This window comes from Mycetomoellerius zeteki, unplaced genomic scaffold (assembly GCF_001594055.1).
Source record: "Mycetomoellerius zeteki isolate Tzet28-1 unplaced genomic scaffold, Tzet1.0 scaffold211, whole genome shotgun sequence".
Lineage (NCBI taxonomy): Eukaryota > Metazoa > Arthropoda > Insecta > Hymenoptera > Formicidae > Mycetomoellerius > Mycetomoellerius zeteki.
In genome coordinates, this window is record NW_017257076.1 from 209,545 (window position 1) to 273,390 (window position 63,846).

The 63,846-nt window shown below is 35.3% G+C and overlaps 1 protein-coding gene and 1 pseudogene across 6 annotated transcripts; both read left to right on the forward strand.

The window, feature by feature from the left end:
* The first annotated feature begins 7,325 nt into the window (after positions 1-7,325).
* Positions 7,326-34,094, forward strand: dyl (transmembrane protein dusky-like). 6 transcript variants are annotated; one of them, XM_018447799.1, is made up of 6 exons: positions 7,326-7,603; positions 17,589-17,670; positions 29,922-30,697; positions 30,792-31,109; positions 31,579-31,897; positions 32,213-34,094. In XM_018447799.1, the coding sequence occupies exons 2-6, from the start codon at positions 17,602-17,604 to the stop codon at positions 32,618-32,620; spliced, it is 1,890 nt and encodes a 629-aa protein (XP_018303301.1). In that variant the 5' UTR covers positions 7,326-7,603; positions 17,589-17,601; the 3' UTR covers positions 32,621-34,094. The 6 variants fall into 6 exon arrangements, with proteins under 6 accessions (XP_018303301.1, XP_018303300.1, XP_018303303.1 ...); XM_018447798.1 differs by lacking the exon at positions 7,326-7,603 and adding an exon at positions 7,727-7,761; XM_018447801.1 differs by lacking the exon at positions 7,326-7,603 and adding an exon at positions 16,530-16,822.
* Positions 34,095-35,585: 1,491 nt separating this feature from the next.
* Positions 35,586-39,420, forward strand: LOC108722573 (peptidyl-prolyl cis-trans isomerase G-like; annotated as a pseudogene).
* The last annotated feature ends 24,426 nt before the right edge of the window (positions 39,421-63,846 follow it).

The following is a 63,846-nucleotide window of genomic DNA, read 5'->3' on the forward strand; positions in this document are numbered from 1 at the left end:
GAATCTACGAAAATCTTAGTGTACCTTGCCTCTCTTTCTTTTCTCTCTCTTTTACCTTTTTTTTCGTAAAGTTTATTGCAGAACGTAGAAACGTGCTTCCCAGAATCTTTCTGTAGTACTCGGAGTGCTGTGAGAATCTTGTATTTTATACCAGTATGTGAAACTTTTTATGCTCGTAATCCCTTTTCTTAGACAGAAATTTGATGTAAAATATTACATTTTTTCATCATTCGTATATAAATAAAGGATAATATAAGAATAATTAAAAAAAAATAAACAGTGTATTAATACATATTAAAAGCGAAAGAACTGAAATAAAATTTGATGCAAAAACAAATAAATTTTTAATTTCGGTTAATGGCTTGTAAATATGTTTCCAAGGGAATCAATTCATTTTATTTGAAACAATATTGGAGATATCCAGTATAAATTGCCTGACCGTGAGCGTAAAGTGAAATACCAGAATTTCTTAAAAATATTGCGGTCATTAATAACTTTTACGCGATATTAAGAAATCGCACAGTTTGTGCACTATTGTTCTGTTTGATTAAACTTTGCCTACCCGGTAAAATCGTCGAGTTCTTATTCTACGATCTATGAGTAAAAACTGCGTTGGGTGCACGCGTCTTACCGTGATAACTCGTAACGTTTCTTGAGCGAACGTCACTCGGCGAATACGACGAAGATTTATCCCGCACTCACCGTAATTACCGGCCGGCTCTTTTCGTCAAGGCTTGGCGAATGCACTCTACGCCGCGTGTTCTTGTTCCCTCGTGCCCGGGCGGCGAAACGACGGAAGAAAGTCAGCGATTCAGTGACCCAAAATTACAGGCGCGTATAGGTAGACATACCGAATCGGCACGCTCCGCGGTGCCTGTAATCAACGCCCACGAAGCGATTGTCTTCGAGGAATCATCGAGAGATCTTCTCTCGCGCGCGGATAATCGACCAAATGCACCGGATCGATGTGTAGTACCTACTTCCAACGATCTCTCCGCTCGTTTCGCTACACGAAGAATCCAAAACGCTCGCGTGTACCTTTCCCTCACGGAAGATGTGTTTATCGATTTTTATTAGCATACGATATCGCGCGAGATGCCGGATAAACCACTTATCTTCTGTATCTTTACATCAGGCAATTTCTTTAATTAATCCTTCGGTGCTACTCTCATTGTTAGTATATCCGAATTTTCTTTTACTTTATATGCTAACTTTTTTATTAATAAAGATAGATAAATAGATACAGCGTTTATTAACATGCTAAGGTAAGCTCTCTAAGAATGTTCGGGCAAGAAATACGATACAACGAAAAAATAATGAATATAAGAAAATAAAAAAAATGAATAATAGAAGAAAAATAGAGACCCAGAGAAAATACAAAAAAGAAAAAGAAAAAAAAAATAAATAATGAAATTATAATAATAATAAGGAAGAAGAAAAAAAATATTATTTAGAAAAAATTTAGATGTACATAAAGATTTGCTTGTTATATTCTTTAATCTGGCGTTTTAATTTGTTATAGTACGTTCTCGTTTAACGATATTTTTGCACAGTACCCAGTGTTGCAAACGTGACATGTGGCATTGAAGGATTAATAAACATTTATTTTGTCAACGCCCACGTCATTTTGTTTCATACGAGATCCCGAGAATGAATACTTCTATAGGCAAAACATTTTACGAGATTTTCGTAGATTCGGGCACAAAAGCTACGGTTTTCAATTTGTATTAATCGATCTTTGTCTCATAGTCATCGCGACCTTGAGACACTCACATCGAGAAACTCAAGAGTGTACCACTTTTTTAGTCGCGATTTCTAGATGGCCCACGTGATCATTTATATCAATATGTAGGTTAATCTATTTCTTGTAGAATACTGAACGTGTAATGATTAATCCAAGTGCTTATTGTCCGCCGCGAATTGCGATTATTCGCGTCACAGATTTTATCTCGTCACGTTGATGCATCTGACAATTTGTAATGTTAATCTCGTGGGTGCGGTACGCGAAGAGCCCCACAGCCTCGTGATCTGAAAGTGTGTCACGACTAAATCTTCCGTTCGACTTAGCCTGACGATGGGCGCGCGATTGAACGGCAATGCGATTTGTCGATCGAAATCGACGTGGTCTGTCCGTCCTTTCGATACGTCGTCGAATTCCTATGTTTTGGTGCTACCGGATAAGAAATCGGTCAAACCTGCGGCTGCATACCTCCGCGTATCTACTCCAGGCGCCTCGAGAAGTGTCAATCTACTCACGCGTTCATTATACCAATTCGCTAGCGAGTGGGGTTTCTTCAATTTCCAGAGATAGCGTTAATGAAGCCACGCGAGAACGTTCTTCATTCAACTCTGTAGTTATATATTAAACGGATCCTATTTAATTCATAAGAGATGTAATGTGTTAATAATACGCTGTATTGTTCGAATGAAAGTCGACTTTACTATACACTTTCAAATAGGAAAGGAACAATATAGTAAAACGCAATTCTTTGAGTTAAATAACATTTTGTGTGTTATTTTTAATTTCCATGTGTGTCAAAATATAAATCAATACATTATTGTAGTTGAATTGCTTAGTTTCAAAATAAATAACGTTCATATTAAAAAAAAATGTATGCATTTAGTAAATAAGAAACTAAACTTGAATCAAATTTAGTTTCTTATTTATTAAACGCATACATTAATATATTTCTTGAATAAAATTTAATACATTTTTTAAATTTAATTATTCAACTCCATTCATTGAGAGAAAGGATTTTCTTAATTTAATAAGCCACCAGTACGTTTAACAATTTGTATAGATATATGACAAATTATATATTGCTGTGATTGATGCTAGTTTGCTATTCCAACCAACTGTTAATAATAGAAGTAATTTATGTAAAAACTAACCTATTTTTTGATAGACTTTTATTTGCTAACGATACTAATTATTTTGATTTGTATCGTAAATCGCGTATTATTTGTTATATTAACGAATAATGAGAAATTATTCGCAATAATAATTGATCGATCCGTTTTCCTATCAAACCATCACATTTGCTATCCCTTTTTTTGCTCTTATAAAAAACTCATCTCTCTCAGTGTTATTTTAGTTCAATTAACGACACGAATAAAAGCAATGGTGTGACGTAACGTATAGAAATAATTAGATGTTACTCAAATTAAGTACAGTTTGATGTTATGAATATAACAGATAATAAGCGCTTAACTGGAAAAAGAGTCTAGTTGCATTAATTGGAATTGTGATTAAAAATGGACAAACCAGAATTTTCTGATTGAATCAATTATATTATGTAATTCTAATTGAGACAATCAGAATTCTGATTAATACGATTAGAATTTTCTTTTTCATTCATTTTGAATCAGAAATGTTTCTTACAAGGCAAGTTTCACAACTGTCCGGAACCGATTTGATTCTCCATGAAATATGTTGTTAAACACGAAAATCTGAAAAAAAAATTTTTTAAACAAAAATTGTACGGTTTTAAGACATTAACAACATTAAACTTTTGAAACCGTACAATTTTTGTTTAAAAAATTTTTTTTTCAGATTTTCGTGTTTAACAACATATTTCATGGAGAATCAAATCGGTTCCGGACAGTTGTGAAACTTCCCTTGTTAGTATGAGTACTCGTCAACTTCATTGCAAAGAAACAAGAGAATTGCAAAAATCATAAGCTTCTTCGTCTGCGGAAAAGATCGGGGATTTCTCGCTCGCATTCTACCGCATGTATGCACGTGTAACGCATTGTTCGATACGGATATAAATACAGTCCTCGGGCGAGAGGGATGAGAAAGACGTAGAGATACAATTCGGGGCGCAACGTGCACCGGTCGCGCGCACGTCTCCTAAGTCCGCGTATCCGTTTTGCGTTCCGCAGTAATCCGAAGACGAGTTTCAGCCGCGCGGGATATCCGAGAGATTAGAGCTTTAATCACAAGAGTCTAATTGCTCTCCCGAGGCTACGGTAACTGTTCCAGACTGGTACGTTGTATGCCAAGAATACCGGATCTTCGTACATACATACCATTCGCGCGCGCACAACTCGGGAGAAAGTCCTCCGAACGTGCGATATTCAACGTTACCGTTTTGCAAAAAGAAAAAAAAATCGTTTCCCAAGTCGTACACCCGCGATGGGCAGCCGTCACGCATCGGCTACGACGGGTAATGACATTCACGCGGTAATGTTAGATTTGCATTGGAAGTTGACGTATCCACTTAAGCTTGATCGGTGGGAGCACCGTGACCGAAATAAATGTAAAATACTTTGATAAAGCACGGACATTTCGATGCTAGACACGATATATCTTTGGCATGCGTTTCAGTATTGGTTTACGAGATATCAGAATCTATCCGACGTTTAAGCCCCGATCGAAACGTTCCAAGGAATTACTTTCGACACGAAGCAATTATCGAGCTAATACTTTTTCTTGGTCGATAAATTTACGACACTGCCAGCATTGTTTATGGTTGCTTTTTAATTACGTATTTTAAGCCTCAAATGCGGTGTACGTTGAAAAATACTGTAAAAATATGACATTTATAAATAAAAACTCAAGTAAATGTGTTCATTAATTGACGTCCAATATTGGTGCCACATGTGTTCAACTTCCCATACGGGTTTTTCTTTTAGTTGCAGTTTATTGATTTTCGGGCTTGGCCCATTTCTGTTCCCGAGGTCTGCAGTTAACAACCGCAATTTTGTCGCTCTTTTTTCCGGCTGACAAAAACTTGTGCCATTTTGCCTTGATATCAGCTACCGCAAAAGAATGTACAGAATGTTCCAGAAACATTGGTTTTTAGTTAAAGGAATATTAAATATTTATCTATCAAATATTAGAAATTAATTTAATAGAATACGTTTCTAACAATTTAATAAGAGACTTTATTATTTCTCAAAATTTGGAATTAGGACGTTATACATGTTGATAAGTGGCCTCATATTTTCTTTGAATTTACAACAAGACTCGGCTTGAAATTCTAGTCTACTTTCTATTATTTATTTGTCTCTTTTTATACTCATTCTTTGAAAAGAACTCTTTAATCTTCAATGCTAAATTCGCAATTGAGGCCTCGACATTGAAATAAACGCTAAAGTAGTTTTTCAGTTGAGAAGACATCCAATGGGTTACCCGATGTAAAAGGTAAACAGGACGAAATTTATTTGTTACCGTGATCTTTCCTTTCTTTGGTCAAGCTCTTGCAATGAGTCTCTACTTATGTAGGTATCTAGACAACAAAGCAAGATCCGTGTGAAAGCCGCGCGGAGCTCTCCTGAATGGTCGCTGACGTCAGAGCGCGAGGAAAAATTGCGCAATTTCACCATTCCGGCCGACGCGGAATTTGTTCGCGCAGCTTTCTTCCGGAATTGGATCTGCTCGAGGAGATGGAACAAGAAAGAAAGAGAGAGAGAGAGAGAGAGAGATATTAGAAAAAGAGAACAAGGGTGGAATGTCAATGATTCGTTTCGTAAAACATGCGATGCATTGTCCCACCTGTCGATGCCTATAAGGATTTCAATTAACATACATTAGCCCATTGTTTGATCAATAACGTCATATACCAATATATTAATTAGTATAATTACTGTTGTGAGAAGAACACAAGGAATCCACGATATTCTATTCACAATTGTTAATTCATAAGTTTTTTTTAAACTAAAAATAACATGGATTCGTCGAAGAAAATGGTAACGAGTTCTGTCACACAATATATACATAAAAAAAATTGTGTACCGTTTTATTGACTTGCACTAATGATAACGTTAAATTTTGTCATATAGATATAATATCGGATTATGCTAATCACATTGATCAGTGTTTTATGTAAATGTTTTATGTAAAATATTTAGATATCATCTTGTTATTATTGAAGACGATGCTTCTCCGCTTTCAGTGACGAGTAAATTGGAGAGTTTCCTTGACCCGAATAATCAACATTCGCGTAGCTGTGCTTAACTTACTATTATAACAGCCGTTACACACGTAATTCTTCCCTGTACATGTACGAGCGCGTGAACGAGTTGCAGCTACGGATGATCGAAAGAAGAAACTAGACACTTAATAATACCTGTTGACCTTCACCTAGGTACCTCCACGACGATCGTTATCGGCGAGTGTTACTTTTCTTCCGGTATCCGTCTCTCGGAAATATTTCTCAGTTTCCCGTCCTGGTTCGTTGCTCTCGAATCCTTTTCCATCTTTATGCGAGATGAAGTCTCCTAAACTCTGTTCTTTAATCCTACGCCGAAGGATAAGAACCAGTTTGAAACTTTATCCTAAGTTAACTCTTGCTCTAAATTTCATATAGTTACTTTAAGGAAGAATTTGTTGAACTTCTTTATGATATTTCAATCTTGATTTCATTTCCACAGCAATTGAAGTAAGTAGCAAGGATCGTTAAAGGATTTTAAAATATTAAAGCATAGATCTTTGAAGCTTTTGGGTAAAAACTTAGGTGAAGGAATATGGGTACCTGTTCAATACCTTTTTTTTATGCACTTGGCGTGTATTTTTCTTTTTTAAAAAAAGTATTATTATATCAATATGTATCAAAACAAAAACTTAAATTAAATGAAGTGTTTTTAAACTTTTTAACTTAATGACTAATACTCTTATATCAAATTACTTTATTTTTATAATTTTTTTAAATTATCATTTTACCAGCCTCTATAAATTGCTGATTAATTCACAGTAAATTACCGAGTAAAAATTATTTTAAAATTTGGTCATTTTCATCTCTATACGTAGCTTATTTTTCTTCTCGTGCAAAACACGTGGAAATTAATGTTACAGAACTGTACGCATCAATATTCTAATAAGTATTACAATAATAATGTCAATAAAGTGCAAGTACAACAAAAGAGCGTTCTAGATGCCGGCCGCTGTCGTGGCCCTGAACGTGAACTGAGAACTTTCGCTGGCATCCGGCTTGCGCTCGACTTCCGCCGTCGCGGCGATGCAACCGAGATAGAATGGGTCGTACCGAACTCCAAGCTTATGATTCAGCCTCGGCTGTGTTGCAACTCCGTCCGATGCGGTGATGCTTGACAAAAAAGAAAGCGATGGAGTGACGCACGTAAAGGGTTTTCCAACTATTTGTTCGCGTCAAAACGAGGCAGATTAAAGAGTGGATCGGTTTCTTTTTTTATAAAAAGAATCGAGAGGGCGAGATGGATGACACGTAGAATTTCGATTTTTCCACTAGGCGACGAGCACGTTGGAACGGCCAAGGTGGTTTTCGGTGAAAGCCGACGACTTCGAGAGGGGAGAGTATATAGGCCGCGGGTCGTTTCAGGTGTGCTCACAACTAACGCACTCGTCCAAGTCGCCGGTGTCTTTCGACCGAATCGAGTATCTGATAATTTATACTGAATACCGACGATATCCTTTCTCCGGCGCTCTAACGCGTAAAAAAAAAAGACAAAGAAGATTTTTCCCTCTCGAGCGTTTCGGCCGGTCCCAAGGTGGGAGAGCCGTCAGCGAAGAAGAGGAACCTCTATAAGGGAGGACACGCGGCAGGAAGAAGTCACAAGTGCCAAGTGTGTGTGCCAATAGGATTATATCGAGCTTCCCACTGAACCACGAAGAGGAAAAGAGGTTTGTGGTTATTTGATATGTGCTAATTGATATGTGATCAGTGATACGACTGTCTGATAAACTGTGGTGCAATATGCAAATGTTTCGTTGGACACAACGATTGCTGCGCCCTTTTCTGACAGTGAAAGTAAAAAGGGTACACGATGGCAGATGAGACAGTGTTCATAGTTATTTAATCGTAATCATCTAAAAATCAGCTTCAATATATTCCCATTCTTCCACTTAATCCCTAATAGCACACTTTATTCGGGATACATCCTGAGGATGTCTTTAGGATGTTCATAGGATATACGGACATCTTAAGGACGCCTCCTGGAGGTCTGTGCTGTCAGGAATGTTGCTGGAATTTTTTTCATCATGATAAAAAGAAAATATAAGGCAACAGGTATAAATACAATAGTATTTATTTATACCTGTACTAAAAAAAAATAATGTTATACCAACAGCATTATTTTAATTAAAAATTTTGTTTATTCAAACATTATTAATGAAACAAATATGTTATGCTCTTGTTTTCATAAAACTTTATTTGTTCCATTAACTGTTGTAAATCAACAAGATCATTTCCGATTAAAATAATGCTGTTGACACATCTTTTTTTTTTAGTGTGTTGTTTTATGTTTCCTTTCTCCTATCGCAGAAAAAAATTCCTCATACACAGCACATTTTATCTGAGGACCGCCCTGAGAATATTCTTAGGGTGTAGAGATGTCCTTTGAAAATCTTTAGAACATCTCTTGGGGAGATCTGTGTTGTAGTGTCTATTAAACAATTAGTTTTTTGCTGGACTCTATCAATAATTATATTTTTCTTGGCTATAGAATTTGCGTTATTTAATTATTTAACTTCATCACCCGAAGTTTCTGTTCGAGGTTGATTTTTTCGGAGTAAATACGCTTCGCGCCAAAAATTCTTCGACATCCACGAATCGTGACGGACGTCGGCGGCTTCTGTGTTCCCGAGAAACACACCAAGTCAAGAGAAAGTTAAAATGACTTTATTTTGACGCCATGAAAGTCAAACTGATGATTTTTAATTACAAAATTTGACTGTTTACTGATGTTAGAATCAGTCATTTTGATTTTTTATCGACTTTTATGTGTTCCTTGGGTTCTCGTCTGGAGAGAAGAGCGCCGGCAAACGCTCCTCTTCGACTGTCTCCCTCTTTTCATCTTCCCCACTCGCGCGGTTTCGCGCGAGCATACGTCGAAAAGGCAAAAGGGTATGTGGGGTAGCGAGTCAGTGTGTCAGCGTTCTGGCGTCTCTCCGCGCGGAGAGGCGCGTCCTTCCTTCTCCGGCTCTATGTCAGGAATAAGGCCGCGCGTAGGTAGAGGGAGACCATCTGCTGTGTGGCGGTTCGTAAAGAGGCGAGAGAAGATGAGACCGCACATCTAATTCCTCGATGAGAAACGTCATGCTCGAACACATCCGCGATGTGATCGCGCTCAAACGAAATCGATACACACTCGATTAATCCGACAATAAACTCAGCGGTTAGGTAGAAATCTTCATTGCGATGACGCTCACGTAATTGTTAATACTAATGAAGTTAATTAACTGAGGGAAGGGAAACAAGATAGATGATGATTTTCGAAGGGTAGCACGAGGCGATTGAACTTTATCCTCTGATCCCTTTAATCAACAGTCCGTTATGCTTTCTACCAGGTTTCCAAAGTTCCTTTTGTCGCGGCATGATTTTCCGCTTTTCTGGACACGATTATGTGATCGCTGGTGAGGCTCGTTAGCCGTTGAAATTCAACGCATCGTGATAGTTCCTATGCTCTTAGAAAGGCCACCGAGTGGAAATTTCATATATTCAGCAGAATGTAGATCTAAAAACCACTCGTCGACCAACGGCCAACGTATGCATGAGCGATGGAGATATCTTCGTGAGTTTTGACAAGCTCTGTTCAAATCTAATCTGATTTTTGAACGAGAGAAAGAATTAATGTAATAGGATTTTAATTATGATAAAATTATTACAATTATTACGATTAAGTTTAATTCATTTAATTTTTCCAATTGTTACTAATTATTATAAGTATAATTCTGACACAGACATTCTTAAATTACGAAAGAAGTGATTCTTTTATAATTTTATACATAATTAAATTTTTTATCGTTCTCAAAAGCAAGAAGTGAAATATATATAATTAATATTATTTTCAAGCAAATCATTTAATTTTTCCTATTATTGTTATTTAATTATTAAGAATATAATTCTAACACAGACACATTCTTAAATTACGAAAAAGATGATTCTTTTATTATTTCATACGTAATTATATTTTTTATCGTTCTCTCAGGCGAGCAATGAAATGTGTAATTGATTTTCAAGCAAACTCAACGTAAATTGTAATTTACTTGTTAGGCTGAGGTTATCATCACAGCAATTAGTATGCTATCCGAATTTAATCATAGTAATAAAGAAGTGAATGATGTTCCGAACGTACATTGGTTTCTCAGCTTCTCTGTGGAGATCCGAAGGAACGATTCGCGAATTATTATGTATGCAGAAAAATCTAGTACCGCTATAAATATCTCGATCGCGAGAAGCCTTCCCATTCGAGTCACTTTCACGGGAACGCTGAATTTGGCGCACAGCGGTCTCATGGTGTTCTGTGTCGCGTCACATTCTTATAGGGTTTCACCTGGCGTACATGTCCCGCGCATATAACGGTACCGCTGTTACGTCACGAGCATACACCTGTCACACATGTGGCGAACAAAGGGTTGCACCACACAGCCCAGTAAAATAATAATGTGGAAGGAGGGACTGTACGCGCATCGCTAGATATCTGATTTCAGTAACGAGGAAACTTGGATAGTGTAAGACGAGTTTTCTTCATCAAAGTAAGACGTTTCTGCTTTTTATGAACATTTTAAACATTTTTATTGTATGAGCAAATTAATAATCAACTCATTAAGGCTAGTATTCGTAGTCAGTTCTTATATTCAAGACCGTCTTAAGTTCTTGTCTTGAGATGTCACGAACCAATCAGAGGGCCGCATTAATATTTTAAGACATTATTTAAGATGATCTTGAAATAAGAACCGACTGTGAATACTGGCTTTAGATCAAATTCGATTAAAATCGATTTTATTCTTCTATTGAAACTTCTGAGCATTTTTAAAATTAATATTTAATTACAGTTTAATTACAGTTTTGAAAACTACTTAAATTATGTTTAGAAAATTAATAGATATTGTGAAATCGCGTTGCACGGAAAGAACAATTTTCTCAAAGTATTTAAAAATTTAGTTAGATACAGATATGAAAATAATTTTGTCGATCCATCAAAATAATTATGTAGAAATCTCAAGCATGAAAGCAATGCTGCCAAGAGTTTTGACATTTTGGCAACCAGTTTGAGCATCTCACATAATTATTTTGGTAATCCAACAAAATTATTTTCAGATCTGTGGCCAGTTCATTCTTTTACATTTGAGATTATCTAAAGTACAGTCTTAAGAGCCAATCAGAAGTCTATATTAGCATCATAAGATTTTACTTAAGACAATCTTAAAACGAGAACGGATTAAGAATACCTGTGTCTAGTTATATTTTTAAATACTTCAGCAAAATCGTCTTTTTCATGTGATACGAAAAATATGAAAGAAACGTATTCGAATTATGTAACGTTTTATCAAATGCGCATGCAGAGTAACAATGAATTTCTTACACAAAAATACCGTATTATTGGTGGAATTTAACTACATTTATTACGCAAACCGCAAAATACGCAATGTTTGCGGAAGTCTTTTTCTTCACTCGGCTAGGCGTGATTACGTAATCAGTTTTCTGATTAGCAAAAGGAAATTAACAGTAATGCGTCGCTGATAAGAAATGAGGTCGCACGATCGCTTTCTCGTGCTTTTCGTGTTATTTCAATGTACATTTATATAATTCATTACATATTTTTCTTCTTTTGCTTTTTCTGTCACTTTGCTAATATCCTTGTATCTTATGATAAAATTATTACATGTAATCGGATTAAGGCTATATATATATATGTGTGTGTGTGTTTAGCTATAACGTAATATGATATTACTAGTTGAATAAAATAAAAAGAATATATTCCTGATTTACTATGATATTACACTGTACTTTACTTATCAACTCTCAGGTTATCGGAAAATTGCTTTTAAAAATTAAAAACTAGTTTGTATTTGGATTCCACGTTGGTAAACCATCGTTTTTACATCATGTACTTGAAAACAGGATTCTTTTCCTCACGTCTTATATTCTCTCATTGGTCTCATATTCTATGTATCGTTCTTCTTCTCTCTCTCTCTCTCTCTATTTACCCCCCCCCCTCTCTCTCTTGGATATCAGACTCTTCATTTAGCTATTTCTTGGACTGTCAGATTGTACAGTTTCACGAGAGTTACGGACGCTTATATGTGTGTGCATATGTAAATGCCGAAGTACACGTAAATACCGGATTTTACAGCACACGTAAGTAGGCAGTCCTCTTCTTTTCTCTGTACAAGATCCTCGTCAGCTGGCGATTTAGGTCTCCGAAATGAGATGCTTGAAGTTTGGCCTGTTTGGAATAGATCATCTGGCTTGGACTCACGATTTCCGATAGGGCACCACGATGCCGACGATGATTAATTTTTGAGGCCGCTTTCTCTTAATAGCCCGCCTTTCTATCAATGTACTTTTTGGGACAGCAGCGAGTCTGTCCAAATTTTCGTTTCGTTGCTCACGTGCGTCGAACGCGATATCCATGATGATCACACCTAACTTTCTTCTGATACATTATTTGAAATATAATATCTGATATTAAGAGAAATGTACTCGTGGGAAATATGAAATCTCCTTTTAAAAGTTCCTTTTAAAATAACAAAAAAAACATCTCGATTATTGAGGAAAATGCATTTTTAAAACATTTTGAATATTAAAATTGTTTTTAACAATCGAATAAATACATAAATAATATTTTTTCCTTAATGGATATGTGTAGATATTAAATTATCATTAGGAACAGAATAATTTTAACCTGGAAAATCAATATTTCAGAATGAAGCTCTCTGTGATCAAATGATTGTCGTTAATCATTTGGGATTAAGGCTACAAAAATATGTCGCACTGTAATCACATAAATATCCAGGCTAGTTCGGTCGACTATGAAATGTCGCGTCCCTGATTGAATTTTTCAGTCGTGGAAATTCAAGTAGAAGAATATAATTGGTTGATCGAATTTAGCCTGAATCGTGTGCAACATAAGGAACCCGACGGGATAACTACTGCCCGCAAACAGATGATGGAAATTTAGCGGAGCATCGACTAAACTTATACGAGCTTGTGATAGCACGACGAACGAGTCGTCCAGACTAAATAGTCAATGAAGCAAAGCGACGCTTCATAGTAACTGATTGGAAACTGCCCGTGGATTCTCTTTTTTTTCGAACGTCTCGTGACATGTTTCCTCGACACTTTTAATCCGATATATTCGGTATAGCTACTCACGACACGTCGATCGAATGCATAAGGGACATCTCTCTGGCGGAGATAAAAGGCCAACCGGGTGGCTAAAAAAAGAGGGAAAGAAAAATCAGTGAAAAAATTCGATGAACGAAAGTAATTCGTCCCTTTTTATGGAAACTAAAAAAACAAAGGAAGGAAACCCTTATCTTTCAAGGAATTTTAGAATATTGGTTTAAGCTTTCAAGTGGAAACTACTTATGAGATTCAATGTCAAATAACATTATTTGATTGTACATTTTATCTTACATAATTCTAATGGTCTCTATTCGAATATGGAGTTATGCCAATAAGAGCACCCTTTGATTAACAAATAACACTACCCAAGTGCCATACGCTGATTTCCCTGTGCATACATGTAGTACATTGAAAAATATCTGAAACGTATTTTTTTATACCTGCCCAAAAGCCGTTTTAAGGGTAGAAAACGTCCTTATGAATGTATAGGGGTGAATTCCAGAATTTGACGAAGTACTCGTACGTTTGTTACAGAATGCGGTATACGGTTTTCGATTCAGCAACTTCGAAAATCACCGTATACCCCATTCTGTAACAAACGTACGAGTACTTCGTCAAATTCTGGAATTCACCCCTATACATTCATAAGGACGTTTTCTACCCTTAAAACGGCTTTTGGGCAAGTATAAAAAAATACGTGTTAGATATTTTTCAATGTACTACATGTATGCAAAGTCTCAGGGAAATCGACGCACTTGGGTAGTGTTACTTGTAAGTGAAATTATTAGAGCGAGTTAGGTAATATTAATTTTGATAATATTAATCTACTCGGTAATACACCGCTTAACGCGTTATTGCTTATTGTTAGAAATTTGATACATTTTTTAAACTTAATATGACGTTTGATAAATTGCAATATTACGAAATAAAAAAATACTTTTTCATTGAAAGAGCCTCAGACCAGAAATACTCAGACTGCAGGATAAAAATGCCCGAGATCTGTCTACCGGAAATATTCGAGCAGCACCGTAATCTTCGCGCTCGGGAAATCAAACGTTGAGAAAAAGAAAAAAAGAAGCGTACGCGAAAGAGAACGCGTTCACTCGCACTTTCACGTATTATCTACCATATCGTTATCCCTCGGCGTACGCCAGCTACCATAAGCCATTTCCGGATGGACGAGTTAGCACTCATGCGGGTGAGAAATCTAGGTCAGACATCCATTGCTGTTGGTTAGCTTTCGAGTCCCGTTCTTATCAGTCGTGGCATTACGCAAATGCAGGTGAACGCAGTGCTTTCGCAAAAATTTCGAGAAATGAAAATGAAAGTGTCAAACAATTTGAGTGAGCGAACGCAAGTTCATGAAATAAGTGTAATATTTACATGAACATTGGATGGATATTCATAAATAATTAGTTATTTGTTGAGCCTGCACTGTTAAATCTATAGTGTCAAATTTAACCGTGAGTCGCCACTGCTCCTATTAAATATATCGTTATTTTTTTACCAAAATGATAGTTATATTTGACACTATACAGCGTCAAATTTAACTATCATTTTGGTAAAAATAACGATATATTTAGTAGGAGCAGTGATGACTCACGTTAGGTTAAATTTGACACTATAGATTTAACAGTGTGCTCTGTTTGATCATTCATAAAAAGAACAGTTTTGCTGGAATTTTAGATAAAGAAATCTGAAAATAATTTTGTTGGATTATTAATAAAATAAAATTGGAAATCAAAGAAATCAGGAAAATGTCAAGGAAATTGAAAATAGTCAGGAAAATCAGGGAAATTAAAGAATTTTGCAAAATTTTTTAGAAGATTAAAATTCTTTAAAGAAATTTAATACGCGTATCATATTTACGTAGTTTTGAAATACTACCAACTTAACAATTAATGCAACGTTATCACTCAGCAATATTAATATAAGTAGTAATTGGTACGTTAAATTGCTCTCTCACCAAAATATTTGACAGTTTCGAATCAGAACAAAAATATAAAAAAATATTATTGAAAGCATCAGGGAAAATTTTTTCTGGAAATCGGGAAAAATTATGGAATTTTAGGATGAGGAATTTGTGACAAATCTGATCAAATAATAGGAAGCTGAAACATGATGAGTAATGATGCAAAAGATTTTGATATTCTAACAACCAGTTTGAGCGCCCTACATAATTATTTTGATAGTCCAATAAAATTATTTTTCAGATCCGTATCTAACTGAATTTTTAGATACTTCAGCAAACTCGTTTCTTCCTTGATTTTAACGGTATCTTTCCGATATTTTTGAAGATGATGTTAGAAATCGTGTAGAGTATTCCACAAACCACACGAATTAAGATAAATAAAGCCTTTACAAGGAAAAATCCGTTTGCAGAAGTAGCGGTAAACGCGACGCAAGTCGCTTCCGTATTCCGCGCGAGTATTACGAAATCTTGTGCATTGCTCACGCGGTCCTTTACTTCCGACGTCGGGATATATGACGGCTGTCCGGAAGACGATTCGCGAAATTGGACTTAGGAAAGATCAGCAATCGTCTGTGTGTCGTGACTCAATTTTCAAGCGGAAAGGCGTCCCGGTTTCAACCGGGGGACTTGTGCGATTTCCTCCGCGCGATTTTTTGAAATTGGAGCCAGTTCGGCGTTTGCAGTACGGTGTACGAGACACCGCTTCTGGTTTCCATCGGGATCTCGCAACGTGCACCACGATACCGTGTTATTCGAGTCACGAGTCGAGTATCCCAGACGAGCAGCTTCGTCTTCCTCTCTCCCCATCTCTTCTCGATTTCTTCGTTCCCCGTTGCGACGACCTTACGACTGACGATTCGCGTCCCGAGATTCCGCTGTCTCGAAAAGAAATAATGAGGAAATTTTCGATCTCCTACTGCGACGTCGATCGACGGTTCCATCGCAGCATCGGTCGTTTGCGTTAAACGATTTTCGAGTCTCCTCGCGGCGCGGACGCTCCAAAATTTCACGCGTAATCTACGTAGCTTTCGCGTTCCGGTTACGGTTTACATATGGCTGTAGGTTGCTGTAGAACTCGTTATTGCGAGATTCGGAATGGAAGTGCGTTGTACTCTGCAACGAGCATCACTTACGTCACTTTCTCGTTACGGCATTTCTAATTTTAACCTTTTCATTGAAAATCTTTCTTTTTTTTTTTTTAATGAAAACTTCAATCGAGACGAGTGACGCGGATATCTCATCGTGCGCGTGTCTTTCACCTGTGCCGAGGTCCCTACCGCTCTTGGAGCAGAGAAAGAGGGAGGAACGCGAGCGAAAAAAAGAGTAGAAACGATCGGATGCAATGGTGGGAGTAATGCCGTCGACGGTGGGCCTGTTTGGGCCTTACGTCGTGCTCATGAGGAAGGGCGAGAGGGGCGAGTGCGATCGAGATCTTCAGTAGGTCACTGGGACGTGGCTCGTGGCCGAGACGAGTGTGGCTCGCACCTTCAGTCGGTCCCCGTCGGCCAGGAAAATCACCTCTGGGTCCGTCGAATCCTTGCGATCGCACACGACGGTAAACAATAAAAGAAAATAGAAAAAAAAACAAGTAAGGACTCGGAGGAAAGCAAAACGCGCATAGCGGGGTCCGATGAGGACCAACTGACGCGAGTTGTTGGAGCCTTCCCGTTGCGATCGGTGCATTCGTGGGTTCGTAAACGGGGAAAAGCAGGTGCTTTTCCACGGGGGGATCGTCCAAGTGATCGCGGGTTTCTTCGATAGAACGAGGCGCCCAGAAACCGGAAGAGCACGCAACGCGGTGCATCGATTAATGTTCTTCTTCCGCAAGACTGGTCTCGAATGCGTTCCGCATTCCGAAGGGAGCTGTCGTAGTCGCGCGTGCTTTCGTATGTTCGCGAGAGATATTATCTGACGAGTATTTACCCGGTATTGTTGTACTTGCAAATTCTTACAATATTAATTGGAATTTCAATAAACAGAGAAGTAATGTGAACATCGAGACTGTTTTCGTGAAATTAAATTAATTGCCTTTCGTTGTCACCGACTGTTATTACATCGTTAATCTTGCAAAATGTCTACAATTGTATCATACATGCGTGTGATTCTTAAATAATTTTAAAAGATTGTGAAGTCTAGAATGTGTGTGGTGACTTCACGCAGTGTTTCACGAGTGTAGATTTATTTTTAGGCTTAAGTAGCTTTTTCCGATTATACATTCCGTGTTCTGGGATGTGAGTTAAATGTTTATTGCGTAACGTGCAGCCATTGACAAACATATATATATATATCCTCACTCGTCCAACCGGTGATAAAATTGACGGTTATTCTTTAATTGTATCGTTGCAATTCTTAATTGATGAATCTAAATTTTATTTGATCAATAAATTATATGCACATGTTATTAAATTCACCTATTTTAATGAATAACGTCGTATCACTGTGAACTCATGTTATCGACGATCAAAAGTTATTTAAAAATTTATCCTCTTCGGATAGATGGATTACGTAAGACTCACGATAATGTAACTATTAATTTTTCAGGTTTTTTCTTTGTATTATTACAGAGAGGACACGCACATGATGGAGAGGACGTGGCGGAATATACGGAAGACGGCCTTTCTTTTATTGCTGCCCTTACTACTGGCCGTGAGTGAAGTTACTTTCTCAAAAATTAATTATAGAATTAAATCGCTGTATATTAATAATAATTACAATTAGTTGGGCATGAAACAGTATCTTCGTAAATCTTTCAAAAATTTCGGCTGTTTGACACTCAGCTTATTTTTCATAAAAAAAAAATGAAAAACTCTCAAACTTTTAACATTTAATGATTTATTTGTCTTTACTTTATTCATTTAATCATCTTCCTTTTTTTCTAAATAAATAAGTAGACGTACACTGTTAAAAATTTCATGAAATTTAATATACTTTTAATCTACACAATTTGATCTTAATTTCATGACACTACATTAAATTTAATGCATTTATAACTGAAAAGTGTATTTGTGTATATATACATGAAATTTAATGTACCACGTTCATATATTTAAGTAACTACTATAACTTAATTTTCAGTTAAATCATTAATTACTTATAATTTCGTTCATAACCACGAGCTTCATTTACATGTAAAGGAAGCTCGTGGCCACATTTCTAACAGTGTATTAGAGCTCGATACTCGCGAATATCTTGCCTATTTAATTATTTTAAAACGAAGTAAGATAATTAAATGAATAAAATAAATAAATTATTAATTAACAATTGTTAAAAGTTTGAAAGGTTTTTCATTTTCTTATATAATAGAGTTTGATAGACGTTTCGCGAATTTATCCCGCAAATAAATCGAACGAGTCAATCTGACAAATACACCGTCAATTTTCTAATTCCACAAGAGACCGATTATATACTGTATTCCCGTCTATGTGCGTTGCGCGATACGTCCGTTCATAATACCCCACGGTAAATTTGCGTGCCACGACGATCGACATTGTAATTTCACTGCGCAATAATTCTCAGTTGAACAACGAAGATTACTACTCGCGGTTAGAACGCATTCTCTTCCCCTTTCGAAGTGACAGACAGGTCGTTAATACGATAACCGTTATGCCGCGACGCGTAAAATGGGTGAAGTTATTTACGCACCTGTAGTGTGTACATTGTATCTTTACGTTTTGTGAATTATATACGTTTAGAAATAGAATTACCGGCGCGATGCGACGTCCAGCGTCCTATAATTATAGTCAACAATGTCGGCATCGTAAGCTTTCAATATTGATTAAATCTGTCAAGTGGAAGCACGTATATCATAGAGACAATATAATGAATTTTGCTGATGGTAACAATTACAGGAATTTTTATGCGACGTTTATTTTCCGGATAATCGATACTCCTCGGAGATCTAAAACTGAAAAAAACTCACAAACATTTCTGGTATTTATCGGACTTGCACAGGGCATTCTTCTTTTTATTGAAAACTTCGCTCAGATCCGAGCGTTCTCGAATCCTCGAATCTACTTTACCGTGTTAAAAAAAACCATCATCCCACTCAAAGAAATTCACTAATTCGCAAGGAATCACCGAGCTCGAGAAGTTCGAAGATAATTGACAAGACGGTCGATGTTTCAACGACCGTTAAAAAAACTGATGTAACCGTTAAAAAATTCATCCGGTCCCTCGCAAAAAGTGATACTTCATTGATGTTCGGCGTATCTCCGGGACCGCTATGCGACGTGTGCACGTGCCGCTGGCCGAGAATCAACACAACGTTAAGTTAATGCTTAAGAGGAATCACCGTAGCCGCGGGCTGTGCCTGTGCCACATATATTCCGCGACGCTGATGCTTTCTGAGGCAAAAGTCTGAATGAAGTGGCTTGACCGCGTCGTATAATCGGTAAATACGGATACGCTCGCGGGGACGCTTGTTAACGAATGATGATCGTCTTGTGGATTATTGTCTTCACTCGTGTGGGAATTCACTTCTTCGCGTGAGAACTGAATTAATTGTTTTTGACAGAGTATCGTCGATAGAGCAATTACATCGTGCAATTTTACACGGAGAGAAACGATTTTGATTCAACACAATTTAGATAGAGTAAATATCTAAATTGTTGGATAAATTAAATTTTGATGAAATATCTAACAAACTAAATAGACCTGAAAATAATTTTGTTGGACTATCAAAAATGATTATGTAGGGAATTTGAGCGTAACGAGCAATGCTGTAAAAGTTTTGATATTCTAGCAACCCTCTTGAATTTTCCACATAATTATTTTAATAAACTAATAAAAATTATTGCCATATCTATATCTATATATAATTTTTTAGATACTTCAGCGAAATCGTTCGCGTATACTTGTACATTTTCATATTACATTTTTTCACGCAGATCGCAGTGGTTAAAAGTTAAAAGGACAGTATAAATGAAAAAGAATAACGCAGGAAGATGATTCGATTTGAGAAGATTAATATTCTTTAAACTATTCTATTCTTACAGCCTTTTTATTTCGTTTGCGGTTTTCATTTTTATGGAAGCTCCTTTATGCTCCTGAATAAGAAATCGATTTTACAGCATCAGCATAACGTTGCTTTAATAAGTCAATTAATCGTGACAATTCGTGTTAGTATTTCTTAAGTATTAGGAAGAAACCTCTGTGCTCGTTTCGTTTACATGCATTATTTATCTGATTATATGCAGTCGTTCACTACAACAAGACACTGTAAAGAGGGAGAGACGTTGAGCGTAACGACGTTTAACATAATAACTGATAGGAGAAAACACAGTGAGAATCAAATGAGAGTCGTGCTGCGAGAAACTAGCGCGTACAGCCGTCCAATTTGTAATTGGCTTCAATATTTCGAGATTTATCGAAGAAACGAGCAAACAGAGGCGGTGAGCCGCGTCAGGTACACTGCAGGAGGGTGTACACGCTATAATTTACGTGTTTCCTTTCCGCGCAGCAGCGTGACAGTGGTACACACCGATATAATAACGCCGAATGCAACCGTCGTACAACGGCGGAAGATAAAGTAGGAGGAAATACGCGGCTGGCGCATCCACATTTACGCCTCTTGTGCATGTACCTGTTATACCCCTGTCATGCGTGCTCTTCTGTGTGTACACTACACACTCTAACCGCTGACTACATAGCCGAGCCGTCGAACCGAAGATAGTAGGTCACTGCGCCGGACGCAATGCCCTCTTTCAACTATACTCTCTAGACGGTACTCTCTCTTCTTCTGTTTCCCGCTATCTTCACTTCTTCTTTCTCACTCTTCATGGTTCATCAGCTACCTTCTTTCGTCCTCTCCTCTCTCTCCGCTTCTCACGCTTTTTCTCTTTTTCCTCCATCGTCTCTCTTGTCTCTATCTTTCCCTTACATCTATTTGTGTGTTTCTCTTCCTTTCTCTCTATTCCGAATAACGTACTTTAGTGGGTACATGTTTTATAACAAACGATCAATAATATTATTATCTTCTTTAAGATCTTGGCAAGGATATTTATTGGGATGCATTGCGTATTGCATATTTAATTTAACAAGTTGATTTTTTTCTATGGATTAATTAAATTTGTTATCAATTTATGAATTATTAATTTATACAAAGCAAATTTGAAACATACAATCGCAACGGTATAATTCTTCCTAATTAATTAGTCAGTTTTTCTAATTAAAAAATAGACAAATTTTAATATAATTAATATAAGAGTAGTTATAATACTTTAGAATTCTCTATTGTTAAAATAAAATATTAAATGTACAGTTAAGAAAATAATTGTCTAGATAGTGCGTCGTTATATCGATGATTTCTTCAGGCTGTTTTTCAAACTAATTTGACAACACTAGTTTCGTAATTAATTGTCCAAATATAAATATAAACTGTTAATGCTATAACACGTGTGTAAAACTAAAATTATTAACGGCTTGAAGAATTGTTCTTGATATCTATTCTATTTATTCGCTGTTCTGTTTATATTTTTTAAATATAAGAATTCCACAGGAAAATAACTAAATTAGATTAAAAATATGCGGTTGAAAAACAGTGGAATAGAAATAATAGGAGGAAGTGATCGCTCCTCCTTTTAAGGAATTAATATACGTGATTTAGCATTGAAAGTTTTCTTAGACGTTGTTAGACCGCCATTGACAAGTTGTAATGAATGGGAATGAAGCGTTCCCTGTATTTGCGACTCTAAACAACAGTGCAATCTTGTGGATGACCACAGAGTGCTTCCCATTGCACTCGTTCCGGTAGTCAACTTAGTGATCTTGTAATTTGAAATTGTTAGTTGTTTTTTCCATGTCATTTCAACTAACCATCGATGATGATTCTACAATCGTCGAAATACCGCTTTAATTGGACTATACAATTTTAATTGCATTTTATTCGTCCGATAGGATGCATTTGCATCTTGAGAATAAATGCGAAGGTAATGTTGTCAGTTTTTCAAAGAAAGATTTTCTGCAGATAATGCAATATGTATCATTTTCATTTTGTAAAAATATTGTGAACAATACAACGGATAAAGTTTTAATTTTTGTCGTTCCTTATTTATGAGACACTTACATTTATTATTTATCTGGCAGGTTTATATTCTCACAGATCCCTGGATTTTTAAATCTAGGTTTAAGCTGTTTTAAAAATGCAAGATGAATTATAACGTTTCTATTTGATCATAGAATACTCATATAATGGCTACAACTAATGACGGACGTAACGTCTGTTGAATTTTTTTAAAATTCTATCTCATTAACTGCCGTATTAATATCATTATTGATTTTTCCGTTTATTTTTATTCTTTCAACTTTATAATTCCCATAGACGACAGTACTTCAAAGACTTTGATGGCGATGCTTAAAACAATTTTTTTTTCGGGAACAGATTTTAATTGCACGCTAATTTGTCTGCCGGAATTAATTTTTCTTTAATTCTTACTTTCCTCTGCATAGCACTTTGCCTTTTTATGAACGCAGTAATAACACAGAGCTCTTTTATATTAAAGTGCTCCATCTCAAATTTATTGCTTGTATTCGGAAATTGAACAAATGTTAATGTAAAATATTTTTTATAAGCGAGCCTCAATAAAGACACTAAAGAAATACCAATAAACAGAGCAAAATTATAATTGGATTACATTGAAAAAATTGGAGTTAAAGATAAAGGACGCTGTTTTGCATTGTACCGTATATTATTCGCTAAAATTGCACCTTGAAAATTACATTTTGAAAATGTGTACACTTTCTTTACGCGGGAAAGAATTATTATTTTTTATTGTCGATGTATATAAAAATTAGTATATTATTCCTCCGCCGGCAATATGAATTTTAACTTTCTCGTTAGCAATAGGGATCTTTGATAAACAAAGTAAACTTTTTATTGTTCCGGTTTATATAAAAAATTCTGACAAAATTTTGATATACTTGTTAAAACTTTAACAACGAGTTTTATACCATCATAATAGTCGGACAGCATTTTACTTATTTTTTACAGATTTAAATTTGTCTATTAAAATTCACAATAGAAATATCGATGGTCTCTTTAAAGACTCCAATTGCCGGTGAAGGATTATATAAATAAATTTTTCATTATATATATAATTACTTAATTACGGTAAGTTCTTGCCATAAGATTTGCGAAAATTTCCTACGATCAATCTACCGTTTCACAACATCCTATTATTCCGTATGTTGTATAAGATTAAATTTAATCAGTATCTACGGAATGAAATTTTAATCATGCGAAGAGTTATCGACACGCGAATGAATGTTGTGGGGCTTAACCGTGGATAAAAGTTAGCACAGGAGTTGCGTGATTGCTCGTCGTCGTCGCCGAATTCGCGGCCGTGATATTTCGCGCACTTGATGCATCGTCGTTTCATAGTGCCGGCGCATACAGCGGTGTTCCTCTTTAATTAAAATCCCGGCCGACGAGTTTTATTCCGCGAAAGTGCACGCCCGCAGTTCTCAGCCTGGTTCGCACGCGTGCTTTGTACGCCATGTATTGCTGTGGCATTAATCGCCCGTTCTTAATTAGATCGCGCGATTCATCATCGTCTTCCCGCGCTCGCGATACCTCGAAAAAACGTTAACAATTTAGGTTTGAGGATTACCCAAAGTGGCTAATCTGTAAGTTAAATCTGCTTAGAAATTAAAATAGAGCGTTGAAATTTATCCCACTCTATGTAGACCATTCGTTTCTATAAAGTACCGTTACCGTAAAAATGGATAAAGAATAAAGCCGCAACATGTTACTGTTTTCAATTCCGAAATGTTTTTATTTTCGTTCCAAGTGCTAATCTTTTTATTTTTGACAAGATTTTCTTTATTAGTAAATTCTCTCTTTAAAAGTAAATTCTCGTTCAACATCAGATATATCAGGGGAATAATTCGTAAAAATAATTTATAAGCTATACAGAGTTATAAATCGTCAACTGTTAATGCAGATAATATTAGTACCATGAACTAGAGCGATCAATGTCTTTTATTTTATACTTGGATAAAGATAAGCGCTCCATATAATATTTTAATATCCTCTTTTACTTTCTGAGTTATTGGCATGATTACTTCATTCTTTATATTATCAACACATATCACACTGCTACAAATATATATATATCATATGTTTATTATTTATTTATTAACACTTAATTTTTATAATGTCAAATTTAATTTTATTTGAGTCACCACTCCTTCTACTCAATATATCATTATTTTATACTAAAACAATATTTAAATCTGACACTATATAGTCAATTTAATACTATCTATAGTGTCAAATTTAATCATTGCTTTAGTATAAAATAACGATATATTGAGTAGAAGCAGTGACAACTTAAATTAAGTTAAATTCGACACTATATGGTAGATTTAACAGTGTAAAAGCAACGATACCCAATCACTTGAATTAAATAACATTTTGTTATTATTAACTTTCATGTATGTCAAAATATAAATCAATCCATTTCTATAGTTATTTTCAAAGTAAGCGACGTCTATATTAACGTATACATTTAGTAAATAATAAACTGAATTGAATCTTTAATACGTTTTCTTGAGTTAAATAATTATTTAACTGCTGTCTTAGTTAAATTAACGATATATCGGATAAGGGTAATAATAACCTAAAAAATAGATATGATTAAAAATAACTCAAATTGGGTGCAATTACACATGGCATTAATTTGTAACTCACGATTATTAAAGTAATTCGAATCCGCAGAGTTAACGGGAATTGGTTTATTAATTTATGCTTAGAGTGTAATTAGATCTTGTTTTGTAAATGTGCAACTGACGAATCGTTACGTGATCAAATGAAAACACGATTATATCATTTTGCGGAACGTGAGTTAACGTCGGTGAATTTTTCTCAATTGCTGCACGTCAATGTTCAACGTCGAGTGTTCCGCATAATAGCCTTATCGAAACGTATGCGACATGTAGGCACCGCCGTCCACATTGACTGACCCGGCCTACTTTTTCACCACCATATACAGGCGAAGAGACATCGCTCGTGTTACAACTTGGAAGTTTCTCCCTGTGAAAATTTGTTATCTCGCTTTTGATACCGGGCTGTGTCGAAAACACACTACCCGGACCCGCAGAAATTCCATGCTTTCTAAACGGGAGAAAGTCCGAATTTCTGTGCGAATGTACGTACCGCCCATGAATTAAATTTCCATAATTAAAATATCTTTCTTAACAGAAATGCTAATCATCGTATTTTCGCACCATATCGCATTGATCGCATCTTTTACAGAAGCTTTGTATTTCTTTCAGAGAAAGCTTTGTATTTCTATATTTATAACTAAAATTGTTTAATACATAAATTTTAATCTTACGCATCGTGTTTGGCTCATTGTGTCGTTATTGATACTTATCTGAATCTTTAATTCTATGAGTTTTTAGATACTTTGGTTATTTTCCTTAAAATGTTATATACATATCTGTAAAGTGTAAACCTGTAAAATATCAGTGTATTAAGAAAATGTTAAAATTAAAATGTATAAAGCAGTTCCTAAATGATCAACATTGCACAATATTACTATTAATATTTGCTTGGAGATTATATTGAGCTTTCAAACTGTTTGTTTTCAACTGTTTAAATAATATTCTACAAAATAATTGTACAATGATATCGAGCGTCTAGGAGCCACTTAATATTATTTTCGAATATACAATAATATATATTAATAAAAAATATGAAATCAACGTCCAAATTTATAAAAAAACATCCAACATTTTTGACTTAAAAGTTGATGTTAGTCAGCGCTTTTGTGCATGCAACGTGAAGGAGATAAAAATATCGTCAAAGTAAAATATCGGATACTAGTGTCCGCCGTAGCACTCAACCTATTAAATGGCACAGTCAATATTGTGCAAAATGCGCGTGCAGATTAAAGCGGAACCTCTGAAATCGGCATGGACGAACGCCAAGGCGTTACATCCGTAACAATTAATATGCTCGTTCTGCACACGCGATTCGGTGAAAGTACGTTGTCCAATTGCGAACAATTTGTCGTCTGGTGGATGACAATGGAAAAGTGAAATCAGTTTCTCGTCTTCTGCTGCGACGACATGTTCTTCGACCGTGGCGTGTCTCGTTTAAGAAAGAAAAAAGGAAGATAAGTTTTTAAGCTAATTCGAATGTCTTTGAAATTGCATAAAATCGGAATATTCAAATTATTCGGAGATTGCGAAGTATTTGAATTGCGCTTTTTATCCCTCCCTTATGTTTTTAATTTTTTATAATAAAATGAAACTAGATTTTGCATTTATATTAAGATTTTTTAAAATTAAGATAAGTAATTTTAAAATAAGGGTAGCTTTTTTTATATCGCTTTTTATACATGGAAAGAATAATTGAAAATTGTTGAAGTATCTAAAAATTTAAGTGCAGGTCTGAAAATAATTTTGTTGGACTACTAATGGTGCAAAAAGTTTTGACATTCTAGCAAACAGTTTGAGCACTCTACATAATTAATTATTTTGACGGTTTAATAAAATTATTATTAGATTTATATCTAGTTAAAATTTTAGATACTTCAGTAAAATCGTCTTTTTTTAGTATACTGTTAAATTAATTGGTACTATTCATTGACTTTAAATAGATTGTTTTCAAGTATGAACTTTACAAGCCAACGTGAAGATATATTTCTTCTTAAGATTAATAGTTTATCGTGATAACTGGGTTTAGTATTAAGGTTAATGATTCCTCGTGAAAGTTATTTTTTAAATATTAGAAACATTGCATTTTACAATTCCTAAAAATTGTAATCGTATTTTTAATCCATTTATAAACTCGAGAAGATTAATAGAGTGATACAAGAAAATGTAATAGAGTGAAATTAAATAAAATTTTAATAAACTAAGAATCATAATATTAGAGATAGCAAGTACAGACGTTTTATTCACGGACTAATTGGCTCGCCTTAACATATGCTTGATTAAGACACGTTCGTGCTGGAAATTCGGCGGACCGGCAGAAAGAGAAGATCGCGTTTACTTAACTTCATACGATCGTAGCGGATCGTGATTTCGATTATACCGACCGGTTCCGCGCCGTACTTTTCTATCCAGAAAGTCCATGAACTTGATCAGGCGCAGGTGCAAGTAGAACAAGAAAGCGGACAGGTATGCGTACACCATCGACCTGCCCAGCTTACAAACCGCGTAAAGCGGTGATCGTGAATCACTACTGTCATCCGTCTGTCACGGTGTCGGTACCATCCGACGATTAACGCACGACACGATGCCTTCTGTTTACTTCCCTTTTAGTGTTCTCCAAATTACAGTACGCGGATAACTACCTCGGTTTTTTTCAGGAAATCATGACCGTATTATCGAGATATGAAGAAAATTGAATTTCTCCATTTCGAGATTAAACGTACGCTTCAAACAATTTAATAGCGATTCCTTCAAGTCTTAAGACTATAAGAGTATAAGCTTCAGAGCAATATTCTTGTACATAGAAGCTCTGCAATTTTCCGTCTTAAAAATTTTTCAAACTGTGATGGCTTATTATTTATAAGAAACGTAAATATTTGATTTATCATTAATATTAATTAATTTATATTAATAACTTCATAATTAATGTTATAACTATTAGTATATAAATTAATAATCAATTAATTTATGTTAATAACAGATACAAATCAATGGTGCACTGTTTAGAAATTAACGACTGCATCACTGCTATAAGATTTATGCGACCTAATTTATGACCACGTATGCGTAAACGTGAACATTTGGTTTCCGTAATTACTTCATAATGGAAATTGTTGCAATTGGTATATGACGAGGTCTAATTTTAATACAGTTATCTCTAAATATACTGCAGTTTCTGCGTAACTCTTTATTTTCTTCTTGTGGCACAATGAAATATGATATCTTGTTAACATGCAATGTATCTGAGATTTGTTTATGGATTTACAATTGTTGTTTTTACATTACGTTAATTACGATAAAAACGTATAATAATTGTACATCTACTCAATCGTTCACACGAGATTCGTGCCACGGAATCAAATGTAAGATGCACCCGATGTTAACATAGATATTAAGTTAATAATGAAGCAATGTGTTTAGAGTTGCGTATCAAATTGGGGAAAGCATGGAAGGATACGATAGGTGCACTGCGCTGCAAGTAAAATTGTATTTAGAACGATCTCCTGGCGGAAGTGAAGACATTGGTCTCGGTACGCAGATTCGCGTAATTATCCCCTTGCAATTCTGCCAAATCAGAATACAAAATTGCCCGAGGGAGTCGGCCGGCTCGTCGTCCTTCTGCGAGTTCGTATTCGATTAATCTCGACGAATGTTCCTTTAGCTAACAGTACACGCGTTTTTAGTCACGTTTTTTTGTCAGCGTATTTTTCAAGCATTATTAACATACGATACTTGTCGGCACAAAGTCGCTAACAATTCATATTCCACGCAAAATAAATTAAATCAGCGTGTTGTAGTAGTGTATTCTTGATAAAAAAGTTATTTTATAGAATATATTGGAAGAATTAACATTAATCGCACTGCGAATATTATAAAACAAAATGAGATATTCTAAGTCTACAACTTGCCCATTTATAAATTGAAAATTTCCTTTCACTGATTTTTAATTTATAAATTAGCTTGGATCTTATTAAGTAATATTAAATCATAAAATCACAAAAAGGACAAGTCGTAATTTCTTAATTTCATGTTATAATGTTTGCAGTGCGATTAATGTTAATTCTTTCACTATACATATTCTACAAAATAATCTTTTTATTAATTAAAAAGCTTGTTAGAATTTACCTTTATTCGTACTTAGCCTGCAAAGAAATAAACCGTTCATATAAGAAAAAGGAAAAAGAAAAATGTGAAAGGTTCATTTTTTTCAAACGTTCTCTCGACTTCAATACAGTGAACTTTAAGGAGGTAGAATTCGGAAGCGCTTTTCTCAAGGAAGTTCCGCCACGAGATTCTAAGGAATTTCAAGAGTTGTAAATTGTGTTCGATTGGCATTGTGTGAAAAATTGCGACAATCGGCGACATTCGCGGAATTTTTAATACTGCCTCACGCTTCTATATCTACATGGAAAGAGCAATTTTGCTAAAATATCTACAAATTTAGCTAGATATAGGTCAAAAAATATTTTTTTTAACTATTATGATAATTATGTAGGATGTTCAAGCATAATAAGCAATGCTGCAAAAAGTTTTAATATTCTAGTAACATAGCAACTTAAGCATTCTACATAATTATTTGATGGTCCAACAAAATTATTTTTACATGTATAACTAAATTTTTAGATACTTTAGCAAAAACGTTCTTTCCGTAATTTAATTTTATAATGCTCGCTGCGCGATTAAACGGAATGAAAAAGTGTGACAAAAAGAGGGTGTACAAAAAGGAAGTATATTCGCGTTATTTATTGTAATTTCAGTAAAATCAAAATGTATCTAGCAAAGATATTTGTTGGGGTGTCGAAAGAAAGGAGTCGAGATGAAGAAAGATGATGAATTATTGCTTTTTGTCACGTTCATGTGTTGCACGATTCGGTTAAAACTTTAATGGAATCTCCATTATAAGAACTGCAAGACAGTTTCGAAACGTGTACTGTACGTGCAAGGTCTCGAAAAGGGCACGATGTAAATCACCGTTCCGTCGTTGCAATGCAACCGAAGAGTCTTCAAAGTTGCGACACATTGCATTCATGTTACGCTGTACTTAATACGCAAATTGAAAAAGTTTCATTCAAGCAGCCATATTTGTATCTCAATGTAAAGTTTACCAAGAAAATAAATGTTTTTTCATGTTTTATTATTAATCACATCGCTCTTATATTTTAATTCTTATATTTACACTTACTTTTTTATATCTATATATAATTTTTGAGACATATTATTTGCTTCTGTTGTATCAGGGTGTACGAAGTGAAGCACCGTTGGTTGACAGCAGTGCGTTGCCTCTGGAACATAGGTCCGTCTATGGGGCCCCAGCTCAGTATGGTCCACCAGTCGCCCACGAGGAAAATTGGCCGCTGGCGTCGCCCGACACCCCGCAGATCAAGCATCTGCAGGTGCAATGCGAGAAGACGCACATGCGAGTGAACATCGAGTTCGATCGGCCGTTCTACGGTATGATCTTCAGTAAGGGCTTCTACTCGGATCCGCACTGCGTTCATTTGAAGCCCGGTACCGGCCATTTGAGTGCAACCTTCGAGATCTTCCTCAATTCGTGCGGCATGAGCTCGTCGGCGAATCACAACGTCGCTACTTATGGCGGCCCGACGCCGTCCGGTAGTTACGTGGAGAATACGATTATCGTACAATACGATCCGTACGTGCAAGAAGTGTGGGATCAGGCGAGGAAGCTACGTTGTACTTGGTACGACTTCTACGAGAAGGCGGTCACCTTCAGGCCGTTCCAGGTCGACATGCTACACGCCGTCACCGCCAACTTCCTCGGCGACAACCTGCAGTGTTGGATGCAGATACAGGTCGGTAAAGGTCCTTGGGCCAGCGAGGTGTCCGGCATCGTCAAAATCGGTCAGACCATGACGATGGTATTGGCTATCAAGGACGACGAGAACAAGTTTGACATGCTGGTGAGGAATTGCGTCGCTCACGATGGCAAGAGGGCACCGATTCAGTTGGTCGATCAGTACGGTTGCGTGGTCAGGCCGAAGATCATGTCCAGGTGAGTCCTAATATTATAATGATACATTATATCGCTGGCGATCGTTTATATATTCTTCAAAGGAGAAGAATACGAAGTTACATTTCTTCCGCAGGTTCCAGAAAATCAAGAACTTCGGTCCGAGTGCGTCAGTCGTTAGCTTCGCCTATTTCCAGGCCTTCAAATTCCCCGACAGCATGAACGTCCACTTCCAGTGCGTAATTCAAGTCTGCAGATACAATTGCCCCGAGCCCAAGTGTGGACATCCTGGTCTCGAGTACGGCGCACCTGCCGGCGGCATTAGTCACGAATATGGCGCACCGGTCTCGCAAGGTCTTTCTTCGGAGTACGGTGCCCCACCTGTGCCCGAATACGGCGTACCGCCGGCGTATCCTGATCCGCGACATCCCAGCGGACCGGCCGGAGCGTACAGGTTAGAAAGCGGATGAGCATTAACGTGTAGTTATTGAAGAAAGCTTTTCTATGAAGCGGTCATTAAAATCTCGCGAAAAAAGAAATCAGTTGGATCTATTAAAATTTCTCTTGATGGAAATTACAATATTCCTCTAAAGAGGATATCTTATTTTATTTGAAGATATATAATTCAAAATATTCTCAGAATTTTCTTCATAACTTCCATCTTTTATTGAAATATTTTCTGAATATCTTCTGCGAGAGTACTAAAAATGTTCATTATAAGGAATAATACGAATACGAATTGCTACTTAAAAATGTATGATTCAAAACATTTTCAGAATTTTCTTTAACTTCCATGCATCTTTCTAAATATTTTCTGGATGTCTTCTACGAGAGTATAGATTCAGAGAATATGTTTATTAAATGGGATAGCAAGACTACGAATTGTTGTAAAACACAAAATATAAATTAATTTTTGTTTCTAGTGAGCCGAATCCGGACGTCGTTCCGGCACCGCAAGCGCAGACCTCGTCCTCTTCGCCTAGCTCGACGCCGGGTGACGCTACGGCGAGCAGCTCACCCCAAAGTCCTCAGGATAATATCCATCTCCCTCCGCCTCCTCTGCCCGGCCATCCAGCGCCATATCAAACTGTATCAAAGCGTAAAGGAACCGTTGGCACAGACGAGCTTGAAGGTAATCTAGTCGTCCTTGGAGGTCGGCCAAGGTCGGTTGAAGGTTTTCCGACTGAGCTCAGAGGCGCCAGGAGGCGAAGGCATGACGAGCCGCACGAAGATGATGAAAGCGTAAGTGTTCTGATCTCTATTTTCTACACTAATATGTAATAATGAAAGCGACTCAAGGACGTGAAGAACTTTAAAAATAGCATTTACGTGAGTGAGTTAAGATTTGAAAGATGCTTTAAAAAATATACACAACACCGTTTGCTTTCCAAGACTAGAGACATTTGCCAAGTTGTTAACGTGAACTGTTATCTTTCTTTCTCAATTTATGCAATGTAGCTCGCAAATACATTATCAATGACTCGTTTTACGGTACCGTTTAGTATCCTACTATGACGCGAATTCTTTGGTGTTACAACGGTTACCCTCGATTTTCAGAACGTCTATCACACGGTGACCCTATTCTCCACCCATGTGTACAAACGAGCGGCACAGGAGATGACGGACGTGAACACTTCGAGGGTCATTCAGGTGGTCGCGCCAGGCGACGTCAACTTTGCGCTGGGCACAACGAACTCCAGCAATGACACCACTGTGGTCATACAAAACGCTGCGTCTACCGATCCAGAGACGATCTGCATGAGCCTGCCGGGTTTCGTGGGCGGCCTGGTGATGCTGCTACTGATCGTTGTGGTCGCTTCTCTCGTCGCAGCCTTCCTCTTCGTCAGGGTGCGCGCCGTGGACCGCAAGAACGCCGCGATAGGCGGGAACGGCTTCGTTCATCCGGCGTACGCAACTGAGAATTGCAGCATGCCGAACCCGGAGTTCGTGAAAGTCGCCAACTGAAGAGGCATATACGGTGCGCAAAATCAAAAAAACTTGCCGAAGAAAAAGAAGAGATCCCCCTCCGGAGGATCGTCGACCTCGACGACGGGCAATGCTTCGGGACCGGCTATTTTATCCGAAACGAAACTCAAGACACGTGACTAAACGTCGGAGATTCTCCTCGTCGAAAGTTGCAACCGCGTTTCTCTCCTCTCTCTCCTTTTCCATCCTAGATAACCGATAGCTTCGCGTCTAATCTAGTCGCGTCAATCCGCGCTCGTCGAATCGAAGGAGACAATGACTAGATCGGTATTGAGAGGGCATGAATTCAATTGAACAAGGAAGAACGAGGGGGATCTTCGAGTAGAGCATGTAAATAAGAGGCCCGGAAGCACGAGCGATTTGACGAGGAAATAGCGGAATGGAGAGGAGAGGAAGGTAAATGGGAAAGAGGAGCCACTGACGCGTGTTCTACCGATCGTCCGTGGTCGGAATCAGCTTTTCTACCAATCATCGCGATCGATGAAGCGCGCGTCACATGAATACCGATGAATATCGCTTCGTGATCACCGCGGCGTCACCGCGTAGCAATCAACGTAATTTCCACGTCTCGACGATTACTCGACGGTCTGCCCGACGGCAGCTCGGTATCAGGGAGCGAGAGATCGATCGCGCAATCGCCAGAGTAGTCTCTAAGGAGGGCATTGTAAATAAGCCGCGCAGATAGTCAGACGGCCCTTCAGGACCCGCTTTCAGGTCTCGCGTCTCTCCGATCACCGTGTGTACACGCTATTATTTATACATGCATCGTATACTTCAACGAGTGTTTCTTTTTATCGCCTTTGTTGTACCTCATCGCGTTTTTCGTTGTGCTCCGTGCTGGCGACTTCCGCGGAGAACCGCGCGTGAGCTCGCGTCGCGACGCTCGACGTCATACGCCGACGTCGACGACAGTGCTCTGTGGTACCGTTATTTCGCGTTCTTAAATCTCAAGCAGTTCACCGAGCGCTCCCGGTAAACATGTTTGTCTCGAAATTGGGCTTCATCGAAACGCAACGCTCTGAAAGTTTAATTTAGGGTGAAGAGAATCGTCGTTCCTGGAACGAGGAACGCTCGCTAAGCTGCTTAAGAGACAATGAGAAGACTCTATTTATTATTTCCCTTTCTATCCTTTTTCTAACTCTACACTCTAATCGATCTAACTTAATTTATTGATCAAAATTGTACGACATTACCCTTTCGTTACTTTACTTCGCTTAGTACTTAAGGTATTCATCGAGGAATATTCCCGGAATTTGGGAATATGTTTTACGTATGTGTTTTAAGCACACACACACACACACACACACACACACACACACACACACACACACACACACATATATACAAATACATTCATACCGACATATACACGACACGTGAAACATATAAGATCACACATACAATGCGCGAAATGTGTAGTATATGTTATTATACTAGCGCGAAAAATGTATCCACAAACATTCGTTACAATTAATTGTTTGAGAATTATTTTAATTACATGATCATTTTTATTTATATAAATCTACGCGTTCCTTTTCTTGACCATCTTTCCCATAGATTAAAAAAAAAACAATGTAGATAAAGAAATTAGTATTAGAGTACTTTGTATTTCTTTCTTCAACCACAAAACTCAAAATATTCAACACAATTTTTAGATTTTTAAAAAATTTTACACGATCAGTTAAAGGTGAAAAAGATTTGTATATTTGGCGATCATAACTTTGAGTTCCTTCGTAAATCTCTTTTTAATACTTCTTAACTAAATCGTACAGACTTTTGGATTCCAATTTCTTAGATAATTTTTCTGAAAATCTGCATCTGTACAAAGTAGATAATTATTGCATCTTATCAAGGATAAAATATAACGCGAATTAATTATTAACATAAAAAGGATTTGTAACACTGAGTTTAATGTCTTTGTTTTCAATCATCGACTTTATATATACAATTTGTAATAGCAAGGCTAAAAATTGTAAAGTACGTTACAATCAAATTTTTTCATTTATTCATTAATTTTTTTGAAAACAAATTTTTAAAGTCAGAAAAAATAATTTAACGTTTTGTTTAATTATTTTTATTCAATTTAAATCCATAGCAAAAGAAAAAGTTTTTTTAGTTAAAAATATTGCTGTAAATATTATTTTTTCTTTATTAGCAATATTAGAATTTAAAAAGTTTTAATCGTATATTACTAAAGGGATTAAAATCCTTATAAATTAACATTTACTGGTATAAAAATTATTTGCAATGGATCATAAACGTAACATAAATATCTGCCTCGTAAATTATATTGCAGATTTAAATAATTAAGCAAGTACCAATTTTATACGCTGAATAAATCTTGCAAATACAATATTACAGTAGATAGAATTATTTCGCTACCTCATAAATTATATAAACACTGCGATTTACGCAAGCAACTATCCCTTTAGTTATTTTTATTGCTATGCTCGCTAATTCACGAGAGAGATAGCATTTTTCGCACGATGCTTTTCGCATTGCATAAAATATCTTGTAATATTGCAGAACCGCCGGCGCATATTCAGACAAAGACTCTCCTAAATCTCGTGAGTAATTTTATTCGCGAATGGGGGGAGAAAAACCATGTGAAACACGATCCCATTTAAAAATCTGCAAATTCTGCGACAGTATCAACGATGAAACTCGGCAATACGCGGTATAAAATACGAGTTATTAACATAATACCCTAACGAAAAAGATTTAATAGTTTTGCATATCCTTCTCAGAAGCAAGAATGATACTCATTTCATTACAACTTATTTTAGAAAAAATATTGTTGCAGTGAAACCAAACATCTCGATTGACTCTGTCAAAGAAATGGTTTTTGTTACATGTACAATTTCCGATTAAATTACAGATATAGATTTACTTCGCAATTACAGTGATTTATTTACTATTTTTTCGTAGGATACATTAAAGTCACATGAATTCTGCCGTTTCTACTGATGCTGGACACGAAGTTCATTATTCCAGAAAGAGCGCTCTGCAAAAAATGAACTTTATAGAAATTCACAATTGCAACAATACAGAGTTACGATTAATTACAAATAGTCAAGACGACACACATGATTTTCAAGAATCGTTACAAGAATCACATTGGTATCCAGATGAAGATAAACCCAAGTACTTCGATAAAAGTATGCGACAAGCGTTAACGTCCAGGACACTTTAACAGAAGTTGATTCGAAAAGAATCGAACGCTCGATAGGATCAAGCGTCGAAACTATACGCTTGACGGAATTATCGCTGAAGATCTATCGGAAGCGGATGGAAGCAGTCGTTCACTTCGGCGCGGAAAAACAGAAACGTCGGCAGGTGGAGCACGTAGTGACGATGGTACAAGAAATACCGACAAGGTGGCAGAAAGAATACGCGAGAAACGTGACAATAATCCGCATCAGCGCGAAGTCGGCGAGGTCGAAGATAAGAACCAGCAAGATCGCCGCTCGGCTCAACGTGATGTGCAAGAAGAAACGAACAGATCGTAGATCGTGGCTGAAAAAAGAAGAAGAAGCAAAGATAGGGAGAACGCGATGACAAAGGAGGATGAGAAGGAGAAAAGCGCACAGAAATCCTGAAAAGAATCCTTATCAACAACGTCGCGGGGAAGAACGCGAGACGCGATTGCCGGATAACAGTGCAGAAAAGATCAACCGATTGGATCGAGTCGAAGAGAAGAACGTTACGATAAAGATATCGAGAAAACCGGCCAAAAGACTTGAGCGAGATGAACATGATCGCTTCGATCGACACGAAAACGAGGAAAACCTGGTTGCTCGTGGAGATAGAAAGGAAGAAGAGGGAGATAGGCCGGCAGATACGAGTACTTTCTAAGTAAGAATAAGGAGCCAGGAAGTAAGAGAAGAGCTACGTTGGTGACGCAGAAAAGGGACACTCCTCCCTTAATGAAGAAGGAAAACTTCCTACGACGGAAAGCGCAAAAGTGCGTCAACCGATGGTGAAAACGATCTTGGGGAGGTGAGAAAACGGACAGCTGGTAAGTGTACAGTCTTCTAAAATACAACAGATTATGAAAAAAAATTGTTATGTTATTTCGTAATCCAAAAACGAAGTTTTTGATATATTTGATATACAACGGCATTGATAAAATGTAAACGCTTTGTTTACAATTAGAGTTAATTGAGATCACTTCCAGCACTCGTCTCTGCTATTACGAATTGTGTTATCATTGCATATCGCGGAACAATGCAGTGCGATCGATTCTCGTTACCAGACTTTGATTATAGGAAGATTCCTGTTTCGAATAGACTCTTCAAATCCGATCGAGTACCAAATTATCGAATGGGCACTTTGTAGAGCTCGGCTTAAATCGATTACCAAAATTATGAGAAAGATCGTTCGATATGAAACCAGATCGGCGAAGCCTAGCCTAAATTGGTAGATGATATTCAGATGCGAAAAATGATATAGGTGTAAAGATCGGTGAAACCTGGCCCTAGATTGATAGGTGATAGGTGATATCTAGACACGAAAAATGATACAAATATAAAATATACGAATGTCCATGCTTACCTAGACAGGAAACGTACAATGACATTACTGCTACGTTTGCAATGTTATTGTAACATTAGTGGAATATTATTACAATGTTGCTGACATAATCTGTGCTGTAGAGCACAGATTATGTCAGCAACATATTATATATAATAATAAGCTTGTTATTTGTTTACCGTGGGAAAGTTTATATTTATTGAAGTCTGTATACACACACACATATATACATATATAATATATAGATATATATTATAAATTAATTTGTTAAAGATAGATTAATTTGGCTCACTTTAGACGATAACAATTATCGTTGAAGTAAATTAATAAGTCGTTAGCGGAATTAAAGCTGTTTAGAAATAAGCGGCTAAATAGCAGACCAAATAGCGGGCTGAATAAATTATGTTACAACCAACCTTGCACATGATTAGTTACTAACGAGTAAACAATTAAGCTGATGAACGAAGTTAATGGGACGGTATCACAAACAAGCATGCATTTTAATTTACCAAAATAAAAGACATGTGATATTGAATAATTAATCGGTAAACAATACAGTAATTTGTTTGAACATTAGATTAAAAAAAATACAGAGGCACGGGATATTACGATGGATTAACGTTATTTTCGAAATTCCATCCCGATGGGGAATCGTTTTATCCCAACGGTATACCTACTGGCTATTAAAGTCTACAGACCATAAAACCGGAAATATAACCGAATTGTTTACATAACGCGATTTGTATAATATTCAATTATTATCGGATATTTTCACAATCTTTATAGATTCCTGTATAAGTTTGTCGATCGTCTTTTAAGAAACATAGAATGAGTTGTTCATTGTCCTGATTTATGTATTAATTATGTGATACTTTAAGCGCTTTAAATTGTATCATTATTATGTTATTAAAATAAACTAAAGGTTTTCTTATAAACAGAATTGAATAAACAGAGAAGATTTTAATTTTTAATATTATACAAATTTTCAAATATTTAGTTTCAAAATATTGAAACTTAAAACACAACCAATTTTCTTTGTCATTTATTATTTAATTAATATCTGATAATTTTGGAATGTTTTATTTATATACATATATTTGCAACACGCAATATAAATACGAATTTATCGTTTTCTATCGAAAAGTTGAAGACAAATCGAGATACTTTCAAGTCGTTAAATTCGACAAGATATATTGACTATAACACTAGCAATTCTTTGACCAAAGCGTTCCGATGTGCGACGATCGCATTCGTAAATACCAATCGGTCTTAAACCGCCTTTCGGACTTAAAAGAATCACTGCTAGACGATATATATACTATGTTCGCGTCCCAGGAGGCAAAGACACATTGGCAATTGAGAGGGAGTCTCAGATCTCGATATTCGACACCATAGGATACGGCGTCGTTTTCGACGTGGACGACGCTGCGTTCAGAAAAAGAATTTACAAAGAATGTTTAATTACTGTCGAGGTAGTTCTCTCGCTCGCCAATTCAGGACTCCAATTACTTTTGCAGGCTGTCCTACAACCAGATCGGAGGAATTTTTACGGACAATTTCGCTGGTCTGCCCCACGTTTGGGCTTGAAACGCGAATCCGAGGGAGTCGATACTCGAAACCGTGTATACGTGTGTGCGAATGATGTTTATCGGAGTTTTTCTCACTTCTTTCAGTATAGATTTTCAATCAATCATGAGTACGCGAATGGAGCTAAACCTTTCATCTACTTTAACTTTTCCAATGGATTACGGACTACAAATTGAAAAAATGTAAAAACAACTTTTACGTTGTTTCTAAAGGTTGTAAAATAGAATAACAAATTTTGACGATTAAAAAAATTGGTATAAAGGAAATAAGCGAAATGAGTATAGATAATGAGATATATTTTATCTATACAAGATTTAATATCTTATATGAGACTATTGTTAACCGATAAATTGCATAAAATGAACTAAACGAACGATTTTATAATTACAGAAAAATTTAATCAATTGATCAAAGAGAGCGTTGGAATTTTTCATTGGCGGAAAGGTGAGATAGGTTTTCGAAGACTTATGTACGTATATAGAGCAGTGATGTTCACATATCACGTTCCGATTACGTTTGATTGGCTTTGCAGTTCCGGAAATGTTAAGACATCGGTACCACCGTCTAGCTCGAGAAATAAGGAAAAGAAGGTCGCCAAGGTGCAGAAACCTGTTGTCGAGGAACGACAAGAAGAGCTCGGAAGCAAGTATGTCAAGTAAAAAAGTAGAACGAATTCTATCCAAACAAAGCATTCTAATTACGCCACATACTACCGTCCTGGAAATAAATTACAGCAATCGTATAGTTTGTTAAGCGCATCTCTCTCGTTCAGGAATATTGCCCTACTTAAAATAATGTTATATATATATAAATAATACCTATCTATATTATCATGATGTTTGAAAATTAAAGCATCAGGGAATTAAATATGAAAATTAAATGTGTACATGTTTTATATTCTGTAATTAATTTACCAATTGATAATGTGTTTGTATAATTGTAATTAATAATCAATTTTTAGATCAAACGTTAATCAAGATTGTCTTAAAGAAATCATCTATCATATAAAAATGATTTGTATTATGAAATTAAATAAATTCTTTAGCTTGCGAATCATCAACGAAAGAATCAGTTTATGAGATTCTATTAGAAATAACAACACGTATTATATAGAAATGTTCGGAATGGATTCCGATCGGAATTATTTCGTTTTCCCTAGAAAACACAATAGAAATCTAAAGAATAATTGAACAATTCTAATCGAAATTTATTCCAAACAATTCCATAATAAGTTCCTAGATTTCGCTATCATGTTGACCATCAAAAATTCATCAGTTATAAAATTAACACAAAGAAAAATAAATAATTTAAAGATTAAAAAAATTTCATCGTTATTATATGAATTATATTAAAATTAAATCACCTTTGTTGAAAAATGTTATCGCATTCTTTTTTACTTTTATTGAAAGCGTGACGTTCAGCAAGCTTCATTGCATCATTCAATGGATCATCTCTCATGTTAATTTTGAATTTAATATGAGGTCAGTTAGAATTTCACGCAACGTAGGTTATTACAGGCTTCATGGCGAATCTTTCTAACGAATCAGTCTGCCGTTATACCATTTGTTTCGCTGATACCAATCTTGGTCGTAAATCGTCGGCTTCTCGTGACACTTTTTATCGATAAAGCGAGCCTCCGACAGGCGACAACTGACATTCGTTACACCAAGTGAGATAACAACGTTTGTTTCAATTTTGCGCGATAACCCGCAGCCACCTTTAATGTTTACAGTGCCATTTGCAACTGCAATAAAATACAGGCTACTTTAAATTAAAAAAAATAATTAATAGCATGGTAATTTCTTGCTTCGTCAAACAAGCAAGAATAATATTGACGCAATTATGTAAATTTCTTTCGTTTTACTGAATTATTGAAACTTAGGTAATACGTAGAACATACATGTATCTTATCGTGCATATAAAGTACTGATTAGCGCAAGTGGAAAGCCCTTTTATCAATCATCCTGATTGCTAAGAAGAACAAGAGAATGGGGTGCAAGTGTTCGCGTTGGTGTGCTTGAAAGTTTTTTATGATGCCAGATATAATTTATTGGCCACTCCAAACAAGTCCCCACTTTTATATGCGAGCGTACTCCTACGAAACTGCAATATTCATTTGAATACGACCGAAAAAGGGAAAAGAAACGGCGAGAGAAATAGCGTTACTGAAATCAACATATCCTACGCGCTTTCGTGTACAGTTTCGAGCACGTAAAATAAAAGTTTATAAGGAAGCTATGTGCGTGCGAGCGATTGCTTACGAGGCAGAACGTAATAAAAATTTCATCTATACATGTTTGTAAAATGCGATGTGATAAAAATTATTAAAATATACTAGAATAGAGGCGTAGTAATGAATGAAGATTAAAGCAAAGTTTTTTCAATTACGAATTAATTATCTACGACGAAGCTGTTAGGCTTATAACCTCCTAAATTATGTATCCGTTTTTCTATGAATTAAGTAATTAGACAAATGTAAATATTCCTTCATTATGCATCTACTTGCTACAGTTATGCAAAGTAAATTAATGACGCGTACATATGTGTAGCTTATTTTAACGAGTCACGAGAACGTTAAGATGATTCGACGTTGTGAAAAATAACAGTCGTGTTCATATATAACGATCGGTATATTTGACCACCGATTATCCTGGTATTTATGAACCTTCATACGAATCGAATTTTCACATTTAAACGACATAAATTCCAGGAATACGAAATCGCTATCGTAGTATAAGAGTAATCGTATATTTCAAACGATCTCGCGCATTTCTGGCGTTGTTACAGAACGGAAAAGGTTCACGTAGAATTTTTACGAGCTTTCCAGAACTATCTCGATGGCCTTCCGTCCCACGGGAGTCGTATATATGTGCCCCCCCCGTCGCATATATACTCTAGATTAATATAATATCGCGAGGCGCAATGTTAATATCGTCACGTGAGTGCAGCGGCGGCGGTATGCGTCATATGAGAAGAAGTCTCCTTGCCCTTTGCAATAACCGTGAGAGGTAACGAGGCTTGTTCTAACACACGGAATGTGTGGAATAGCTTCCTACAATAGTAGAGAAATTTAAATACCGCGTTTCCTCGGCAGTTTTAAGGACGCTTGTGCCGCGCATTCGAGGAAAGAATCTGAATTTCAACGATATCATGGCACGCGTGAATGCGAGAATGTTTGGAGGACTCCTGAATAGCTATCAACAGCCGCGAATGGCACCGATGTTGGCAAATTAACTTAAATGCTTCATGAAAGCACTCGAGTCATCTTAACATCTTTAATAGTAATCCTTAGGATCGTTAAATTCCAGAACTCTGGATTTTTAATATTCTACAGTTTTTAAATAAATTTCTTCACACATATGCAATTGCTTGCAACAAACCTCATGCTACCTTAAAGATTTAATTTTTCGTGTTACGAATTTTTTTTTGATACGTTGAATATTTTGAATTATTGGACAATTTAATAAAAATACAATGAACTAACTTGACAATAATTTAGTTGAAATTATATGGAGGAATGCGTATGTATTATAATGGTCCGCTGAATACATTCGCATGTGCAGCGGATGACAACGAGCTGGCAGTTTTATAGGGATTGAACACGCAGTCGCATAAAAATTACAGCCTTGGTGGATTTCAACCGAATTGATGCTCACAAATATTACGGAATTACGGACGAAAGTTGAATATTTGTTCGTGCGCGTTTTATTCATATTTCAGACTTAAATCATTAATCTCCGTTTACTTAATCTTTGTTAATCTTGCAAAATTACTGCCTAGTGGCTAAAAGATGTAAAAGATGTCTCATGAATATAAAACGCGTTAAATTTTATTACATTATTTTTTGATTATAATTATTTTAAGTTGACCTAGTAATTTGTGACATTCTTATCTAGCACAGTGTGACGCGATTGCCTATTATAGTGTCGACACGATATTTAAAGTATGCCCAATGTATGTTCCCATAGGGTTGGATGGATAATCGATACGAATTATCTATATTGGGAGTTGGATAAGTTACGTTACGTTGCGACGGTTGCGTGTAGTTCTCTAATTGCATACGAATCTGATTTTCATCAAATATCGACATTGATGGGTTTACGCGATTGATGGGTATATACAGAATTAATGAGCGTGAATTGCACTGTCGAGCGATGCGTATTACATATTCGATTAGAGAAATTATCGGAGAAATACGATTAACTTTACAATTCTAAATAAGATGAAAAGTTATCTAGAAAAATTATGTGATATTTTCCGATAATATAAGCACAATCATGAATCAATGTGTTCTATAAAAGTTACATAATTACGTTTTAGTCTGGAAAATAACAATTTTTAGATACAATTGAAAAAAGCTGTAATACATTTAATTTCACGAAAAATAGGATATATAATAAAAAATTAGGAAAAATAATAAAGTAACGTGTTAAGAGATAGAAAACCGATTATCAGCCGCGGGGATTAACGCCTACAATTAATGGTGGATTTTAATGAGGGAGACACGTATTTTTTTGTTTGTTGCCTGAACGAAGGCGATTCACTTAAAATTCTTGCATGAGCATTAAGTGTCTTATCACGTTACTCTCGGAGAGAGAGAGAGAGAGAGAGAGAGAGAGAGAGAGAGAGAGAGGGAGAGTTCAAGTAGAGGTTCATGTTTTTCCTTTTTTTCACGGTTTTTTTTTATTCATCTCAACTCAATTAAAGCGGTTCTTCTTTTCAAAGCCCGTGGAAATTACAAAGAGCCTCACCGTCGCTTTATCACCCATTCGCAATTATTTTTGCGAAAGAACTGACACGGCCGGCTCTCGTCACGATGCCTAAGGGACATAATTCCCCGAGGCGCTTGTCCGAGTTCCTCAATTAACGCATCCACGCTGCTTACTTTACCTCAAATACGACGGCGGGCGAAGGGAGTCTTTAGCGCGGTTTTCTTGCAAAGGGGCGCAATATCTCGGCCGTGATCAAAGGGAACGAATTTCATATAATTACCGGCAAATACGCATTTCCATGAAAGACGAGCCGAAGCAGACTGATACGCGGATGAATTTATCGTCGAAGTCTACGATTCTCTTCTTACCATTACTCTCATGCAATGCCAGTTTGTTCCGGTTCCTCGTTTGCCGCTCGATGCGCTTTTTTCCTATTTATTTCTATCTCTCTATCTCTCTGTCCGTCTTTCTCTCAAAGCTTTCACCAATTAAGGTGACGTTCGCGCGGGAAATGACTTCCTGGTGGCCGATGTGCAAAGGACCCAACAGATTACGCGGCCTGAGGGTGCTCACTCGGTCGTTCTGAAATTCAGTACGAGTCCTTTGATCCTGTTTCCCCCTCTTGATTGCAGGTGTCTGCGGCCGGAGGGGCATTTAAAAATATTCGTTGCAATTCGAAATAATGTTGGGAATGAAAGCTACGTGCCATCGTTACGAGGAAATGTTCTTCTACTGTGGTTTTTAAACCGAAGCGTCAATACGCTACATTTTCGTTCATTATAAGTTAACTTAATAATGCTGATAAACATATTAAAATCTGTGAACAATTTATTGCGAAAAATATTTAAGCACCAAAGATGCAGTTTCAATCGTTATGAGCTCTATTTTTTTTCTATTGGTTGTGTATTTCCGTACAGAATTTTGCGTAAGATTTTATTCGTGATAAAATTTAACAAATATCAAATAAAATCATTATGAGTTTGTTCAATATTTAAATTATGTTTTCTCGTAAAGTCTGAAAATGCGACAGCCTCGAATAAAGATAAAGACATAATTTGGGAGAAGCTTTTATATAGCACATGTTATACATGTGTTTTATGCCTCCGAGACTTGATTGTCGATCTTTGTGTATCGATAAAGATTTACAGTTTGCGTACATAAAATACGCTCGCTAGAGATGACTTGGGCGAAGTGAAATAAAGCAGCTAATAGGGAGAACTCGTATCGTAAAATCATGCTTCGTCCGTATTCTTATACGCGAGTCAATAACGCTCCGATAAAACCACCCATAAAATTTTATTTCGATGGCAGTATAACTTTCGATATTTTTTGTTATTAGTACTATACCCAGAGAAAGGTTTCTTCAATTCAAAGAAATGTTTTTTTGCTATACGGTTAAAGAAAAAATTTCTTTGATTTGAATATAATTGAGTATAGCAAAGAAACATTTCTTTGAATGAAAGAAACCTTTCTCTGGGTATATAGTGATAGAAGCATCTCCGTTGTATTATCATATATGGTATTTAGCTTTTTGCCTTCAAAAGGGATTGAGAGTAAATCTTTATTTATTTTAGAAATCTTACATAGATCGCGTATACTTGAAAACGATATTTATTTCATAAGCTCTTCATAATAATCTTTCACCACACAATTCTGATAAAATATATTATGAAAAGTATTACAGAGTACAATTTCATATCTTTTTAAAAGAGATATTAATTAATACAATAATCATTAATGATCAAAGAATATAAAATAATGTATGTTTTAAAGTATACATCCCAAAAGATATTGTCTGAAAACTTATTTATTTAGAAAGTACTATTTAAGAAGTTGAATTATTCGATTAAAGAGAATATTCGTTTTATTCAATTTATTAATGTAATGAGAAAAATTATCTTCTTTAGAAGTCAATTTTATTTCAAATTGCAAAGTTTTTAAGAAATTAATTTATATTTTCGATTAACAGCTATGCGTTAGTTTATAATTACGACTCGTATGCGGTAAGGATAACATAAAATTTAATCGTCGAGTGATCTTCCCTGTTCGTGCATTTTGGATAACTGTTACAGTCAGTGGATACGTTGTCAGTTCACACGATCCGTTCACGAGCTACTTTCGCGAAATGAGCTTGCAGCAGGTGAGCTTGAGTTTCCTGCGATAGAATTCTAGGCTCTCATCATCGATCGATTCGAATTCCCACGGTAAATGCGTACATTCGCCTTATTCTGCGCTAAAGCGGCACGTTTGCGATAGCTTTACAAGCCCTTGATTTACAACTGTGGCAATTCCTTGCGACTCTTGTGGCGATTTTGCGTAAATTGTTATGTAAATCTCAGCTAATCCTAAATTAGCTATCGCTATAATAGTTGAAAGACGAGTAACGACTTAACGTTCGACCAGGTATAAGCTACTATTGTAAGACATTATAGGTAGACATATCCGGTTTTTCATTTTTTTATTAACTTGTGATTAGACTTATGCCTACATTCTAAGCAGAATCGTAAGGCTCGTAACATATTCCTGTAAGATTTATAAGAATTTTTAAGTGCTTATACCTTTATACGATATTTTTGCAGATAGTTTCTTACTAGCCATAAAATTTACAAAAAATCGTAGATATTTACGAATAATCCTACGTCTTATGATACATTCGCATAAAATTAGAATACTAGTCATAAGTTCTTATATACAAGTTTTACAAGAACACATTACGAGTCTTACGATTCTGCTTAGTATTGACCCATTAATCTGATAATAACGTAAAAATTGTATTTCTCAATTATGATTAATTCATTAAACTGATGGTTTTGTACTCTCTAAATTATTCGAAGTGGAATCTTACTCTAAAGAGAGAAAATTAAGCCAGTCTTGGAAAAGAGTGGCTCAATTTATTTCACTCTAAAAGTTTTAGAGAGTAATAAGTGACTTTTAAAGTTGCCACTACAGAACCATCAATTTAATAATCATAGCTACAAACACTATTTTTACGTTATTATCAAGTTAAATCAAATTAAATTACAAGTTAAGAAAATAAAAAACTAGGCCTATAAGAGTTATGTAAGATAATCGACGGCGTAATATGCGAACGTAAACGCGTCGACGTGCGTTTCGGAAGAATTCTCGCCCCCCGTATCGCTAAGCGATAGCTCGCGAGGGGATGGAAACGCGTCGGAACGTTTCTAATATCCTGTCTGTCGGCGGGAGATGAGGTGAAAGGGCATTGAGGATCAGCGAGGGACACGATCGCGAATAGATTTGACGAACGCCGGAGGGAGTGTGGGGGTGATATTCTGTTCCCGACGAGCTGGTCCGGACAGTTACGAATATTAGATTAAACGCCGCTCGATCCCCTGTCATTAGCAGGATGCTCTAATCAAAGTCGATCCAAAGTTCAGTACCGTTCGATGTAGGTGGTGCGCATCTTATTAAAGCAGAGACAACCCCCCGGCGCTTCTCGTCCTGCCCCGCAGCCATCTATAGACTACCCGCTAGCTTATCCGCATCGTTACTCGCCCGCGGGGGTACCCTGTATTAAAGGATCATAGACGATGGTGAGTGTTAAGTGTAGTTCGCCGAGGTGCTGTAAATGAATCGTGTTCGTGTAACGCGTAGTGATTGACGTCGATGTTGGAAGGCCATTTCGGAAGTGCGGTCGTGTATTGCTATTTGCACTTAGGCATCTCGATTCTGGCTCGTACACACTGGCTCGATTCTGGCGAGATACAACTTCATCTATGGAATTAATTGAGAGCAGTCGTTTCGCGTAATAGCCGACTCGCGTGACGCGAAAATTGGATCGCGTTAAGACAGGTGGTAATCAACGATTTTTGCATGTTGCCGTTGCATGTTGTCGGTCTCCTCGCAAATTAATTTGGATAATATCAAATTAGCCTCCCTTTACATCTTTCAATTATTTTTTTGGTAATTATAAGATATCGTCTAAAATATTTGCATACAATTTATATAATTTTTTTCATGCAAGTGCCGTACTACACAGTGTGGAATGATAGCGATATAATGCTCAACTCGTTTCTACGATACTCGTTTCTACTCGATCGTTAAGTACTAAATTTTTGCTTCATTATATATTTATCGACTTTGCGCGATTGGACGCGAGAATATCGCATTAAAACTCACGATAATGAGAAACGTTGTGCATTAACAGAACACTCAGAAGGTTCCGCCACTCGTATCGCGTCGTAGTGCATAATCATTATCGTCTCATTATGCGATACGTTTTCCACGGCGCCGCCGAGCCGGTCCAGACACAGTATTTCGCGAAAACGCACCAGAAACGGCACGTTCCAAACGTCCCATTCACGCTCCATTTCTCGTATTCATTCATGGCTCGTTAATCTTTAACTGCAGGTACGTAAGCGTACGTGAGTTCATGCTAATTTTATCACTCGCGGGTATGAGAGAGAAAGAAAGAGAGAAAGAGAGAGAATGAAACAGAATGGCGTCTGGCTGTAATTTTTTATGATAAGATTAATTTATTACTATTGTCAATTAATGTAGATGAATAAAATATCGGCGTCTTAAGTAACAATAATTAAGAATTAAGAATTAATATTTATTACCGAACTTTTTGTTAAATAAATTATGTGGAACATATACGTTGTGCAATTGAGGTTTATTATTCTTCTTTACCTATGAAAGTTTTTATAAAATTTTTATGTATAAAATTCTTTTTATTTTTTATACAAATTTTTTTATCCACGCTTGGATAAATAATCAAATATTATATAAATAGCAAATTATTTATTTCAATTGTTTTGCTGCTTCGATGCCTCTTGGACCTTCTTTTTCTTCTTCTTTCAGATCTCTTGATTGGATTCACACAAAACATTCGCGATCGCGCATGAATTAATTATCGAGTACGATGAGCAACACGATTATTTTACACGGTATTCTTGCATAATTAAAATTAAATTACATCTGAATCACAAATCTAGACCACTGGCAAAAAATATATCCGAGAGAATACGGTCTTCAAAAAGAGATATATTTCAAAAGAAAAATTATTAAATGTGACACAGTTACGAAATATTTAACTTAATATAAAAATAAAAATAATAAAAATATTTTGCTCACGTATTACAAATTAATAGCTAATAAATTATCGATGTGTAGATATTATTTTCGAAATAGATAGATAATAATTTTCAAGCTAAAACAGATAACATTAAATCAACATCAGATGTCAAATATATCCAAATTTAGGAACTTAGAAATACAATTGCCGTTTATAAAGCTCGCACTTAAATAATAATTTACGATTCTCAAAAGAGTAAAACAAACAATAGGTAAAAATCTAGATTGAAAATTAGTGAAATATTTGTTTCAGTAGATAAGTGTTGCCTCGATACGATTTCCAAATCATTTATTGTAAAATTATATTTAATGAAGAAAAGAATGATAATAGTTAATTCGTAAGAGATGGCGCATGGCGTCTTTGGTATGTGTTGCGATTCTGTTTTAAGAGTTAATGTAAAGAAATTCGGAGTAACACACGCTGCTACGATCCGTTCGCTTCTAGTATTACTAAAGGAATATCATTGTGTGCCAATACGACGACCGTTGTGTCCACAGCACGTTGTAGTTCGCAGGATCGCGCGCTGTAAGTCCATTGATGCTTCAAAACTTATGTATCACAAAACGCATCGTTATGTACCTGATAATCCAAACTTGACAAATTTTGACAAAGGGATTATTATAGCACATTTCGCTTCTAAATTCGTTCATGTTACTATATATGTAAGATAATGAATACTTATAATTCCGCTTGACCCAAAAAGCTCTTTGGAAGAACTTAACTTCGTTCGATCCAAAAAGCTTTTCAGAAATATCACGTGAAGTATAGATTATATAGGATGCTCCGAATTTAAATGGCCAAACTTCGGAAACGTGTACGGAATCGATAAATTAAGAAAAAAAGTGCAAGAGTGTGCGCTTTGAGTTTCAGACAGAATAGTGCCGGATCGGCGAGTCATTACGATAACCAGATTAGTATTTGGCTGTAACACGAACTGTCAAGATTCAATGCATTGCTGCAAAAGGCCATTGTTTTAAACAATATCTCCATTAAGCAAATGACAACGTGAATAAATGAGTGTGAATGAGTAAATGATAAATACAAAAATGAAAACTACGTTTTGTCTTTCTTTGCGATTTTCTCTAAAACGAAGCAAAAACGAATTATCTCTATCTCTAAAAGATTTTCGTTAATTTATCGATTCCATATACGCTCCCGAAGTTTGGCCATTTAAATTTAAATTGGAAACATCATGTATAAAGTGAGCTTAAAACTCATTTCATATGATCTGTAGTTCATGACATTTTTCAAGATAGATTGTATTTATACTAATATGTCGTGAATTGTAATGTATATATATATATATTTTGTAACTATATATATATGTATATATCATATATGGATCTGATAAATGTCTTCTTCAATGCTTTGTTCTTCATTTTACTCTATTAATATAGAGTAATATAATTATTTTAACCATTAAAATATAATTATTTTATTTAATATTTTATTAACCATTAAATTATATCTAGAACTCTATTTTAAATTCTGACACGATTTCAAAGTGGGTCCTACAAAAATATAGGTATCTACATATATCCAGTCCAAGGTGTTCATTGCAGTTTAATTTTTTAAATTAATTTATATATTCGACTCCCGGCCGAGGTAATATTTTTCGCAATAAATTTATTTACAGTTTTTTAGCACATTAATATCTTGCTAATATGATGCATGTATCAAAATTGTCAATTAATTTAATTCGTATTATTCCAGTAGTTTAAATTGCGTTTATGAGTCCGGAAAAACCAAATTCGACGCGCAGTTTGAAGGACTACAAATATGGTATATATGCAAGTTATAATATAGATATAATTAACATTAAAAATTATTTAAAGCATTAAAAGATCTAGCTTCGACCGATATAGGCTTCTAGTTTATCAATTGTGTTCTCACATGTACGGTCTAAAAATGAGATTCTTATAATTTATTGTATTATACTATTATATTTGAATTTTAATCATAAATTTTTAAATTGCTCCTTTTTAATTATATGGATGATTTATTTTAAATAGAAGTTATTAAGAATCGATTATTTGAGAAATAAAAATTAACTATGATGTATTGGGAGTTGCAGAAGTTATAGAAAATTAAAAATATTGTCTTTATGATTAAAAATCCCACTTTTATTCTAATTTCGTTTTTCTTTTGTAAAATATTACTGACATTTATGATTAGTTTAAGAAAAATTTAATTTTACAGCTTGAAATTACATTGAATTATAATTATGATAATTATAAAATAATTATAATTCAATGTAATCTCAAGATGTAAAATTAAATTTGACATAAAAATGATAGTTAAGAACAAGCTGGGTTATATCAAAGATAGAAGATTTATGAGACAAGGATTTGAAGTTTTCAAAGTTCGTATAATTCTAAAGTATAAGTCATGATTTGAGACTGTCGGAAGAGAGAGCAATTTTTGTAAAACTTCGATATGTTTGCTTCACGAAATGGAAGTTAAGCCTTTTAAAGGGACTGGGTTGGTTCTGTCTCCTATCGGATACGATGAGTAGGAAACTCATGGAAAATTCCGGTTAACCCAGACGAGCGTTGATACGTACAAGTTCGGCGAGTTGTTGCATTTTTCAATGCGTTCAGCCGCGCCAACAACTACCAGCAATGGATTCCTGTCCGATTTCTACGGGAACATGCCGAAGTTACCACGGTTCAATGGGACAAAGAGATACCATGGTACTATTGACGCTGTCGGTTCGATCGATATTTACCGAGACATAACTCGACAGAATACGCGAATGAACGTAGTGCGCAGTCCGTGTGATAACTCGCAGCTTCGGGCACTGCTGGATCAAAACACTAAATAGATTCATCACTGAACAGAAACGCGACAAAATTACGGAATAATTTTCCCGAACATAAAGAAACATATCATTTATATAATTAATAATATGTGCATTGCAAATATGGAACAAAAGATACAGATGCCAATTCTCATCATAGATTTAGCATATTTAAATACGATTATTTTTTGATATGATATATATTAAATAGAATCAAATTCAACCGTAAAAATATGGATTATCGCTTTGGGCTACCCTGTATATAGTATAAATACAGACAAGAGACCGAGGCAAAAGAGTTAAATAAAATTTCAGACTGTCAGTAGCACAAATAATGGTTTTTGTTCTAAAAAATAAAATTCCGCAGGCGCCTTGCGGATATAAAACCGCCTTTCTTCATTTTGCCTCCATTCCACGTGTAGCAATTTGGTACGCAAACGTAGATAAAAGATGTAATTTTTAGCACAAACATTGTTCATGTAATTGAGTCCGAAATTCTGTGTACCTAAAATTTTTCCCGTTTTTCTTTTATAAAATACATTGCACCGCGTTTTTCGCGTATCCGAATTATTGACATTTAACCATCGATATCGTGAGGCGGATAAATCCTGCACCTGGTCGGTCTTCCTTTCTGCCCTCTGCGTCGAGGTACGATGCGGAGAGCCGGAAATTTTATGGAAATTATGCTATGAGAAGGGGGATCCTGCACGGCGATTCGCAAATCGAACGCATTAAAAGTCCATTATCGTAACTATATGAGAAACGAGAGAGAGACAGAGAGAGAGAGAGGGGGGGGAGGAGAAGCAGGGATGAAGAAAGGTTAGCGAGGAATGTTGACCAAAGCATCGAAGAAGATTCTATCGCATGGCAGTTAAGATACTGCTGCTTGTTAACCCTTAACGTATCAACCTACCTGTCAGAACATAAAATATCGACGGTTATAAATGTGATAATAACTTACAATTAGTTTTAAGAGCACTGAATCATGTATGCTCCAATGTTCGTATTTTTTTAGAAAAGAGGATCAAACATTACTATTCTAAAATCTCTCTTAGATGTATTGTAATATTTGTAATCATATTATAGATATATAATACATTAATCTATATATGTTTACAAATTAAATAAATTTATTAATATAATAATAGTTCGCATAGGGCCGTTTCCTTGATTATATATTTAAAGAAGGACGCTCAGTACGACAGAAGTTACTGTCTGTGAAAGATAAAAGTAAAAACCCTTTGAGAAAAAGGATTCAACAATATGTTATTATAGAGATTCGATTTTATTATAGTACATTACAAAAGATTTTCTCTCATTATGTATATAAAAGGATATGAATGCAATAGAAATTAAAATAATTTAAATTTAATTAGACATTTTTGTACATTTCAAATTTAAATATTTTTTTGTGTATTGAAAAGGCAGTTCTTATTAAATAAATTGTAAGAGAAATTATATTACGTATTTTAAAATAATTAGGCAAATGTTACTTTGTAGAAAAAGAGTTTAATTTCGTGATGAAACGACATTTATTTGAGGCATAATATTTTGATTTAAAACATTCGATAATAAAGAGTATAAAAGCTCTTGATTTACATCTTGATTTATGAATGTATTTAAAACTTAAAAATACATATGAAAATATTTTTTATTATAAAACGGTATATTCCGTGGAACCAAAGCCCTTAGAAATATTTCGTTTGATCTATTAATGCTCGTATATCAAAGGCACTTCTCTTTCCTCGGAAGTTTACAAAATGAGCGTTAAAGCGTGCGATCGATGGAAACCTTCAATCTAATCACCGAGAGCTACCCTCTGAAATTCGAAACGTTCTCTCAGGATCGATGTCGTGCTCACACTCGCTGTGTCGTCGTGCCACGCTGGAGCGCGCGCAGAGAAATATATATGTACAATACACACACACACACACACACACAATATATATATATATATGTGTGTGTGTGTATATATACATATACGCCGTTTACACTGCAGCATCCGAAGAGACGCAGAGGAAATCGCAGTATAAGCTTAAGTACATGTGTCTGTTCGGGATAGGGTACAGTATGTAGGGCGTTATCAACGTGCAGCACATTGGTCCGAAAGCCGAAATACGATTTCGTACTTTGTTCTCGCGCGGGGCTCACGATAATTGTGCAGAATTGCGCCGCTTAGATTACACTGGAGAGTGCCTTCTTTGATGGCCGGGACCGCTCGAATGCCCTTCGGCAAAGGCGAGCAAATTTGGAGGCGATGGGCGCAAGTAATTGGTGCAGCGAGGCTGAAGCAGATGAGAACGGAGGAATTAGATGTTCTTATGTAACATTTAGAGAGGAAGAGAGCTAGCATTTTTCGTATCCTCCTGGATTTACAGTAGAAAAAGAGAAAAAAAAAAGAAGAGCACCGTTTCCCGCGGTCGGGATCGGACGAAACGAAGTAACGCGAAATACGCTTGATGAAAGAATTATTTATTAAAGACGGGCGTGTTTCACACGGAACGTTGGCTCTCCAAGGAATCTTCCTTTGCAAAGTTTACGTTTTCGCATCGTAGATAAAGCGAACTACAGACAAACTCTATAGGAACTGTGTTTTATTGAGTATATATGATTGATGAAAATAATATCAAGCTTGTAATATCGAATGAAATATTTAATTTTTTTATTTTTCCTAATTGTACAGATCTTTATGAAATATTATAAGATTTAAAAAGAGCGCAGGTTTTTCTGTAGTTTTGCTTTATTTAAAATGCGAGTCGAGAAAATAGTAAAAAGTCGTGAATGTCGTGATGACGAGAGCGAGGGCCCTAAATAAATTTTTTATTTAGGGCCCAGCAGGTTCACTCTCGCCACTTTTTACTACTTTCTCGACTCGTATTTTAAATAAAACAAGACTATAAAAAACCCGAGCTTTTTTAAAGATGTATACAATTAGAAAAAATAAAAAAATAAAATATTACATGCGCATTAACAATTCGCTCATCGTTTCTAAATTTTTTTACACATAGACACACATTTTTTAAATCGGATTTACTTTTTCTAAGCTTAATTAATATTAACATAAACTTGCTACCAAGTGTATTATGAAATATGTTTATTTCATAATATTTTTGCACAATATTTTTTGCATCTCATCGTGTGAAAGCTCATGTGCGACAGTCAGCTGTTTCGAGGGAAAACAAAGCGATTTCGCAGCATTAATTTAATAGGAACCAACCGTTGGGAAGCTGTTTGCACCATAAGCCTGCCTACGTGACTTCCGCTAAAGACGTCGGCTTATTTTCTTCCGGTATCCCTCATACTGGGCAAACAATTGCATTAAAATCTGTTTGGAATGATTCGGTACCTTATCATCGACACCATCGCGTTCCGCCAATTTCTGCATTATGATCGCAAAGGCAATTTAATCGGGACCAACAGAAACGCGATAGATTTCGGCGAGTAATAACGATATTGAGTTCTTGGAAATTACTTTTTCATTTTATTGCCAATTAAACTCCTTTGCGGAGTTTTAGCGTATCATTCCATTACATAAAGGGTATAGCAAGATAAATCACTAGGATTATTCGCAGGAAATATTGGCGATCGTAAGCAGGGTGAGTTTAATAACGATACGCACATAACACGCAGTCGAAATATTTATATCTCCATTCTGGACGACCAGGGAAACACCCCTATTGTCGTGAGAGTCGCGACAGAATCGACTTTGGGTTAACAAAATATCACGACCAGAAACGGAAAGAATTTATAGTTTATTAGCTTGGAGCTAGCTGGGCAGCTATTGGGCTATTGGACGAAGTCCATTTAAACTTCGCTGGCACCGGGAATAGGATAATAAAGAAAGGGAAGGAGGAGAGGAAAGAAAAGGAAGAACTAAAGATGATAATGTAGACTTTACGCAAAGAACGAACGAGTTTCAAGAATGCGAAAAAGTTAGAAATGGAAGATATGTTTTAAAATATAAAATCATTCGCATGATAATAAATAAATAATTACGAATGTAAGTGCAAATATTTTCTTTCGCAAAACTTTTCTTTCGCAAAATTTAACATCTATCTCGATTTTTCAATATTTCTCTATGCGACTTTTCTTCCTTCCTTTTTTCTTTTTTATATTAGTGAGCGACAGTTCATATATAGAACTCGACTCGATATTTCCGATGTCATCAGTTCATGTGTATGTTTTATCGTGAAACATTTCCAATATTGCATGCCATCAAATCCTCTCGCAGATTCCTCTCCGGACGAAACAACAGAAACTAGGCGGAACGCGCGGATGGCAATCGGCCAAAAATTATGCATTCCATCTATTCGGTCTCGCAAATAGCAATTTACAGCTATTCACTACGTCCGCGAGATCATTCTTCCAAAGGAAGTGTAGAATTGGCCGAAACACGTCATAGACCGCCACCCCGGTTGGAAATCTATCGTGGCTGACGGTTCGCGTTTACCCTCTATGGCTCCGTAGAGAAGGGATCGCACGGACAAGAGGGACGATCTTTTACGAGCTCTTGGCTCGCTTGAAATTTGTCTGGATGCCATCCGGGTATCCCGAGCGGGTTTTTCTTGGCGCGCCAGGAGTTAGGGCTCGCCGAGAAACAGGAAGTAGTAAAAGAAGCTCGACTGTCTCCTTTCGCGTGTTCTTAAACCGTTGGTGTATAGACGCGCTTCCTTCCCTTCCTCACCCTTGCCTTATGCGATGTTCTTTCGTTTACTGTCGCCGATAGCTCTCCGTGTCGCTAGTAAATCCGTCGCTCCACCAGCCACATTACTCTCGTACGAGAACCGTCCGATTACGAATAAACGACGCTACGGCATGGCGAACCGGTATGGTCCGGATAAACGAAACGATAGGCGGACGAGACGAATAAATCATTGGACGTGCATTGCGCGGCGCATTCGTTTTTACGATCCGCCGCAGCGGTGTTTGCGGCGAATTTACACGGAGCTGGTAGCGAGACAAGTCAAGTAGTAAATTATCTTTCTTTCCTACCTTTCTCAAGCAGGCGCTATTTATAAAATTACAGACGTTTCATAGACAAGTTCAGGAAACAATAAGTTACGTAAAACGAATTTTTACGAATATATCTAAATAATAATATTATATTTATTTATTTGCTTAGTTAGAATTTACATTTACACACAATTCAAGTTTCTTAAAGCATTTCAAAATAAAACACTTAAAGTTAAAAATGCAAGAAATATTAAGGATATCAAAAGTATTTGATAATTGTTGATTAATTTCTTTGTTGAAACGCCTATTATTATCATAGGAAAACTTTAGAGAGAAAAATGATTTGTATCGTAACTCTATAAAGCATTATTAAGTCAAAGACTAACTTCTGTCAAACTGCTACCTTCTAACTTTATACAAATAACTTATGCGATTAATTTGTCTTCTCTACTGATGTAAATCTTTCGCAAATTTAAATAAGAACCATACTTTTCTCGATCGCTCTTCTTCTAGCATTAAATAGATTGCGGTACCTGCCTGTGTGCTCACCTGTAAATCTTGTAGGTAATTTCTCTCACAATGTATATACCGGTATGAATTAAACCAATCTTCTGATTAACCAATCCCGATGATTACAAACGGCGCGCTTCATCTGCGGACGGCCATTAACGTAAAAGGCTTAGAATAGCCCGCGCCTCCGATTCGCACCAGAACGTTCTGTTATTCGCGTCGAGTTCTGACGTATTTATCACCGATCTTCCTCTCCTCCCGTCTCTCTTGGAGTTTCGCGCCTCCGCGAGTTACGGAATCACCGATACGTGAAAAGAAACGAAAGTAATCTCGCGATTCTTGTTCCCGTCACTTCCGTCTCCGCCGTCGTTCGAGAGAGGAAAAAAAAATAGGACGAGCGGATTATCTGTCGGCGAACACACATCGACATTCGCAAACAGGATTCAACTGCAGTTAACTACCGTCCGCCAATGCACATATTTGCTTTTTAACCTTTAAGTGTGTGGCTCAGCATATATGCAATCTTTCGCTTACCATAAATGTAATTATACTTTTATAAACGTAATTATATTATATATATTCGATAACATCTAGATTAAATCTCTAATTTTAGTCGAAGCCAGTAAGAAGGAAGTTTAGCTCGCGTACGTGACAAAATTAAATTGTTAAATATTTTAATATTCTAAATAATAATAAACGTATACGTGGAATATATTAATTTATTTATATTTTTAATATTCAGTTTTGCAAATGCGTATTATATTTTTAATATATTTTACAAATTCACAGAACACAGACAATCGCGGATTATTTCAGTGTAACGGATTAATTTTCAGCAATAGTGGAAAATATTATTTATAAAGTCATCAGTATATTCTACTGTAATAAATATATTTCCGCTAAAGCTCGAGTTTTTGCAAACATCTCGATATTTCGCGACAACGCAACGTCGCGACGTGCGAGCGAAACAAACGTATGCTGAAACATACCTAGCGGAAACATGATTTCGAAAAATCGATAGGAAAATCGTGGGACACCGCGGGATGTCGGGGACATGTATGAACGCGGTCCTCGCGGCGTGACGGCAAACTTCGGGACCGCGAGTTATTAATTTAATTATGTATGCGAAATTCAATTCTCTCTCGTTAAAATGCTTGTTAAATATTAATCGATCGAACGTCAAACGCCGTCGAATTACCGTCGGCTAGCGAGAGGAAGGCAATTAGATGACCAAATATTATTCCATCGTAAACACACTGGACATGTACATTTCGCCAACTGTCGTGTACAATGAAAAGAGAGTGTCGTGGAAATTGCATAAATACTTGCTCAATCAATTGAAGAACCGATGCGTCGCCGTCATCTCATTTCTCTCTACTTCCGGATACCTCTTTCCTTCCTTCTCTTGTGTAGTACATACTCTCTAAAAGTGAATTAGTATATTATTACTAATTACAGTTATAAGTGTAGCACTGAAGTCATCAGCGAATATTTACTGTTTTTCGGTAATAATATACTGATTCACTTTAGATTCAATCTGTATAAACCATAACTTCTCAAAATGAATCAGTGTATTATTACTGAAAAACAGTAAATATTCGCTGATATTACAGTTATAAGTGTAGCACTGAATTCAGTGATAACACTGATTCACTTTTAGAGAGTATTCTTTGTATATATGCATTCTCTTTCTTTTAACCTCGATTACTTCACACTCGAGACCTTCGTTAACAGACAATATTCACTTCCGATAGATTAAAAGACATAGTATGGGCGCTAAACAATCAATATTATTGCATAGTATTTAATATTATACAATATTATTGATTGTCTGGAGACTACATTGAGCATTGAGCTGCATCGTGTTTCCAATGAGCACAATGGTTGTGTTTGATTTGGCGTTCAAAGCGCTTTAAGCATAATCATTTCATCCTTGTTGTTTATCAAATATTAAACAAGGACGAATGATGCTTACCAGTCAATGACTTGTTATTAATATTTAATGGTTTATGTAATAATTTGAATAATTTTATTCTGAATGTATATTCTAATTTGTCCGTTTCAGACAAATAATTTTTTAATGTTTCACGTTATTTATATTTAAGATTTAAAAATAAAAGATATTGTAGTTTGATTTAAATAACATCCATTACAATATCATGTTGGAATTTATTAAAATAGGTCATCAATATTAAATTAATAACGATGTGCGTTGTTCATGAATGCGAGTAGAGCGTCAATTGAAACGAGAACGTTCAGATATCAAATCTATTGTCAGTTAAAATTTTAATAAATTCTGTTTTGCTTTCAACTTCCGTTCTTATTTTTTCAATAATTTGATCAAAGAACCCGAAAACAATCCAAGAGCTTTACATCTATAATAGCTTTATTGGCGCATTATCTTTCACAAAACCGTATTTAAATGCATGTATGCAATGAGATGTATGTGTGTTTGCAGAGTATTGAACTTGGATCTGTGGGTTCGTTAAACCCAAATAACTGTGCGGATTAGTAATCCCTGCGGAGATTCAAGATATCGTGAGCTTCGATCAGGGATCGCGTTGATGCTTTGATGCCATGAATAGATTTCTAAGGACTATTATCACAGCGATAATTAATGTCAAATGTAAGTATCTGCTAATAAAACTAATATATGTAGTAATTATTATTCTCTAACATTTATTCAATCGCGACCTGCGATATTTTGATTAAGAATTAAATTGCTAAAGTTCTCATAATTTTGTAATTTTATAATAATTACAAGTTAAAGTAATAATTGACAAACGATCAATTCATAGTTTTCTATTTTAATTTAAAAAATTCGAATGTGTAAAACCAAATTTTGCGCGTTTTGCAAATCTTGTTTTATGAAGAATTCCTATTGTGTTTCTCAAATAATTCGAACGATTTAAAGCGAAAATGAAAAGCAATCTTTCAGTTTTCGTATAAAAATTTGTAGGAAGTTAACATTAAATTGGAAAAACAAAATACAAATATACATAAATTGCAAAATCAAACGAAATTAATATGTTGTGCCGAAAATGATATATTAATTACTTATTAAGATAAATGTACAGTATATTAATTACTTATTAATAATTAATAACCGAAGCATTTTTTACATAATGTGTTTTTGTGAGATTTATGAATTCGATGCACGTTAAATACTGAATTTTAATTGCACGTTTTTCGTTAATTATATTACACTGAGAAAAATTTACTGAATCTTAATACATATTTCTTTGAAAGTAGTAGAGGAAAATTCGCCGATACCGACATACCACTTTGTTTTTAGACAATAATTCTTAAACAAAAGATAAAAATAAAACTTTAAAAACGTAAGTACAAACTGAAAAGTGTCTTCTATCAGATAGTATAAGCAGTTTTTATAATACTGTTTGTAATTTTGCAATAATTAATTTTTTCGTAAGGTAAGCAAAAATGAGCGTCTGATAAAATAGGCTCCAAAACTGACACAGTAGGCAGTAATGCTACGTATTCATATTCTTTTTATTTTACAAAGAATCTGTATAAAGTACCTACAAGTGAATGTATATAAAATTTTCCAGAATCTTTTCACTTCGTTATAAAACATTTTTATTGAATTATATGCATATTTATTTCATACTATTCTGCAAGATACAAATATGTAATGCAATAGTTTTTCAAAAGTTTTATATATATGCACGATTGCCTTCAGCTCCAATAGACTTATTTGACACTATAAAGCAACATTATAAAGATTAAGTTCATGGTCTGTTTTACAGACAGGTATAGCAGTTTACGCTGCACTCTAATTTTAAATTTAAAATCGTATTATGAAAAGACTAACAGAAAAAACAATATAAATAAAACTGATTTAGGAAACTACAAACATTTAAAATGACGTAATATTATCAATAATATAATTACTATTATTTAAACCACGCAATTTGCAAAAGAAAATCGTAAGAATTTTATTTTCGCATTCGTAGAATTTGTTTTTAGCTGATTTTGTATAGAAACAAGCCACAAATATACGAATTATGAGTTTGTATTTCTTTAATTAGCTAAACAGATCATGCTTTTATTAGTATTAACAAAGTGCAATAGTTAGTTTCTGAGAAATAGGAGGGTGTCACTTTAGGAGACCTATGTCAGTATCGGCGACTTTCCTCTACTAAAAGTAAACATTTATTTAATAAATATTTAATCTCAAATACAAAATAAATATTCATTCAATTACAAATAACAGTTAAATCAAATTAATAGCTCCTGTACTAATAAGAAATATGTTTAAAATATTTACTTAAAACTCTCTCTATTCAAACAAATATTTATTAAAATTTAATATTTTTTCTCAGTGTAGCGGTGCGTTCTTATCAGCTTATTTGACTTGCGTCGTATCGATCAATATCAGAATGAAATTACTAACACTTCAAACATTTCTTCACCATTAAAAGAATGCTATGGACACTTTTATAAAGAAAGAATGAAATGGATCGTTTCCGTGACAAGTGATGTCGTGACGCGTTTAATTGTAAGTAATATATCGATCCAATATTTATTACCATAGGGAATAATATCGCAATTATCGCATAAAATACAAAAGCTTCGGCATTAACGATTTATTAGCACGAGCATTTCGTGTGACTTGTTTGGTTTAAAAATCTATCGTGCAAACAGTCGATAAAGTGATGATCATATTTTCAAACGTCGCAAGTGTGCGGATATTTACCTATAATTTCAATTGATATATATATATAGCTTATGTTATAATACAAGATAATAACTGCCATGACAGACGAACGTACTATTTATTATATATGAAATACGGAAAATGCATGAACGCGAAAACTAGGAGCAACAGGTGTAGCGTCGCGATCGCCGCGTCACTCTCGCCGCGCGAAGTTAGCCGCAAGTACGAATCCGCCATCTTAGACACGTTCACGCTTCATTTGCGGATCGTCACAGGTATCGGACGTGCCATAGTTTCTATTTTTCCACTGTCGTAACATAATTTAGTACGTGTCGCTTGCGATTAACATCAAGAGTATCGTGCCGCGCGATCGTAATGTTCGAGTTATTTAGCGTGTTTGATTATAATTAGCGTGTTTTCGCGACTATATCAATGTTATAGAGAACGGATACGATGAAACAGGAGGAGAGAGGGAGGGGGTCAGGAAGATATCGGGTCACGGTGGAACAAATGTGAGATAAATACATTTCATTATTTATTACTGATAAAAGTAATCATTCGTCTGTGCCATACAGCATTTTAAATCACTGTCTAGTATAATAGTGTATTGTGCACATAGAGTAGTACTTTTTTAAGAGTAAATAATGTACTCTTTTTGAGATCATAATACTTCTAGTCATTAATTAAAGTTTTATACTTATATAATATAATTATTTTAATAAGAATTGTCAACAAAAATTATATTTTAGAAATTGTACTTATTTAATACCTACATTTAACATATAAAAAATTATACCCACTGCTTTCACGCCCGAGTTATGTTTTTTGAAAAGTATATATATGTATTTTATTTTCTTGTGATTTAGATATGATAATCGTAACTGTACATCTATAAGGCATTGTCTAATATACAAAATATTTTAAATTAATAATATATTTTGAGATTCTCAAAATATATATATATCGCTTCAGATGTTAGCGACGTGTTACTGTTGCAATGCGTGAATTCATTTTTGTTTAAATAATTTTTAACTCCGATTAGCTGAAAATGATTCAAACCGAGAGTCGAAACGTTTTAGATTAAATTGTCTGTGAATAATTCCGCTTTACTAACAACTTGCGTGTTGACTCCTATGGCCTGATTTTAATTCGTATTTATCTCAAAATATTTAGTAAAACATTTATTTTATTTTTTTATAAAATATTTAATATTAACAAATATATATAAAATATTTTAAAATGTTTATGATTTATATAATTGTCTGAATTATATCTACACTAAATTTTTTTATGACATTTTATAAAAGTTAATTGTGTGACACATTGAATTTATTTTTAAAAATGTTGGAACAGTAAAGTTAAAGGACAAATTTCTGTATATAAAAACTAGAAATAAATTATTGTATCAAATTATTTAATCCTTTGTTTTAATAAGAGTTATTAAATTTTATTGGTGATTAAATTTTTATTTAAAAAGAATTTTATATTTAAAGGATGAAGTTTAGACTGTTTTTGTAATTGAAAAATGAAAATTAAATAATTCAATGTTTATTCAATTATTATTTCCTTTTTTCAAATTTTATGCTATTTTATGCTTCTGTATAGGACATATTTTTTTTGTTGACACCCTTTATCAAAATGAAAATCAATTTTATTCAAATATAATATATATTTAAAAATGTTGGAACAGTAAAGTTAAAGGACAAATTTCTGTATATAAAAACTAGAAATAAATTATTGTATCAAATTATTTAATCCTTTGTTTTAATAAGAGTTATTAAATTTTATTGGTGATTAAATTTTTATTTAAAAAAGAATTTTATATTTAAAGGATGAAGTTTAGACTGTTTTTGTAATTGAAAAATGAAAATTAAATAATTCAATGTTTATTCAATTATTATTTCCTTTTTTCAAATTTTATGCTATTTTATGCTTCTGTATAGGACACATTTTTTTTGTTGACACCCTTTATCAAAATGAAAATCAATTTTATTCAAATATATATCTTTTTAAATTGTACATTTAATTAAAATTTTCACTAAATAAAACTATTGAAAATAATTAGCATTAATAAAATTTGTTATATATATTGCAGAATTTATTATTATATATGTATGTATCAATCAAGTTACGTATTTGTAGAATTAGGATGCAAGTTGTAATATATTTCCATTACAAAACTCTCAATAGAATAAAATTAATCATTTTAAGCAAAGTTATTTTACGATGAAATGTACGAATAATTAGATTCGCGCTCGATTATGTTTTAGCGAGTGTCACCTTGAAGTGAGTGTGCAATGAAGAAACATTGGGCTCATTCAGCGGACTCAACAG

Bases quoted from the DNA above. Each gene is read 5' to 3' on its own strand.
- dyl (XM_018447798.1), top strand. The intron at 17,671-29,921 runs GTGAGTGAAGTT...CTGTTGTATCAG, and splicing joins TGCTGCCCTTACTACTGGCC to GGTGTACGAAGTGAAGCACC. The intron at 31,110-31,578 runs GTTAGAAAGCGG...TTTTGTTTCTAG, and splicing joins GGACCGGCCGGAGCGTACAG to TGAGCCGAATCCGGACGTCG.